This window comes from Rutidosis leptorrhynchoides, chromosome 8, assembly GCF_046630445.1.
Source record: "Rutidosis leptorrhynchoides isolate AG116_Rl617_1_P2 chromosome 8, CSIRO_AGI_Rlap_v1, whole genome shotgun sequence".
NCBI classification, from domain to species: Eukaryota; Viridiplantae; Streptophyta; class Magnoliopsida; order Asterales; family Asteraceae; genus Rutidosis; species Rutidosis leptorrhynchoides.
Window position 1 is genome coordinate 63,892,332 of NC_092340.1, and position 72,089 is coordinate 63,964,420.

At 33.1% G+C, this 72,089-nt stretch overlaps 1 protein-coding gene and 1 pseudogene across 2 annotated transcripts; one reads left to right on the forward strand and one right to left on the reverse strand.

Annotated features, from left to right (window-relative positions):
• Positions 1-25,935: 25,935 nt before the first annotated feature.
• LOC139862546 (zinc finger CCCH domain-containing protein 30-like) lies at positions 25,936-27,316 on the reverse strand (annotated as a pseudogene).
• A 3,222-nt stretch (positions 27,317-30,538) lies between these two features.
• Positions 30,539-35,003, forward strand: LOC139861756 (uncharacterized). 2 transcript variants are annotated; one of them, XM_071850260.1, is made up of 8 exons: positions 30,539-30,930; positions 31,414-32,136; positions 32,260-32,355; positions 32,434-32,517; positions 32,618-32,852; positions 32,941-33,101; positions 33,794-34,075; positions 34,596-35,003. In XM_071850260.1, exons 1-8 carry the CDS (start codon positions 30,589-30,591, stop codon positions 34,650-34,652), a joined length of 1,980 nt encoding a protein of 659 aa, XP_071706361.1. In that variant the 5' UTR covers positions 30,539-30,588; the 3' UTR covers positions 34,653-35,003. The 2 variants fall into 2 exon arrangements, with proteins under 2 accessions (XP_071706361.1, XP_071706360.1); XM_071850259.1 differs by having other exon boundaries at positions 32,260-32,517.
• Positions 35,004-72,089: the final 37,086 nt, after the last annotated feature.

Sequence of the window (72,089 nt, forward strand, 5' to 3'; positions counted from 1 at the left end):
TCCTCTCGTCTGTATAAAAATCGAAGTACTAAAGCATCCGTACCTCGGATGGGGTTTGTTAGGCCCATAGATCTATATTTAGGATTCGCGTCAATTAGGGGTACTGTTCCCTAATTCTTAGGCTACCAAGCTAAAGGGTGATATTCGATTTCGATAATCCAACCATAGAATGTAGTTTTTAGTACTTGTGTCTATTTCGTCAAACATTTATAAAAACAGCGCATTTATTCTCAGTCTCAAAAATATACATTGCAAAAGCATTTAAAAATGGAGCAAATGAAACTCACAATACTGTATTTTGTAGTAAAAATACATATGACGATATTGAACAACTGAACAATGCAGGGTTGGCCTCGGATTCACAAACCTATATCATTCATATATATATATATATTAAAACATATACTTGTATTCGAATATATATATATATATATATATATATATATATAAATTTATTAGTTATATCATTTTTATATTAATAATATATATTTTTCATATACAAATATTAATTTTGTTATGTTATATATATTAAATTTATTTGCAGCTATATATATATATATATATATATATATATATATATATATATATATATATATATATATATATATATATATATATATATATATATATATATATATATATATATATATCATTTGTTTGTTAAAACATTACTTTTAATAATACTAAGATAATATCTAAAATAATACTAATGATAATACTAATATCAATAATAATGATAATATTATTTATAATTCCATTATAAATATAAATAATAGCTTTAATAATAATTGCATAATAATGACAATATCAGTAGTTTTTAATAAAATTGATAATTTAATAATAATGATGATAAAAATAATAATTTTGATATTAATACGTAATACCTAATAATAATAGTAATTATATCGATCTTATTACTAATAGTAATCTTAATAATAATACTTTTGTTAATAAAAGTAATAAGTCTAAAATGATACTAATACTAATATTATTGATAATTGTAATGGTTTATATTATTTTCTTAATAACTATAATAATAATTCTAATCATAATAATATTTATATTGATATTAATATTACAATGATATCGCTAATAATACTTATTGATGTTACTTAATCAAAATGATAATAATATTAGTCATAGTATTTATGTTAATCATAATGATGATAATAATAATAATACATCTATTAGTAGTTAATAAATATAATAATAATAGTAGTAATAATAATATTTTATTTTTTAATATTTTTTTAAATTATAATGTAACGACCCGTCAAAATCGCTATTGACGCGGCACGTTAATCATTGATTCCACAGTGAGGTTTTGACCTCTATATGATACGTTTTGATAAAATATTGCATTCATTAAAATAAGTGATTTTCTAAACATAGAAAGTTATAAACATGTGGGCGAGTGCTTAGGTATAAGCAAAACCCCAAAATACATAAGTCTTTAATTTACAGGTTGACATCACAGTCCAATTATTTATTACACAACGCAGTTTTATTTTGAATGCAATAAACTTTGTACAAAGCATGAGAGACTCCATGCAGGCAACAAGCACATTACAGCGAAAGCAGTCTAAGTACCTGAGAATAAAACATGCTAAAAGTCAACACGAATGTTGGTGAGTTATAGGTTTAATTGCTCGAGTCATAAATATATATAAAGATAGACCACAATATTTCATCAAAAGTTTATCAATAGATTCTATGTAACAGAGCACCCTGGTAACTAAACTTTAACGTTATAATGATAATTACCCCATTCGTTTTAATACACGCAAACCAACGTGTCATAAACTAATGATGTTGCACAGAATATGTCATTGAAATCCAAAGGACAACTTGGTAAATTCAGAAAGGAAAAATGAGGGTTGTTATAGTACCTCCCCGTTAATTTAAACTTCGTCCCGAAGTTTCAGGAAGACTTCTCAAATGCATCAGCGAGTGAGAATATATGTGGGTATTTCCGTTTCATCTGGTCTTCACGTTCCCAGGTATACTCGGGACCTCTTCGTGAATTCCAACAGATCTTAACAACAGGAGTAAAGCTTTGTTTCGAACGTTTAACCTCACAATCCAGAATTTCTATAGGTTTTTCGATGAAATGCAATTAATGCGAAGATCATTCAAGGGAATAACGAGTATGTTGTCAACAAGACACTTTTTAAGATTCGAGATGGGAAATGGATGAACTTTAATTAACAGGAAGTACGGACAAAAAATTACCATTCAGTCAACGTTTTGTTAGAGCAAAGTTTACACGTAATCACAGTGGGGATCTATTTGAGTGAGAGCTGATGTTGCATGAAATTTTAGCTAAAAGAGCCTAGGTGATTAGAAATATCTAGTTCTATGGACTTTACCCATGACTAGCTCTTGGAAAATTTTCTAAATAGCGATGATTTTTATAGAATCGACATGTACTTCTTCACTATTAACTACATGTCCAAAGAATTGTACAATTCATAGCCAAAGTTCACACTTGAAAAACTTGGCATACATTTGTTCGTTCTTTAAGAGCTCTAGAATAAATCGCAGAGGTTGCTCATACTCTTTCTTGCTTTTGGAATAGATTAAGATGTCATCAATGAAGACTATCAAGAATTTATCAAGATAGGGTTTGCATGCATGGTTCATAAGATCCATGAATACAGCAGGAGTATTGGTTAAACCAAAAGGCATGACAAGAAACTCATAACGTCTATAATGAGTTAGGGAAGTAGTCTTAGAAACATCAGTTTCCCGACCTAAGATCAATCTTCAAATAGATACTTGACCCTTGCATTTGGTCAAACAGGTCATCAATAAGCGGGAATGGATAACGATTTTTGATGGTTAGCTTGTTGAGTTCTTGGTAATCAATACACATCCTCAACGTGCCATCTTCCTTTTTAACAAATAGAACGGGTGCTCCTTACGGAGGCAAGCTAAGACGAATGAAACCTTTCTCCAAAAACTCTTGGAGTTGATTGGATGATTTCTTCATTTCGAATGGAGCTAAGCGGTATGGTACCTATGTAATAGGTACAGCACCGGGGGTGGATATTTGATAAGTAAAGGATATATAATATCTAGGGTTGATATTTTTAGTTGACAATATAGTGATAAGGAGTATGTAATGGTACACAGTGGTCCTAAGGTTGATCAAATCTTATTCCCATCATGATCCATTAGGATTTCTGTATGACTTATCATAATATCACAACACAAGTATGTATAAACGAGAACGACTCTATATGAGACGTTTTATTTGATAACCAATGTATTAAAACATCGGAAAGCACTAAGTCATTACAATTGTATACTTTTATGTTCTAATGCAATAATATGAATGTATATATGCGGACTCCAAAAGCAGCAAAGTCCAAATAGCAAATAATCTTTAGCAATCTTCATCTGAGACAAAACATGCTTAAAGTGTCAACTAAAATGGTTGAGTGAACAACATATGTTTAATAATTATAACAAGTTTTTAGACCACAAGATTTAAATAAGCGGTTTAATTAGTTCGGTAGTAGTGCTGGTGTATATGATATCGATACTAACCATTAGTTACCCTAAACACATCACGTTCGTGTCGTTCATCGTTATTATGTATCCATTGACCAGCGGTCATCCGGATAGAGACGTCACCCTCAATAGCGCTATCACAATAACTAAGCTTACCAAATTCCAGTAATTAACGATATCATGGTAGGGATTAAGCATGAATCAAAGCATGTTAGCAAACAGTTTGAACTGATCAAAATAAAGTTTGAGTACTTGTGTCTAAGCGTAAAACAGTTTGAAAGCAAGCATGTGTCTCACCCCAAGGTCTAAAATAAGTAATAGAGAAAGTTAAAAAGTGGGGCTATGAAGTTCACCTTAATAGCAAGCAAGAAAATCCACGCAAGTAGTATGAATGGAGTGTGTAAGCAGAGATATCAACCTAGAGATATAATATTCGATTAGGTAATGTCTAATGGACATAAAGTTTGTTTATTAATATAGTAAACTATATTAACAGTGACCGTTTTCGAGAAAAGCTTAAAGTTATATTAATGATAATATACTTAGTGTTATTAAGTGTTACCATATAGGTATGCGTACAGGTTATACTAATAATAGTATTATTAATCTTTAATTATTCGACCTTTATATATATACCTATCATTATATGTTACATCTATAAATATACTTCTATGTGATACATACATATGCATATATTCTTTATTATTATTATTATTCATGCATGTGTTCATAACTATACAATATATTTATATATACATTAGGTGTTACATATAGATAGGTGTAAGATGATACATATATATATACTCATTACTTTTTATTATTAAGTTTACTAACTTATGTATCTTACATAATGCACATTCATACATACATTCACACGTACATATACATACTTATATACACATACATATACACGAATGCATATATTTACATATACACACACACATATACATACAGTGTATACATGCACATACGTACGTATGCATGCATGCATGCACGTACACCATGATCATAACTATGTTACAAAACCACAATCATAACCTAATTCTTTTAATCACAATCTTTATAACTTAATATAAAATCATAGGTTTTTAACTTAATAACTAGTAGTCTTTCTAGCCAATATCAATTTATAATCTCTAACTATCTTTTCTAACTAATTAACCACCTTTCACATAAAATCATCACCATTATTATTACTAATCAACTTTAATTAACCTACTTAACCTTTTACAATATCATAAATCTTTTATCTACTTTAAACATACTTATTATTCATCCCTTAACACCACATAAAATCATAATCTTTTATCTTAATACATGTAATTATTATCCAAGAGGTTTAAGTGAGATTAACTAGAGTTTAAAGGGCTACCTTATGCAAGATTAGGAGTGGGATTGGTGATGGGTCTGGTTCGTACAGAAAACTGAAAACAAGCAGCAGCAGCAACAACAGGTAAATCACGACCCAAAAAGGAAGCTGTTTGGGTGTGAAAACTCAACAGAACAGAAGACAGATGCAGCAGCAAGTTTAGCAGCAATACTCGATCAGGAAGAGGTTTTCTTGGACTGGTTTTGATCACGATTTGCAGCAACAGAAACAGAAAATAAACGCAGCAATAAGTGATCTTGGGTCTGTAAAAGAAACTCGAATAATGCAGCAGAAACAGATGCACTTACTTGATTTTCTTGGGTTGTTTTGGACTGAACAGAAACAGCAGAAACAAGCAGCAACTGGAGCAAGTTAAATGGAGAATGAGAGGCTATGATGGTGAGGTTTTAAGTCGACTGAAGAGGGCTGCAGGTGAAGGGTTTAGTCGACAGAAAAACTGGAGAGGATGCAGGTAATCAGTCGACAGAATTGCAGCAGGTTTATTGTTGATAAATCCTGGAATTTACGATGGCCTATATAGATTTGCTAGTTTCCTAATTGCACTATGATTCTTGGGGATTAAGGAATGGAAATAGAGTTATACTAGGATTTGGAAACTTAAGGATCAAGACTATTAAACCCTTGTAAATCCTACAGCCGAAATTTTGTGATCAATGTATTTGCTATATATTTTTTTTATACGGCTTATTTATTTATTTATGTATTTTATTTTTATTTTTCGACATTTATTAATTGATTTATGTATTTTTTTTATTTTTTATTATTATTTTTATTATTATTATTATTATTTACTAAAAACATTTTGTTTAATTATTAGTCCCTAACCTTACTAAATTTTTATTTGGTTCCAATTAGTTTACTAGTTTTTAATAGTTATAAGTTGTCACATTTAATATTAATACACGTAGTTTATATTATTTATTAAGTATTAGGGTTAGGGTTTATTATTTAATATTAAATGGTATTAGGGTTTTGTAGTTAATAGGTAGGGTTAGGTTTAGGGTTTTATATCATATTAGGGTTTTAATAATAATTACGATCATTTAATGAAAGTATAAATATTCGTTTGTCAAAATGGATAACAACCCTAATGATGTTGCACAGAATATGTGTAACAGACTAAAACCCGGGCTAGTTGTAAGTGGACTATTTTTGCCCTTAGGATTTGTGCTTAGTCTTAAGTGATTTTTATTTTAATTATTTTATTAGTGTTTTATTATATTTGTGTTGTGTCCAGTTTGTGACAAGGGTCCCAGAACAGGTTTGTTTATTTTATTTGGACTTCGTTTGGGTTACCTAATCTTGTGCGAAAGATATCAGATAACTGGTAAATACCCGTGTGTGGCTCAGTGTGGGAATTAAACCCAAATAAGTGACTAGTGTACTGTCTTCTTCTTTCCATTTCTAGAAAATTCACCATATACACGTTACCTTCATCCCTCCCACCTAACCAAACCCTAATTCTCCATTGTTGATCTTGAGCTCGAATTGGTCTTGAAATCACGTTCTTTACACTCTACTGATTCTTTTAAGGTATGAATCATGAGCTTTCATGATCAATTTAGTGTTAAAATGGTGTTTTTAAGTGTGTTTGTTCAAAAGCTTGATTTTGTGTCAAAATCCATGGATTTGATGTTGTTATGTTCAAAACTTTGTGGGTTTTGAGTCTATAACATGTAGTGAACAAGTTGTGGTCGATTTTGGTGTTTAAAACGAGCTCTAGATCGAGATTTGAGGATTTCATCGTGAAGTCCGTAGCCTTTGTTCAGTTTCTGAGGAAGATGAACACGGTCGGCCGACTGTCGGCCGACAGTCGACCGACTGAGGGTGAACCGACCGACTGGCGAGTGAACCGACCGACTGAGATTTACCTTCGGCCGATTGATGTATTACCCAATGAATCGACCGACTGGACAGGTCAGTCGACCGATTGTGTCGACAGTCGATCGACTGTAAGTGTCAGTCGACCGACTGTGTGTACAGGGCAAAATGTTTTACCAAAGTGCCTTTTTCTAGCCGTTATGCTGCCCGTTTATATTTTGGTGTTCAGGATGTAAATTTTGAAAGTGCGTAAGTGTTAAGCATGAAAATTTTAGCGGACGCATTTTTTTTATGAATTTGCTATAATTCACTGTCAGTGTGTCTAATCTTGATGGGAACACTATTCTAACTTGGTTTTTGCTGTTCTCAGAAGATAAGGACAAGGAAGAAGCTCAGAAATAATAACTGAGCAGTTGCTGGTAATTGGTGAGTGGGTCTATCTACGGATAGAGTTTAAGTAGCATATCATGCTACTATGGTTGACTCTTTTACCATGCATGGTGTAGGAATTACCATGATAGAATAATATCGTTTGCCTGATGTTGTATGTGAATTTTGTGTACACTGTGTGAATGGCACCAGTCGGGCCTAGGGAGACTGGGGACTCGAGACCGTGCCTAGGAGAGGTTAGAGTCCGTATGAGGTCAACCGTGCCTAGGGGAGGTTGGGTCCATAGGCTACTGATTGTGGAGTATAGTGTGAATGATGCATCCCCTGCATCTGGATAACTATACTATGAATTGAGTAGCAGGGACTATCGGTAGACTCAGGCCCGATCAGCTGGGAGTCGTGTGCTCGTACATGCCGCCGATCCTCGTATTGTCTTGTTGTATTCTAGTTGATAGTTAGCATGTGTTGTTAGTATATAGCTTGTGTGTGACTTGAGCTATATCTGTTAGATAGATTCCATTCACTTAGCGGTGCTCTAATCCCCCACATATTCTCCCCTTGCAGGTTTAGGTACTGCTAGTCGGGAAGGGTGCTATTGCAGAAGACATGTTTGACAACCCAACTCTGATGTGGACTTTTGTATAAATAATGTTTTGTGATAACGTAACACCGTTGTGTAAACTTAAACGTAATGACGTGACTTATATTGTGTTTGTTAATAAAGTCTTCCGCTGTGTATTTAAAAAAAAAAATGGCGGTGTAACAATATGTCATTGAAATCCTAAGGACAACTTGGTAAATTCAGAAAGGAAAAATGAGGGTTGTTATAGTACCTCCCCGTTAATTTAAACTTCGTCTCGAAGTTTCAGGAAGACTTCTCAAATGCATCAGCGAGTGAGAATAGATGTGGGTATTTCCGTTTCATCTGGTCTTCACGTTCCCAGGTATATTCGGGGCCTCTTCGTGAATTCCAACAGATCTTAACAACAGGAGTAAAGCTTTGTTTCGAACGTTTAACCTCACAATCCAGAATTTCTATAGGTTTTTCGATGAAATGCAATTAATGCGAAGATCATTCAAGAGAATAACGAGTATGTTGTCAACAAGACACTTTTTAATATTCGAGATGGGAAATGGATGAACTTTAATTAACAGGAAGTACGGACTAAAAATTACCATTCAGTCAACGTTTTGTTAGAGCAAAGTTTACACTTAATCACAGTGGGGATCTATTTGAGTGAGAGCTGATGTTGCATGAAATTTTAGCTAAAAGAGCCTAGGTGATTAGAAATATCTAGTTCTATGGACTTTACCCATGACTAGCTCTTGGAAAATTTTCTAAATAGCGGTGATTTTTATAGAATCGACATGTACTTCTTCACTATTAACTACATGTCCAAAGAATTGTACGATTCGTAGCCAAAGTTCACACTTGAAAAACTTGGCATATATTTGTTCGTTCTTTAAGAGCTCTAGAATAAACCGCAGAGGTTGCTCATACTCTTTCTTGCTTTTGGAATAGATTAAGATGTCATCAATGAAGACTATCACGAATTTATCAAGATAGGGTTTGCATGCATGGTTCATAAGATCCATGAATACAGCAGGAGTATTGGTTAAACCAAAAGGCATGACAAGAAACTCATAACGTCTATAACGAGTTAGGGAAGTAGTCTTAGAAACATCGGTTTCCCGACCTAAGATCAATTTTCAAATAGATACTTGACCCTTACAGTTGGTCAAACAGGTCATCAATAAGCGGGAATGGATAATTATTTTTGATGGTTAGCTTGTTGAGTTCTTGGTAATCAATACACATCCTCAACGTGCCATCTTCCTTTTTAACAAATAGAACGGGTGCTCCTTACGGAGGCAAACTAAGACGAATGAAACCTTTCTCCAAAAACTCTTGGAGTTGATTGGATGATTTCTTCATTTCGAATGGAGCTAAGCGGTATGGTACCTATGCAATAGGTACAGCACCGGGCGTGGATATTTGATAAGTAAAGGATATATAATATCTAGGGCTGATATTTTTAGTTGACAATATAGTGATAAGGAGTATGTAATGGTACACAGTGGTCCTAAGGTTGATCAAATCTTATTCCCATCATGATCCATTAGGATTTCTGTATGACTTATCACAATATCACAACACAAGTATGTATAAACGAGAACGACTCTATATGAGACGTTTTATTTGATAACCAATGTATTAAAACAGCGAAAAGCACTAAGTCATTACAATTGTATACTTTAATGTTCTAATGCAATAATATGAATGTATATATGCGGACTCCAAAAGCAGCAAAGTCCAAATAGCAAATAATCTTTAGCAATCTTCACCTGAGACAAAACATGCTTAAAGTGTCAACCAAAATGGTTGAGTGAACAACATAGGTTTAATAATTATAACAAGTTTTTAGACCACAAGATTTAAATAAGCGATTTAATTAGTTCGATAGTAGTGCTGGTGTATATGATATCGATACTAACCATTAGTTACCCTAAACACATCACGTTCGTGTCGTTCATCGTTATTATGTATCCATTGACCAGCGGTCATCCGGATAGAGACGTCACCCTCAATAGCGCTATCACAATAACTAAGCTTACCAAATTCCAGTAATTAACGATATCATGGTAGGGATTAAGCATGAATCAAAGCATGTTAGCAAACAGTTTGAACTGATCAAAATAAAGTTTGAGTACTTGTGTCTAAGCGTAAAACAGTTTGAAAGCAAGCATGTGTCTCACCCCAAGGTCTAAAATAAGTAATAGAGAAAGTTAAAAAGTGGGGCTATGAAGTTCACCTTAATAGCAAGCAAGAAAATCCACGCAAGTAGTATGAATGGAGTGTGTAAGCAGAGATCTCAACCTAGAGATATAATATTCGATTAGGTAATGTCTAATGGACATAAAGTTTGTTTATTAATATAGTAAACTATATTAACAGTGACCGTTTTCGAGAAAAGCTTAAAGTTATATTAATGATAATATACTTAGTATTATTAAGTATTATTTAATATTAAATGGTATTAGGGTTTTGTAGTTAATAGGTAGGGTTAGGTTTAGGGTTTTATATCATATTAGGGTTTTAATAATAATTACGATCATTTAATGAAAGTATAAATGTTCGTTTGTAAAAATGGATAACAACCCTAATAATGTTGCACAGAATATGTCATTGAAATCCTAAGGACAACTTGGTAAATTCAGAAAGGAAAAATGAGGGTTGTTATATCTATAAACTCACAGTTCAATATTGAGACTCAATATTGTAGGCAAATTGCGTAGACGTAATGATGGTAGATGACTGTATGGTTGACCTTGGATTCAAGAACAATACCCCGAACAATACCCAAAATTTTCTTAGCTTAAAGCGGTTTGAAACTCGAATTAAAACACCCTCGAATATACCTTATTATTATTAAACTTAAATTATAATTATAAATATAATTACTGATTACAGAGAAAATAAAGTGTATATATTTCGTCGAACAAACTGGCCTTTTATAGGCACATTTCTTGAATTTGGTCCCCATGCGATCGCATGGGTTTTCAGTGCTTTTGCCATGCGATCGCATGGCTAGGTTGGACAGCTCATTTCTGCTTTGTTTTCTAGTTCGTCGACATCAAATAGTGTACTGTAGTAAATAGTATTTACTGTAGCAAATAGTGTTTACTGTAGCAAAGTCGTTTTCAATGTAGCAATTCACTGTAGCAAGTCGTTTTCACTGTAGCTACTGTAGCAAAGTCGTTTTCACTGTAGCAAATAGTGTTTTACTGTAGCAAAGTCGTTTTTACTGTAGCAAATAGTGTTTTACTGTAGCAAAGTCGTTTTTACGGTAGCAATTAGGGTTTTACTTGTACATCTTATAATATATATATATATATATATATATATATATATATATATATATATATATATGTATATATATATATATATATATATATATATATATATATATATATATATATATATGTATATATATATACCGGTTTACATAATATTAAATCATATAGAGAATTGGTTTAAATTAGTCGAAATTTTCCGGGTCATCACACATTGGGCTGGATTTTTTTGAACTCGAAAACAGCAGCAGAAAACTGCTGTTGGGTGGTGGTTTGAACTGCCCAAAAATGCAGTAGTAGCAGAGGTGAAAGGCTAAGAAGATTGTCGACTCACAAAGTTTAAACGATTTTTTCTTTCCATCTACATACCATCTCCAGCCTGAAGTAAATTTTCCACCGTAGAATATATCGAGCAAAATATGACTGTCGTCGTCACCAATATAACAAAAATTACGTTTATATACAATACGTCTATTACAATATGTGCAAGAAAAATTTCATATATGTTACGTACCTGGTGTAATCGTTAGATGACATGTTATCAATAAGTTGTTGCAGTGCTATATTTTGTTTTTCCTAAAATCAGTGAAAGTGATGTATAAATTATATTTAGATCATAAGTATAGGTTTCTAAATATATGCTGTAAGGTTTTTGTTAGGGTTAAGTAAAAGACTTTGTATCTTCCTATGTATAATGAATATGAACTCCTTTAACAATTTTTATTAAGCATAGTGATTCAGTTAACAATTGAAGGGAAAATATATCAATTACTACATCCAACACAATGATCATATGGAAAAAAAAATTGGTGTACTCATTTCAGTTACAATTGAAGGAAAAAGCAGTTATAAATTGAAGATATCAATCAACTAATACATCGAAGGCAATGATTAATCTAATAATAAAAAAAAAACCCAACTTTTAAAGATCGATTAATTGTAAAGACTAATATATCAAAGAAAAAGACTGCATACCAAATTGTTTACCGATGGTGGAAACAGTGGGTGCTGGTTTGTTAGAGATTCCTAGAACATCGAATGAAGACTGAGTGGGATTTTAATTTTAGATGAAGATGGGGTGTGGAGTCTTCTGGAGTGCCTAGTATGTGGATGAGAGTTTTAAGGGCCTGATCTGCAATAGTCAAATAGGAACGTAAACAGTGTAACAGTGTTTTTAAACAGTGTAACAGGAACCTAAACAGTATAACAGTGTTTTTAAGAAGGATTAGCCAATAGGATTAGGAGGTGGATTACGTGAATTAGAATATAGATTAAGATGGGGTGAGGAGTCTTCTGGAGTGCCTAGTATGTGGATGAGAGTTTTAAGGGCCTGATCTGCAACAGTCAAACATGAACGTAAACAGTGTAACAGTGTTTTTAAACAGTGTAACAGGAACCTAAACAGTATAACAGTGTTTTTAAGAGGGATTAGCCAATAGGATTAGGAGGTGGATTACGTGAATTAGAATATAGATTAATATAATACAAAAACATGGACATTTGTTTGGAATGGAGAGAAGCATAATTGTAGTGACTCGTCCTAATCCACCTGGAGTCATTAACATCTGGTCCCATTGCGATGATCGACTCCAAGTAATGTCCTTAAATAGAGCAAATGCACAGCAGAAGACTTAATTTGTACCTGAGAATAAACATGCTTAAAAGTGTCAACCAAAAGGTTGGTGAGTTCATAGGTTTATAATAATAATCATTTCAATATGTTAATAGACCACAAGATTTCATAATCATAAACATAATACACTCGCAAGTGTATGTAAAGCATTCTAAGTGGTTGAGCACTTGGTAACCGTACTTAACATTTAATCTAGGTCGCATATTCCCTTTATTATGAAATCTCACTACACCGTACCAAGTGTAGTCACGAAACGAAGTACTGTGCAACCGTTGAATACTGGTCGTCCAGTCCGGTTGGGGTTGTCAGGCCCGATAGATCTATCAACAGGATTCGCGTTTACAATACCCATGTAAATAGTAGTTACCAAGCTACAGGGAATTATGCCAGTGGTACAACTCAACGTAGAATATATATTTAAGTACTTGTGTCTATCTCGTAAACATTTATAAAAGCAGCGCATGTATTCTCAGCCCAAAAATATATATTGCAAAAGCAATTAAAAAGGGAGCAAATGAAACTCACCATACTGTATTTTGTAGTAAAAATACATATGACATCATTTAACAAGTGTAGGGTTGACCTCGGATTCACGAACCTATATCATTTATTTATACATATTAACACACATAATTGTAATCGAATAAATTTATATAAATATATCTTAAATTATATATACCTTATATATTTAGTTTGTAATAATAATATTGTTAATATGAAAATAATAATAATAATGATGATAATAATAAAAATGATAATTTTATAAATAATGTAAATTTTAATAAAAATATAATTTTAGTAAAAATGATAACCTTTAACAATCATGATAAAAAGTTGTACTATTTTTATCATAAAAATTACAATTTTGATAATGACTCTTAATACTAATAATACTTATTAATTATTCTTGATAGTAATTAATGTTAATAAGAAAATAATATTAATGGTAATAATAGTTATAATTTTTATGATAATAATAATAATAATAATGATAATAATACTACCTCATAGTAACAAGGTTTAAAAAAATAAACACCACTGTCGAGGATCGAACTCGAGACCTCTCGCTCATACACCAGCACTCTACCAATACGCCATTTATGTGTTTCTGGAATAATTCACAGCTTATCTCTATTTAACCCTACTATGGTTCTCGGCCCAGTTTCATTTCAGTCCAAATAAAACACGAACCGGCCCAATCACTTAATCAAATTAAGCCCAACAAAAGCTGGGTCACAACCCATTACTCAAAATAAGCCTAATAGAAAAATTCAGTACCATAACTCTTTTTGGGACGTTTAGAATAACAATTTGGTTTAATTGTACGTGAGATTGAGGAGTCGTGTAATGAACCATCGTTTTCTATCAACAGTACACATATCATCTTCAACACTTCATCAATCGAAATTCTTTCATTATCATAATCATAACTATCATTTTTTTTTTCATCAATATCATAATCATTTAGTCATCATCACCACCATATCATCATTATCATCATCTTTATCTAACAGCGAATATCATCATCTTCATGATCATTATCTCGTCAACAGTAACCCGTTATATTCATCATCATCTTGATCGTAACATCACGATCATCATCATGCATCGTCACCATTGTCATCATCATACACCTTCACGTTAGTCATCACTTCATGTACTACCGTTACCATCACCATCATTTACATAATCGTAAACATCACGGTTTCATCTTCTTTATCAATATCACCATCATCATCGATTTCATCCTTTTCTTTTGACTGTTCATCGTCTTCAGCTTTACTCATCAAAACAGAAACAGGATTCGAGCAACAGTAGCAGCTTGGTTCGAATGAAAACGAGAAATAAAAAAATGGGTGTTGCAGGTTATGGGTTTACGGAGGTGATAAAGGTGATCGAAGGTGGTTGCTCAAAGAATGAAGTGACGGTTTATGGAAATCAAAACGGTGTCTTTCATAAGAGGTAGAGAGAGAAAGGATGAGGGAGAGAGAAAAGATGGTGTTAATTGGCTTGGGGTGGTGGGTTGTGGCGGTTTTGATGTGATGGGGTGGTGGCCAGATGGTGGCGGTAGTGGTGAAGAAGAAAGGCGGTGTTGATTGTGAATGAAGATCATGGTTCACAAATGTTTATATAAGTGTTTATATAATGTACATATATAGTTGTAAATACTTATATAATTTAATAATTAATAATAATTATAATAATAATAACCTTTATCAAATAAAAGAACGTGTCATTTATTTTGAAATGAGTTGCCGACACTTTTATCCGGATATTTTTACTTTGCGGAGTGCTATATCGTGTCCATTGCTAAACAGTTGACGTGAAATTTTATTTCAGAAAAATCCCATATTTTTAGATTAAGCATATTTTATTATTTCACTCATTACCTGTTTGAAACCTGATGAAAAAGGTTCGAAAATTATTTATTTTCTGTTCCGATTTATATGTACGGAGTACAAATATTTAAACTTAGAAAGGTAAAAATATTTTTATCAAACCTAAAATCTTCGAAATCAATTTACTGTTCAACTTTTATTTTAAATCTTCATAAACTTGAACTAGATCTATATTAAAACTAATGAAACGTCATCCGAGTGTCACTGACGTTTACTAATTAAGCTCGAAATCATTCATTTTCCATTTACTCTCCCTCTATATATAACCAGTTTTAAATAACAAGTTTTATCACATAAATATATTTTATATATTTTTAAACAAATAGATTTAATATTATTTTATATATTTCCAAGTAGTATTTATATACACATTTATACACACACATATATATGTATCCATTTACAAATAGTTGTTCGTGAATCGTCGAGAACAGTCGAAGGTCAATTGAATATATGAAGCAGTTCAAAATTTTTGAGACTCAACCTATCAGACTTTGCTTATCGTGTTGAAAATACAGTATCATATCGAGAGTTTGGTTTAAAATTAGTCAAAATTTTCAGGGTCGTGACAGTACCTACCCGTTAAAGAAATTTCGTCCCGAAATTTGAATGTGATCGTCATGGCTATAAAAATGTTTTCATTACGAATATGAGTTGATAAATAGAGTTTTATCACTATTGAGTAATATGAATAAGACAATTCGATTACTCGAAGAGTACGAATGAAGCTATCACTAAATAGTGAAACGAGAAAGACAAATTTCATCATAACTTTTGACTAGTCATAGTTGAATTTTTGGAGAATAAGGTTCGTCTTAGCTTTTGACGTTGTCTCGATTGAATTTCCGGAATTCAAGGGATTTAAAAGAAAATCTTGGAAATCTATAGGATTTGATTCTTCGGGATTTATAGAAAATTTGGATTCTCTTTAATTTAATGCGATTATCTGGCTCGATTGCTTTGTCTGGTATCTTCTCTATAAATGAACCTCTTTCGTTCCATTATTTTTCACCACTCCGATTCTTTCTTTCTCGATCCATACTTTCAAACGATCGTGAAAATGCTTAATCCAGTTCTGATCCTTGTCCTCATCCTTACTATCGCAACATTCATTCTCCTTTTCCAACTTCCACCAGAAGAATCTACTTTCTTCTACTTCGCCTTTGGGGCTATAGTGTTTTTAATTCTCACGTGTCTTTATGTTGCGATAAACATTGACATACACGGTTTGTAATTTATGTGTTGTTATCGGGCTTTATATTCTCCCTTATATTTCGAAGCTCTATGCTTTTGTTTTCTCTTCCCGACTTCAAGTCAAGCGAATAATGGTCCAGAATTAGTAGATATAGAATTTCGAATGATTATAATGTTCTAAGCAGGAAGGAACGTGATAGCACGATTTGATTTTCGAAGTTATCAAAATTACTGAAGATAGAACTATCAAGAATATATTCTTCTTGATATGTTTGGAGGTTATGTAGAATGAAAGAGTTATGTAACATGACACATGATGATGGTACTGAGAATCATCACGTTTCATTAGAAACTCAGCATGACTTACTGTAACATAATCACATTGGCCAAGCGTCATTATATTATACTAACCCATGCATCAGTTCCAACACTACTTCAAAATCATTCATAATTTATACTTAGATTTTACAGAGGTTTCCCATATAATGGGGTACAGAAAACACTAAGAGGTAGATAATTTCGGACAAGAATATTTATGAAAATATCCTCAGAAATATCGAAGATATTTATGATGATATTTTGGAATTTCTAAGTTCGAAGGTTGACGAAGAAAAATTTTCCGCAAGATTTTAACATGACTTCAGTGCAAGATATTCTCTAAAGATTTCATCGGATCCAGAATTACTTGGATTCTTTGAATGTAGGGTTTGGTCCTTGTATTTGTCCTTGGTCTCCTTCATGGTGTGCTTAATCCGATTTTCAGTACCAAATTTTCTATCGAGCGTTCCTAACACTTTCTTCTTTATCATCAACTTTTGACCATTAAGACCATTTACTACATGCTGCTTCGTCAGCATTTTCAAAGTTAACGGATCTGGATCATTGATTATCAAATCGAGGTGTTTCAGGAGAATTGTGTTTTTAGATGATTAAACGCTGATGGTAATATGGTGGAATATAAAAGGTTCCCCAGTAACAATAAAGAGTGCGCATATATATCAAGGTTATAATAAGGTTGTCTCGGATGAAAAGTCAGAGTTGACTTGCTGGAGATGTGACAAAATTGGCTAATTTGGAAAGGAATTGCAAAGTTATTTTGGGTAATAATAACGCCAAAGGAGCTAGCACAGATATGTGTTAAACGTCTACTCAGTTTTTCCGAGGGTTTTGCAGGTACGTAACTATATGCATCAATCTTTTCTTCCGTAGATGAAGTGCGGTTGGTTCATCTTCTCGATTGAGGTGTTTTCAAGAATCATGAAAGATTTGAACGCTGATTGTAATCGTCAAGATACAATTGAGGTTTAAGATGAAATCAAGTGGCAAACTTGAAGAATTGTTTAGTTTCATATGTTATAATCAATATTTTAATTCATTTTAATTGTCCAAAGTTAGCAGTCCAATAGTCCAATTGTCCAATAGTTCATATATAGTTTATAACATTCGAATTAATTTAATACGTATCGTGACCCGTGTACCGGTCTCAGTATTGATCACAACTCAAACCATATATATATTTTGGAATCAACCTCAACCCTGTATAGCCAACTCCAACATTCACATATAGAGTGTCTATGGTTGTTCCGAAATATATATATATATATATATATATATATATATATATGGGTCGATATGATAGATCGAAACCTTGTATACTTGTCCCGTTATTTAAAGTGCGTAAAATAAATAAATAACAGAAATTAAATGACGATAAATAAAATTGCGAGAATATAAATTACGATAATTAAATTACGATAAATAAAATGTAACCAGTTAGCTAGGAACAGTTAGCTAGGAACAGTTAGCGTGAATTCTTAACAAAATTCTTTATAATTAATTTGTTTGTTTCTAACAAATTTTATTTTGTCCAATGTTTACTTCATTATGCCACTTGTTGGATTCTGATAGGTCAAAATCCAAATATGAAATTTGAATAGAAATGATTGTTCTGTGGTGAACGAATACGTATATCGGTGGTTGTAAGTAGGATAGTAAATGACCGTTGAATCAGATTTGAAGAATGTACAATGTAACTTATTAATGTAAAATCTAAATATTCCTCAGGTATTACCTACCCGTTAAAATATTTTCACCATTAACAGTTTGTACGAAAGAATTTTTAATTACAATCTTTATGAAAATATACTTACATATATATTTTCTTCAGATGTAATCATAGATTCAATGAGTTAATATAATATTAATCTCATTTGATTTACCATTATAACTAGAATACATAATCTCTAAAACATTAGAGATTACATAATTGCCATGAAGAACGAAGATAATTGATGTAAAATGATACATAGAATGATGATTATGCTCGAGGTACAGAATGAGATGTTGAGGCATGTGATGTTGAAACTTGGGTTATTGGTGGTACTTGTACCATTGGTGCTGAAGCTGGTGATGTTACTGGTGTTAGTGATACTGCTGGTGCTTGCAAATTGTGTACCATGCTCTCTAAAGTTAATACTCGAGCTCGGAGTACTCTAACTTCTTCTACTAACCCTGGTTGGTTATCAGTGTGAGGTAAAGGTCGGATATCTTCTCTAGTTCCGTTAATGGTAGTCTCAAGACGAAATTTTTTTTGCAAAAAGGGTATAAACGGTGTTGCGAACGGGTTCGCCGGTTAGCGAGTCAAGTACTCCAAGGTTAGGTGGTAGATTCGGTTCATGATATGGAGTACCTTCTTCCCTTCTCCATAGGGTGAGTATGTCGCGAACCCACCCCCATTTTCACCAGTAATCACGGTAGTTGATTGGTTGGTGTGCTCCTGTCACGCTGTCTTCGGAGTCAGAGGAACTTGGTTGATTCGTAGAGGCCATCTTACGCGATCTCAGAAAAGATTTTTGGTATGAAGAGTTTAGTGACAGTAATTGATAGTTAGATGGTATTCTCAATGCATCATATGCATAGATATATATAGTACCAGATTCCCCTAAATTACGGAAAAATTTACGGAAAATATCAGGCAAAATCTATCGTAATAGATACGCTAAGATATGATTTAGTAGATACGCTAAGATATGAGTTTTGTCTATACACTAATCATGCAGACAATGCAGTAAGATGTGTCTAGACTAAGAATAATGAGCAGGTAATTTCCTAAAGATGATAACCAGATGATTTCCGACAAAAATGATAAGCAAAACTTTTGACATGCAGACACGGTCGAAGTCCTGATCCACTAATGCATCTAAACAACTATCAGTTAGACACATTAATGCAAGACCTGTTTCGCTAAGACCACCGCTCTGATACCAACTGTAGTGACGCGTCCTAATCCACCTGGACGAAGTCATTAACATCTGGTCCCATTGCGATGATCGACTCCAAGTAATGTCCTTAAATAGAGCAAATGCACAGTGGAAGACTTAATTTGCACCTGAGAATAAACATGCTTAAAAGTGTCAACTAAAAGGTTGGTGAGTTCATAGGTTTATAATAATAATCATTTCAATATGTTAATAGACTACAAGATTTCATAATCATAAACATAATACACTCGCAAGTGTATGTAAAGCATTCTAAGTGGTTGGGCACTTGGTAACCATACTTAACATTTAATCTACGTCGCATATTCCCTTTATTATGAAATCTCACTACACCGTACCAAGTGTAGTCACGAAACGAAGTACTGTGCAACCGTTGAATACTGGTCGTCCAGTCCGGTTGGGGTTGTCAGGCCCGATAGATCTATCGACAGGATTCGCGTTTACAATACCCATGTAAATAGTAGTTACCAAGCTACAGGGAAGTATGCCAGTGGTACAACTCAACGTAGAATATATATTTAAGTACTTGTGTCTATCTCGTAAACATTTATAAAAGCAGCGCATGTATTCTCAGCCCAAAAATATATATTGCAAAAGCAATTAAAAAGGGAGCAAATGAAACTCACCATACTGTATTTTGTAGTAAAAATACATATGACGTCATTTAACAAGTGTAGGGTTGACCTCGGATTCACGAACCTATATCATTTATTTATACATATTAACACACATAATTGTAATCAAATAAATTTATATAAATATATCTTAAATTATATATACCTTATATATTTAGTTTGTAATAATAATATTGTTAATATGAAAATAATAATAATAATGATGATAATAATAAAAATGATAATTTTATAAATAATGTAAATTTTAATAAAAATATAATTTTAGTAAAAATGATAACCTTTAACAATCATGATAAAAAGTTGTACTATTTTTATCATAAAAATTACAATTTTGATAATGACTCTTAATACTAATAATACTTATTAATTATTCTTGATAGTAATTAATGTTAATAAGAAAATAATATTAATGGTAATAATAGTTATAATTTTTATGATAATAATAATAATAATAATAATAATGATAACAATACTACCTCATAGTAACAAGGTTTAAAAAAATAAACACCACTGTCGAGGATCGAACTCGAGACCTCTCGCTCATACACCAGCACTCTACCAATACGCCATTTATGTGTTTCTGGAATAATTCACAGCTTATCTCTATTTAACCCTACTATGGTTCTCGGCCCAGTTTCATTTCAGTCCAAATAAAACACGAACCGGCCCAATCACTTAATCAAATTAAGCCCAACAAAAGCTGGGTCACAACCCATTACTCAAAATAAGCCTAATAGAAAAATTCAGTACCATAACTCTTTTTGGGACGTTTAGAATAACAATTTGGTTTAATTGTACGTGAGATTGAGGAGTCGTGTAATGAACCATCGTTTTCTATCAACAGTACACATATCAATTTCAACACTTCATCAATCGAAATTCTTTCATTATCATAATCATAACTATCGTTTTTTTTTTCATCAATATCATAATCATTTAGTCATCATCACCACCATATCATCATTATCATCATCTTTATCTAACAGCGAATATCATCATCTTCATGATCATTATCTCGTCAACAGTAACCCGTTATATTCATCATCATCTTGATCGTAACATCACGATCATCATCATGCATCGTCACCATTGTCATCATCATACACCTTCACGTTAGTCATCACTTCATGTACTACCGTTACCATCACCATCATTTACATAATCGTAAACATCACGGTTTCATCATCTTTATCAATATCACCATCATCATCGATTTCATCCTTTTCTTTTGACTGTTCATCGTCTTCAGCTTTAATCATCAAAACAGAAACAGGATTCGAGCAACCGTAGCAGCTTGGTTCGAATGAAAACGAGAAATAAAAAAAATGTGTGTTGCAGGTTATGGGTTTACGGAGGTGATAAAGGTGATCGAAGGTGGTTGCTCAAAGAATGAAGTGACGGTTTATGGAAATCAAAACGGTGTCTTTCATAAGAGGTAGAGAGAGAAAGGATGAGGGAGAGAGAAAAGATGGTGTTAATTAGTTTGGGGTGGTGGGTTGTGGCGGTTTTGAGGTGACGGGGTGATGGCCAGATGGTGGCGGTAGTGGTGAAGAAGAAAGGCGGTGTCGATTGTGAATGAAGATCATGGTTCACAAATGTTTATATAAGTGTTTATATAATGTACATATATAGTTGTAAATACTTATATAATTTAATAATTAATAATAATTATAATAATAATAACCTTTATCAAATAAAAGAACGTGCCATTTATTTTGAAATGAGTTGCCGACACTTTTATCCGGATATTTTTACTTCGCGGAGTGCTATATCGTGTCCATTGCTAAACAGTTGACGTGAAATTTTATTTCAGAAAAATTCCATATTTTTAGATTAAGCATATTTTATTATTTCACTCATTACCTGTTTGAAACCTGATGAAAAAGGTTCGAAAATTATTTATTTTCTGTTCCGATTTATATGTACGGAGTACAAATATTTAAACTTAGAAAGGTAAAAATATTTTTATCAAACCTAAAATCTTCGAAATCAATTTACTGTTCAACTTTTATTTTAAATCTTCATAAACTTGAACTAGATCTATATTAAAACTAATGAAACGTCATCCGAGTGTCACTGACGTTTACTAATTAAGCTCGAAATCATTCATTTTCCATTTACTCTCCCTCTATATATAACCAGTTTTAAATAACAAGTTTTATCACATAAATATATTTTATATATTTTTAAATAAATAGATTTAATATTATTTTATATATTTCCAAGTAGTATTTATATACACATTTATACACACACATATATATGTATCCATTTACAAATAGTTGTTCGTGAATCGTCGAGAACAGTCGAAGGTCAATTGAATATATGAAGCAGTTCAAAATTTTTGAGACTCAACCTATCAGACTTTGCTTATCGTGTTGAAAATACAGTATCGTATCGAGAGTTTGGTTTAAAATTAGTCGAAATTTTCCTGGTCGTGACAATAATTTATCATTTTGTTATTATGGGAATAATTGTATCGTCAACAAAAACAAATAAAACATTGATGCCTAGCCAAAATGAGTATCCAAAAATATCAACTCAACAAAACACATACACATTTAAACAAAATATACGTATAATAAGGGCAAATGGCTCAAAAATGTAACTTAAATTACCCAATTTGACAATAAAAGTAACTCCTAATTTGCTTAAGCCCGAAAAAGATTAAAAATTTTAATTTGACACATAATAGGACTACGATTTGAAAAAGTGTAAAATTGAGGTAATCGTAAATTATTAACAAACGTTAGTAAAAATACGCGGTTGGTCCCTGAAGTTTGTTAAAAAAATTGCACCAAAAAACCTCTTTATCATCTTCATTAACATCATCATTCCCATCACCACCACCACCGCCACATATCGTCGTTAAGTTCTAACATCTACAAATCAACACCATTTTCAGATATGTTGCTTGTTTTATCGACTTTTTGGTGATTGAAAGATTTAGAACGAGTTAGAGAAATCTAAGAACACGAAAATCTTCCTCATAGTTTAGTGATATTATGTGCAAAATTTCATGAATTAATTCGATTGTTTGATGTGGTTTTGAGCAATTTTTTTGTTCGAAAACTTTGAAGCAAAAATCGATTTCTTGTGCAACATTGGTGATGTTTTTGGTAAAAATGAAAATGGAGAAATGTTGTTATTGATCCAACGCAGCTTCTGCATAATTTGGTGTATTAATTTTTTAGTTTTGAGTTGTTTCTGCCAATAGCCGCCGCGAACCACCGTGGTTACATCGGATTCTGCAAAAACGAAGTTGATGACGATAATGATTCTAATTACTTGCAACTGACGTGATGATCTGACGATGGTGGTGATGAGATGATGACGATGGTGATATGATGACGATGGTGGCGATGAGATGATGACGATGGTGGTGATGAGATGACGATTGTGGTGATGAGATGACGACGATGGTGCTGATGACATGACAATGATGATGAGATGATGCTGATGATGATGAGGACTTTTGGTGCAGTTTTTTAAGAAACCTCAGGGACCAACCGTGTATTTTTTACTAACGATCGTTAATGAATTTGACGATGATTATCCCAATTTCACAATTTTTTAAATCGTTAATGAATTTGTTATGATGACCGATGGCACACCGTCAAAAGAACCAAACCACCAAATTCAATCGCTTTCTGTCACACCAATAATTAATTTTTTAGACAAACGGGACACATCATCAACTTTATCTAACATGAAAAAACGACATTACTATACATGATAATATAGGATAAGATATAATATAATACGCAGGGCCGGTCCTGAGAATTTGAATGCCCCATGCGAGATGATCGAAAATAAGCCTCTAAAAAAAATTAAATGGCACAAAAAAAAAAAATTATAGAGTTGAAACCTAGTCAATCTAGTCGACTAATCTCTACACAGATTTTTATTATATAAATAATAAACAATGAATTCAACTTACAAGTATATATAATAATCATAATCAACATTAGATAAAAAAAAAAAAACTATTTTGAATACTTACAAGTATATATTACGAGTATTAATTTTTATCATCTATCTTCTATGATGTATGTATAACAATATAAATATAATAGCATAAATAGAAGGAGATAAGGCAACTAGGCTAATACCTATATATATCTAAAAAAAAATAAAAAATGGGGCGCATGTATCTCCATAAGCTAATACTATATATATCCCACATCGATGGATTTCATAAAAAAAAGTACTCTATATATTTAAAAGGATTATCACCAAAATACCCATTTTTTTGACCTTATTTGCGTGAGAGCCCAAAAAATAAAAAAATTACCAATTTGCCCTCGCAAGGAGCAAGGTGCCTCTTGCTCCCTTGCGCCTTGAGTCCTTGCGACTTTGATTTCACCTTGGAGCAAAGAGCAAGACACCTTGCTCCTTGCTCCCAGGTGGACGCAAGGACGTAAGGTGCGTCTTGCTCCCAGGTGGAAGCAAGGACGCAAGGTGCCTTTTGCTCCCTTACTTCCACCTGGGAGCAAGGAGTAAGGTGCCTCTTGCTGGCTTGCTTCCACCTGGGAGCAAGGAGCAAGGTGCCTCTTGCTTCCTTACTCCCAGGTGGAAGCAAGGACGCAAGGTGCCTCTTGCTCCCTTGCTTCCACCTGGGAGCAAGGGAGCAAGGTGTCTTGCCCTTTGCTTTCAGGTGCAACCAAGGCACAAGGACGCAAGGCGCAAGGGAGCATGAGGCACCTTGCTCCTTGCGAGGGTAAATTGACAATTTTTTTATTTTTTGAGCTCTCACGCAAATAAGGTCAAAAAAATGGGCTTTTTGGTGATAATCCCATATTTAAAACCTCTGCATTGTAAATTAAAAAGAAGATAAGTTGGGCTTTTTCCTTTAGATTTGATTTATCTTTACACTTCTAAAAAACTTGGGCTAATTAATTTTTCTGTGTATGCAAAATTATTGGGCCCCTATAATTATTGGGCCATGTGCAAATTGTCAAGTTGCACACCCTTTGGCCGGGCCTGATAATACGCATCACTAAACAACTTACAATAAGTACCATTTTGTAAATGTGCGTCTTTCATAAATATGAGAATATGGTACATGGTATAACGCACAAAGTACAATGACTTCATGCAAAAAGTTGTTGATGGATGGTCATTGGAAATTAGTGTAGCCCATACCCCTACCCCTTGACAATAAAACAAGCACTAAAGATTATGACTAATTTTTTTAACATTAGCCATCTAAGTTACTCCGTATATAGCAACAAAATGTACAATTAGTTTATGTAAACAACTAGTACATAATTGTAGCCAGGAAATGTTGCGGCACGTACCTTTTGACAAGGAAACACGTAAATAAATAAAGACAAGAAAATCATAAATCGTGGTTAAGTTGGATGAATATGTTACAAGTCACGAGCTACAACTAACATTGCATGTGTAGGTTGTAGCACATACCTTTTGACAAGTACAGAAGTACTCCGTATTAATGTAAAAGAAATAATAAATAGAATAACTTTATACATTTGTCACCTTATATAGAAAAAAAATAGTTTATGCAGAAATTTAGAGAGCAAATAGTAATGTTTACAAAAATGTAAAAAAAAAAAAGGTAACAAACTAACAATAAAAAAGATTTTCAATGAATCAGGAGGGTCTACACCATGAGATCTTGGGTATTTGGAACTCAAATTGTATGAATCACTTATATTAAATAAATTATTACCGAGTATTACTAAATACATTTATTGAATTATCAATATTTTTTTTTTTTTTTTTGTGACTCAGGAACCCCCTACGAACGAATCGTATTAATAATAAAATAATAAATGAAATTACCTTCTGACCCTTGATAGTACTATGCAACAATTTGATCATGCTGCATGTTCTCAACCCATAAAGCTTCATGATCATATTTTTCAGTCTCTGGTGGTTCCTTTACAAGAGTCTGAACCCATGAAACATCTGGCTCAGTCGATTCAGACCTTCTGGTCCGACCCACTTCACATCCATTTGCAGACCAGCCCACATTTCCTTTAGCAAAATCCCATTGTGGGCTAAAAGGGGACAAATGATAATGTTTAATGTTTATAGATGAAAGTATAGGAGATGAAATTCCATAGAAACCTTGTGGTGAATATGGACTCATTGGAGATAAAACCACCATTCAGTGTGATGGCGAAACCATTGTTGCCAGCTGGCGACGATTCATTTCATGATCATGAAGCTGAACTTTTCTAGCATTAAACGGCAATCTCAAGTGGCTTCCTTGAAGATTATTGTTGTCGTGCAAGTGCAGCATAGGCGGCGGAGAAAACGGCGGTGGTGATGACATGGCGGTGATGTCAGCTATTGAAACATAGAGCGGGCGAAGTTCTTGTAGTTTGTGGGCGAAGAAACAGACCCTTCGAGCGCAAAAGGTTCCATCTTTACATAGCCGAGTTCTGTATTGTGCAGGGTGCAACCAGCATTCGAAAACCCCATGAGCAAATTCACAAAGATCACCAAATCGACACCGTCCTTTCTTGAAATCAGGACACGGAACACAACTATAATGGATTTTGCGTGGGTCCCGCCTTCTAGCACTTTCTCCTGGATGAATAAACGGACATACGGTCCAATCATGTGAATAAGCCCGTGAACAAGGACGAATCTTGAACTCAAACATCCTAAACTCATCACTTGCATACAAATCACTTCTTAAGTCAGGATACAACGGGTCAACCGGGTACTCTTTCTTCTCAAGAATTGACTTTAAAAAAGTCAAATCAAAGTCGTCGCCCTTTTTAAGTAAATTTTTAATTGCAGTCTTTAATTCCGGTAGATTTGGAGGCACGAAAACAACATCAACAGGGCAATGGCCATAAGCATCAACCAAATTAGGATCAGCACCAGAAATTAACAAGATTATGATAACATCAAAAGCATTATGAGAACCACTAGAAACAGCACAATGAAGGGCGGTTGTTTTATCTCGGCCGCAAAAACTATTTACATCCGTTTCTGATAAAGAAAGTATAAACTTTACAACATCAAGACTACCATAAGTTGCAGCAATCATCAAAGGAGTTATATGCTGCATTAACATACGCTTAGAGCTTCTTTGACGCCCGTACCATATTGCCACTTCATTGATATCGAAAGAACCATGTTCGATTAACAACATCATTATTGGCAGCAAGTTCAAGCAAATTGGAGAAAGATATTTCAGGTTCAACTGATTTTATCGAATCTTTCATCTCTTTTAAACAGGAAGCTGATGGAGTGACTATGCTTAAACCTTATATGATCAGAACCACTACACATGCTTCATCAACAATCTTGAAAAGAACCCGAACCCTTAAATAAAAATCACAAATTTTATATAAGGTTTTAATTTAAACAAAATATATGGCTCATCTTATTGAATAGAGTAGTTTTATCATAGCAATTTAAACAAAACTTCCAAAAGCAAATTCATTGAACTTGACAATTGACATCATCAAAAGCAATATAACAATACTTAATTAACTCAAAGAAATCAATTACAATTATTAAAACAAGAATCGGGATTTGAAGCAGTTAGTTTAGCCACTCACCAAGATATGCATATTGAGTTTGTAAGACGATGAAATGAGATGTATATAGAATCATGGTAAGTAATTATAGAGGATAAAAAAGAACAAAATATACACCAAATGGTATTAATAATCAAGCAAATATTAAACTTTAAAGGTTTTTCTATACAGTTACCCCCTGAATAAAAAATCTCCCACACTATTTCCAAATATGGTTATATTTTTTTTGAACAGCTGGTTAGCTGGTTAGACACACTCACACGTTAGGTAGAAACCCGGGATCGAACCTCACAACCATCGTCGGGAATTTCACTCGCACCCGGACTGCTTTGAACACGTGCAGCCCACCTGCATAGACAGAATGCGACTACACGTGTCCTGGATCGCCTGCTGGGAAAACTCCCCCCCCCCCCCTCCAGATTCGAACCTGCGCCACTTCAATGAGAGGTGAACACGGGCCCGCCCCCAAAGGAGCTGATACCACTCAAGCTGATGCCTCGGTGGTATTTCCAAATATGGTTATATTAATAACATTATGCCACAAAGTTATTAAATTTACAAATTTGCAATAAAAGTATCAAAATTCCTAAAAAGGTAAGACAGAAACACCTTGATTACCTTCATCGCCACATTTTTGTTCTCTCAAATTCATAGTAAAATGGCTTTTTCAACTTTAGCAAAAAAAAAAATATACTTATAATAAGAAAAATTAATCATGAAAAATAATTTAATCACTAATAACAACAATCAGAAGCAGTACATTCTGTAAGATCAAAAAGTTCAGAAATTTTACAAAAAAATAAAATTGACAACCATTGCAAATGGGTAGAATGAAAAACCAAAACTTTCGGAATGAGCAATAAACATTTAAGCATCATGTTACACCTAAAAATGCAAATGATGTTATGAACAAGAAAATAAACTAAAAATGAGATATTGATGTTACTTGAACGTAAGTTTCAAAAATTTCTAACCTTAATTAGTTACTTTTGGCAGTGAAACGGTTAAGAGTACAGCTCAAAAGATAACGGAGTGAGTAAACCGGCGTTAGCCGGTGGAGGTGGGGCGGTGAACGTAGTAGGTAAGATTATGGTGACTGGGAAAACCGGTGGACCCGCGGCAGGGAGCGTCTGGTTAGTTCGTTTGTTTGCTTTGTTTATAAACTTCTGTTTTCTTTCAAGGAAAGTGAAATCCTATCCGTCTTTAAAACTACTTATGATTTTTACAGTTGTAACCCTTGTAAAGTTTCTAAATAGACAACCTTCTTGTTAAAAGTTTATAATTAGTACCTTGGAGTGGAAATAAGTTTGCATTTTTGTTACATGTATGTATCAAACTCGTTTTTACATGTTTAATGTTTAATGCTATTTTGAATATTTATGACTTTTGAATATTTGAATATTTGAGAAAAAGTTTATGACCCGATATTGTACATGCTCTTTTTGGCATTTCTTAAAGTTGATTGTTTATGCTTAATTTCATTGATACACTTTTGTTTTGGCATTTCTTAAAGTTGATTGTTTATGCTTAATTTCATTGATACACTTTTGTTGTGTTAAAGGACCAACTTTTATTTCCAAAAAGTTACCATCTAAAACTGTCTAAACTTGTAAAGGATTGGGCTCATAAATATTAAGGATATTATTTAGGCTTAATTTTTAATTCTTGTTGGGCTACATTATAGCTAACTCTTTATGAATATTATTTAGGCTTAATTTTTAATTCTTGTTGGGCCAGAATAAAATATAAAGTAAGTCTTGCTATTAAATCTTGGTCACGTATACTTTTTGCATGAAATTTACAATTTGTGATATAGTAACATTAATTTCATATGCTAAACAAAACTACAAAACCAAAAATTAATTTCAAAGTTAGTACTTGACTTTGATCAAATATAATGCGCCATTTTCATCCGTATGCATCAGAACTGAAAATGATACCGGTATAACCTAAACTTTGCTACATATATGGCATTCGAATTGCTTTTTATTGTGTAGGCAAAGAAACTGGTGTTTTAGCACAGAAGTCTCTGTATTCGTAGAATCGAGTCTGTATCTTGTAGGATGGAACACATTTCGATTATCTCGATAGAAAAATCACAATCATTTCTGGTTCTTCACCTCTATACTATCTATTCTAGAAATCAACATAAAATACTTCAAGTGGAATCAAAAACTTAACTTTAAAGTTTAAACCATATTAAAACATTTTAACATGAGTAACGTCTAGTCACCATGGACCGAGTCTCCATTAGTTCCTAGGACTTGACCAGCTGTTACAATCTATAACTAATTATTTATTTTTTCAATTATTTTCTAAGTTAAATAATAGCGTTTTGCAATTTTATTTTATTTTATCTACAGATTTTGAATTTAATTGTCACGATGATAAACATTGACTCCTAAATGAAAAGGTGGAACTTCAACATAATGATTGGTTTGACAATACAAGATAACATTTATTAACATGCTAACACCTAACTTTTTTTATAGATGAATATGGATATGCTTGACGAAAAATAAAGGTAATAAAATACAAATTATATATAAATTTTATATGTTGTCTTGAATCATTTCTATAATTTATATACTGTCTTGAATCATTTCTATTTCTATTTCTATTTCTATTGTCCTATAAAAAGGAAAATTTTAATTCTAGCTTAAAGATAAAGACTATCCTTAAAAAAGCATGCATTTTAGGTTGTACTTTTAAGTCTTATCATAACCACTTAGGGAGTACTAAATTTAAAAAAAAAAATTTACCAAAATAAAAAAAATAAAAAAAAATTACAGTAGTAGATTAAATTTTGAGGCTGATAAAATTCTTAAGAAAAAGACAAAATACTTGATGTTTAATGTCTTTATTATGACTAATTGAACTACCATTTATCCCCAAAACATAAACCACACACGCGTTGGTGCGGCGCGTATGACATTCACCGTCGTCCAACCACCATGCCTGGCTCAGCATCCTCCACTCACCGCCCTGAGGGTTTAATTCACCGACTTCGTTCCGCCGCCGCAGACGGCGTCGAAGCAAAATTGAAAGTCCTCAGAGAACTTAAAAATCAAATTATTGGAAATCGAACGAAAAAACTTTCGTACATTAAATTAGGCGCCGTTCCTTCCGTCGTTTCAATTCTATCATCTTCTTCAATTTCATCCGATTCCGTTCTCGTGCAGTGTGCGGCGACGGTTGGTAGTTTTGCGTGCGGTCTCGATTCCGGCGTTAAGGCCGTTTTAGATGCCGGAGCTTTTCCTCACCTTATAAATCTCCTTTCACATTCAAATGATAAGGTATATATTAACATTTCTCTTTGATGCTTATATCTATATCATGTAATTTGATTGTATTTGTTGTTAATTGTGATATATAGGTATACGTTGACGATTAGTTTGACTATATGTTGATAATAAGTGTGATAGGTTGATTTAGGGCTAGTTTTGTGTAGGATAATGTGATTATGCTGTTCATGCAGTTATAGCCTTTTGTTTGTTATAGGTCAATAGCTCCGTTGAATATTAAGTTGTTATGAGTATAACATTGTAGATCCTAGGGCCAAATATTGCTATCATGATCTCATTTTATTGCTTATGTTGATAACTGTGATGTATAAGGCAAATGCTGAGATGGATTTGTTCTAGTATATTGATAATGGTGATGTATAGGTTGAATTTTTGCTAGGTTAGTGTATAAAGATGTAATTGCAATGTTTAAGCAGGCAGAGCCTTTTGTTTGGTATGAGGATAGCAATATAATGCGTCTTCTGGTACCTGCAGGTTGTAGATGCAGGTGCTCGTGCCCTTAAAATGATATATCAATCGAAAGTGGCTCCTAAGTACAACTTTTTCGAAGAGAAAAATATGGAATTTCTTATATCTTTGTTGGATAGAAATAATGAAAATGTAACAGGACTTGGTGCAAGTATCATAACACATTCTTGTGAAACAAGTGATGAGCAAAAGATATTAGGTGATGCAGCTGTAATAAAAAAGCTCGTTGACCTTCTTAGTGGCACTACAAGCCAAAGAGATGCAAGCTTAGAATCATTAGCCACTGTTATTAAAGAAAATCCACATGTCATATCAAAGTTTGTGGGACCTGAAAATGGTAGAACGTGGGGTACATTAATAGAGTTAACTAAAGATAGGTATCCAAGAACAAGATTACTTGCATGTATATGCTTGATCTCGATTAAAAGTGGTGCTCCATCGTACCTTGAATCCGTGGGTATCAGAACCAAAGTAATTTTAGTGTTACTTGAACTTATTGATGATCCTGGACAAGTTGGAGATGAAGCTTTGTTTACTTTATCTAGTTTTATTGTGGATGAGGAGGGATTACAGAAGTTGGCATTTGAAGCAAATACAATTGACAAACTTTGTGACCATATGCAACGAGAATCATTACAACCCAAACGTCTTGAGGGAATATTTATGACTTTGGCTAATCTATGCTCAAATCTGGAATGTTGCAGGTCTATTCTTTTACAATCACCAAAGGTCAGTTGTTTATTGAACCTTAATGTTCACGACATCACCTATTTGTTCTTTTGGAAGTTTGAAATATATTCTATCTAAACTTATATTCTAGTAGTTTAATTACGTCTGATTTCTCTGTTACAGGCATTAAACATTATAACTGATGCTCTGAGTCATACTCCTGTGGATGTACGTGTTGCTGCCTGCATTTGCTTGAAGAATATCTCTCGCTCGGTTAAGGTTTGTAGTTTTGTTTCTTTTAAGAAAAGATATATATTGAATATTTTGTTTGGAAACTTTGCTAAAACTATCTTGCAGCATCTGAGTGCAGGTCGTTTAATGACAGAAGCTGTAATTATGCCGCTGATTCAGCTTCTATATGATACTTCTACCTCTGTCCAGGTATGCCGTGCCAGCGGTTTGATCATTGTTTGGACAGTGAAAGGGGCTACATGTTATGCGGTTGTACGGTTGACTGAATTTAGATAGTATCGACTTGCAGGTGGCTGCACTTTGCACTGTCAGTAATTTAGTTGTTGATTTTACAAGACACAAGTCCCTTTTTGTGCACAATGGAGGAGTGAAACAGCTTGTTGAGCTATCAGAATCTATGGATTCAACTGTTAGGTTAAACGCTGTATGGGCTTTAAGAAACTTGATGTTTCTTGTCGACTCCAAGTGTAAAGAAGGGATTTTTAAGGAACTTGGAGCTTTGACATTAACAAGCCTCGTCTGCGGTACTCCAGTTTTCTGTATACTTCATGACTATATTACGAAATATGCTTAAACTATATACATTGACTGTATTTGTATTACTCTTAACAGATCCTAGTGCTTCTGTACAAGAGCAAGCTTTGGCCCTTGTCTGCAATCTCGTTAATGGACCTGTCAACTCAATTGATTATGTCTTCACGGATGATGGTATTATACTGAATGCTGTGGGCAGACAATTGTGGAGTGCTTCTAAGCCTGAAGTTTTGGTTCAGGTTAGAAGTCTTACCTTAATAATACGTGTGTAATTGATCATCTAACTATTGTATATATATTTTTAAATTTGTATATGTCATTTAAAAAATCTTCAGAATTGCATATCATTGGAGTCTAAAAATGTGTTAGAAAAGGCTCTTGTTAACCCATTTATTTATAAATGCGTTGATTTGGGCTATGTTATAGGCCAGATATGTAAATCAAAGAAAAGAAAATAGCTAAAAAGGAAAGTTGAGAGGTTTTTAGTGTTGTTGATACTTGATACGTACAACTTACTAACTGATTTTATCTGAGAAACTATTTTTTTTAGTTATAATGTATTTTCTGGAAACATCCTTATTACATGAAATATAAAATCTGTCGGGTTTGAGTGTACCAATATTTTCTTGTTTTGACCCACTACCTGATCTGCGCAATTGCCACTTGTCAATCAACTGAATGTTATGCTTAAAAGTATGTTATTTTTCATAAATGTATGCACCGGATAGAGTTGCAAAGCAGGGTACAATGCATCAGTATAACGGTGCTTGTCGTCATTGGGTAGAGGTGGCAAAAGAGGTTGATTGGGTATAGGTGGCAAAAGAGGTTGATTGGGTAATGGATCAAAATGGATAATTTATGTACTGCTTGAATCGGTTCAGTTGACTTGTTACACTATGAACATTGCTTTATAAGAATATATATTGTACAGGGAATGTATGTTCTCTGCAATATCGCATCTGGCAAAGATTTCCACAAGGAAGCAGTAATGCAACAACTGCTCCCTCAGCCAAACAACAACGAGACCCAGTCAATAATGGTCAAACTGTTGCAAAGTGATGTTGCCCAGTTGCGAACAGCTGCTGTATGGACAATAATAAATCTCACCATTGCAACCGGGGCCGGTGCATTAGCACGAGTTGTGAAACTAAGAAATGCTGGCATTGTATCTCAACTAAAGAACATGGCCAATGATCCTTGCTTGGATGTCAAGGTCCCTTTCCTCTCTCTTTTTCATTGAAATAGATAATTTAATTAGAGATATTCTAAACTCATTCATATGGAAACAAGTCAATTTAGGCTGATTACGTTTCTCATTTTTATAAATAAAAAAAAGGGAAAGTGGAGCTGGTCAAACAGGATATAAGAGGGAAGAGGACATGTGCTGTATTAAAATGTTTACACATTTCTCTATTGGTTTAATGAAATGGCGTAGTTGTTCATGACTGCATCAGAAATAAGTTTTTTTGGACCAAATAGCATTGACATGACCCATTTTGACATGTATGTATAAGTTTTTTTATTTTATTTTAACCTGAACCATGTTGACCTGTTACCTTACACCAATTTGCCTCCACTATAATTCGTTTGTAAAATTCATCTATTTAAAAACACATAATCATATCAAATACATCATTAGTATTCTATTATCTAATTAAAAACGTATAATCATATCAAATACATCATCATTATTGAAAGCCTCATGTTCTTGGATGATACTCTTTTGTCAGCAGCTTCGTGTAAGATCGGCACTTGGACAAACTATGACTTTTGGGGATTTCTCTACATGAATGTTGTAATGTTCATCTTTTGAGTTCATTCAGCTGCTGATCGATGGAATTTTTTTATAATGGCATGCCTGCATCAAGCTTGTATGGCAGTAGAAAATTGTTGTAACTTGTAATGATTACAATGTGTTGTTGTCTTAGCCTCTTTTTCTCCATTAAAGTAATTATCTAAGGTCATCAGTTTTGTTGGAATTATTTTGTTATGTATATATGGGGATTATGCAACTAGCAGCCTGTCACGATGCGTATGTATCTCTTTGTAATATGGAACTCTTCCCGAAGGAATGACAGTGGGTCTTTATTTGTTAATTTCGAACTTGCCAATAGTTATACGAGGACTATGGTTAACAACAATATATGGTTTAAGGTTACTTTTTATTGAGTAATACGTAGTAATATAATATGATATGATAATTTTAATAATTTTATTCATATATTGAAAGTTTTTATCTCAATTCTCAACAATCTTGGAGCATTTGTATGGTAATGGGGTTATGTGGAAATGTTGTTGGTGGCGTAACAGTGCAGCAATGAAGACCCCAAAGACGGCAATAAACCCCAATTTCTTTAGAGCCTTCGAAGGGAAAACAAAGAGAATATGAAATTCCATATGCTGGTTGAAAATATTGCGAGACAAATACTGAAAAATAGGACAATCGCATGGCTGAACTATGGGAGATGCCAAAAACGCCAAACCCCTAGTTCAAGGGTAAGAGTGAAAGAAAAAAGTGAATGGGTAAAGTGACGTTTACTAAGGTGATAAGGTGGATTAGGTATGAGGGTGATAAGGTGGATTAGGTATGAGGTTAAGAGTCTGTTTACTTTTTTTTTTCTTCTGAATTTGCTTCTGTTTCTATTTGCCTTTTATTCTGAAGAGGTGTCTGATTCCATATCTCCTGAAAACACACAAATTTCACATTAAGTGACAAAGAAATAACAATTTTACTTACTGAATTAATAGTTGTACAGAAACAGATCATTAAGTGGTAATTAAACATGCCCTGAGATAGTCAATTAGACAACAAAAATCCACAAGCTACTCTCATTAGTCACTTAAAAAAAAAAAATTGAAAAAGACATGCCAGGACAATCGCTGCAGTAATCTCACATGGACTAAGGACCAGAAGTAACTATGTAAATTTGATATAAAGATAATGATATCGCTCTGTTTTTATGTACTACTCCCTCCATTCCAAAATAACGTCTGGTTTGACTTTTCTTTAGATTTAAGAGATATGAGTTGATTGTCTATATTGCTCTTCATTTAATGGAATATTTTAATTTAATTAATGATTAGTAACATTGATAGTGCTCCAAATGAACATATATTTAGTCGCAATATCATCCCAATATGTAAAGCTTTTAGTTGCTATTGTTCTATTTTTATGTAATATTCGTTTAAATAAATAAGTGCGAAGACAAAAGAAGAAAATGACGATTTGAAGACGCAAATGACCAAAAAGCTCAAATGTACAAGTTACAATCCAAGTGGTTCCATTTATTGATGAGAAACGTCTAAAATTTACAAGAGTACAAGCCGCGAAATGAAAAGTACAAGATATTAAAGCATACGAAAAGACGTTCGAGAAACTGGAACTGTGATGCCCCGTACTAAATCATCATGTACGGACCATCAACAACAGGATCATTACAAGGTCAAACACTATATGCTATTTCAAAACAAGTTTGCATTCATGATAAAAGGTGACGTCATAACCAACGTCAATTGTTTTACAATCAAAACATCCCGTCCGAGCTAGAGCGCTAGCCTTTTAACGGACGTATGTTATTTGAGTTTAAGACACGTTGGTTTGCGTGTATTAAAACGAATGGGGTAATTATCACTATAGCGTTAAGTTTAGTTACCAGGGTGCTCTGTTACGTAGAATCTATTGATAAACTTTTGATGAAATCTTGTGGTCTATCTTTATATATATTTATGACTCGAGCAATTAAACCTATAACTCACCAATATTCGTGTTGACTTTTTAGCATGTTTTATTCTCAGGTCCTTAGACTGCTTCCGCTGTGATGTGCTTGTTACCTGCATGGAGTCACTCATGCTTTGTATAAAGTTTATTGCATTTGAAACAAAACTACGTTGTGTAATAAATAATTGGACTGTGATGTCATCCTGTAAAATAAAGACTTATGTATTTTGGGGATTTGCTTATACCTAAGCACTCACCCACATGTTTATAACTTTCTATGTTTAGAAAGTCACTTATTTTAATGAATGCAATATTTTATCAAAACGTATCATATAGAGGTCAAAACCTCACTGTGGAATCAATGATTAACGTGCCGCGTCAATAGCGATTTTGACGGGTCGTTACATAAATGCTAGCGCTACTAGCCCGAGTGGGGATGTCAAACCCTATGGATCCATATCTAAGATTCGCGTTCACCGGTTCAAAGACCAATGACTAAACGTTACCGAGCTAAGGGGAAAGTTTATGCCGTTGTATAACCCACACATATATAAAGTTTAAGTACTCGTGCCTAGTATGTAAATCGTAAAATGCCCATGTATTCTCAGTTCCCAAAATAGTTAAAGTAAAAAGGGATGCTATAACTCACAGTGGTAAAGTAGTAGTAAAGTTGACTCGGGAAAAGTAAGCAAGTATGTAGGTCCGAAAAGTCCTCAACCTAAGTCAAAAGTTACTAAGTCAGTAAATCGTTCCCGATAGGTTTAAAAGTATGTAAATTAGGTATTAAGGGTCATCATCATTCATCATCAAACAAAAGTATAAAGTAGGTTTCATTCTAGAAAAGAGTTTAAAACAAAAGCTGACTTCGATCAGTCACCATGGCCTCTATACCTACTGAATTAAGGTGAGACCAGTGGCCATGGCTCCGTATATAAGTCCTTTAGTTGCTGTAAAAATTCCAGAACCAAACTCGTCTTCGTTTGACCGTGGCGACGGTTTAAGTGCGAGTAGGTCAGAATTTTCAGCACAACGTTAAAAGGACATAGTGACGTTCGGAGGGCCATAGATCCTAAACCGTAACTCGGATTAAGACAAGTATTGAATGAAAAATTATCTACTCGAACAGAGATAACTGAAAATAAACTTTACAGTAGCCCAGGTATTCTGATCAGTTACCGAAAACAGAAGATAAAGTGCTCCGGTGGGTTCTTGGTGCTTGATGCTCATCACGGTTCTCATCCTTGATGCTTGTAGCTTCAAGTGTACAACTCGTTGATGTGTTTGCATTATCATTACCAAGTTTTGACCATAATAACACTAATGCAAGTCTAATATATGTAGCACAACTCAATTAAGTGTTGCAAGTAGTTTGATGAACCAAAGTTACATCAAGATCTTAGATCCGACACATACATGAACTCTAAAAGTAATATTTGAACTACAAACTTGAAAGTAAACTAACTAATCGAGATCTTAAGTTGTAGAACATAGTTCTTAGTTAGATCTTGAAGATCCAAGACCCAAAAGTCTAGATCTAAAGTTATTAAGTTAAATCCTAAGTAATAACACTTGAATCTTTACTTTAATGAAACCATAAGCTATAAAACTTAGATTTTCATCTTGTAAAGTATATGTAAGCTTTCAAGATTTAGTTTATGACAAAATAAGTAGACCATAAGCTATAGAAACTTAGATCTTTCATAAGTATGTGAAGTTGTAACTAGAAAGTTAAACTTCCATGTTCTTGAACTTATAAAGTTAGCTTTTAGTTTCAAGAAGTATGAGATCAAGATTAACTTGTAATACTTGACCATTATACCAAAATCACGAATTTAAATGTGCATAATATGAAGAAATAAACTAAATAAACAAGTAACAAGTTCATGGTTGTTCATACTTTTAAAGATTCAAGCCAAGGCTTTGATCTTTAAGAAAGTAAACTTTAAGTTTACAACATGAACTTCAAGTATGATTTTACAACATGAACTTTCTTTCTTTAAAAACCTTAAGTGTTGAACCATGAACTAGTAAGTTTAGGTTCTTGTGTGTTCTTGTAAATACAAGATAATATGAAGAATTAAACTAGAAAGTTTGATTCTTGTACTAGTAAGTAAACAACAATAAGAACAAATAACAAACAAGCAAAAGAATGATGATGAGTGCTTTAGGTGGCGGTTTTAGATGAAGAAAAAGGAGAAGAAAAGTCTCTTGTTACTTAAAATATTTGAGAGCAAATGAGAGAAAAGAAGAAGTATGTTTGTGTGTGTGAAAAGTGAAATGAGAACAAATGAAGAATACAAGTGATAAGTAATAAAAAAAAATTGAACACTCCCTTTGCTATGTGGTGGCCGACGGTTTCATCAAGAAAGGGGGGAAGGGAAATGTCCACAAGTCTCTTGCATGTAATTGGCTCAAAGTAGTAATAAAGTGAGTTGTTATGGGAAAGTGTTGTAATGGAACAAGTAACTAGTCTTCACATGACACTAACTAACTAGTTAAGTCTTAATGGACTACTTACAACAAAAGGGCTCCTAAATTAATCCATTAAGATAAGTAGGGTGGGCTTCTAAGTCCATATCAAATAATAAAAGCCCAAGTTCAAGTAATTAACAAATAAATCCAACAAAGCCCAAGTAATTAACTAGTAACCTTAGTTAATTAAAAATGATTAATAAAACTTAATCATGAATGTAAATAATATCCGGAATATTATTTGTGAAAAGTTCGTGTGTCACCAAGACAATTCGAGGCAGATCACCGTATTTAATTATAGAGATCTTAATTTACTTATTCGCAGAAGAATCAAATCATTTAGATTTCGAAGATTTTCTCTAAATTCCTTGAATTCCGGAATTCAACCCAGACTACGTCAAAAGTTAAGACAAATCTTTAGTTTCTTTATTTCACTATTTTGTGATAGATTCATTCGTACTCTTTGAATAGTCAAATTATCTTATCCATATTACTCAATGATGATAAAACTCCAATTATCAGCTTGTATGTGTCATGAAAACATTTTTATTGTTAGCCATGACCACCTCACTCAAATTTCGAGATGAAATTTCTTTAACGGGTAGGTACTGTGACGACCCGGAAATTTCCGACTAAATTTAAACTTAATGTTTATATGATTTCGAAACGATAAGCAAAGTATGTAATGTTGAGTCTAGAAAATTTTTAAACGATGTTCATATATTCATTGGACTATTGACTATTCACGACGATTCACGAACATTGTTTGTAAATAAATATAGATATACAAATAAATGTAAGTACATATATAATAATAATTAAAATAATAAAATGTAATTTAAACATTAAAAATGAAATTTGTGAATTAAGATATAAAATAATTAAAATGAAATAAAAATATATGATTTCTATACATAATTGTTATTATATGTTAAAAATTCAATATTCAATATTAGTTATATAATATACATTATATAGTATTATTACATAATCAACAACATGTAACATTATGCATTAAATTAGTTATTAATATAATTGTTAATAAATTAGTAATTTCTTTCAATATTAATATTAATACAATTATCATTAGTATTATTATTTGTAGATAAGAAATTTGATATGTATAAGTGTTATATTATTGTTATTGTTATTCTCACCCTTAACAATATTATGTAGTGTTATTAATAATATCATTAATAATATTATTAATATCCTTACTTTTATTATAACTAGCATGAATTTTGATAAAATTATTATAATACAATTTATGTGATTATTTGTAGTAATATGAATATTAGTATTATTAATAGTGGTAAGTTAATTACAATTGTTAATTATCAAAAATTTATGAAATTTTATATAAACTGATATATAAATAACTGATTAAATAAATACATATAATTATATATTTGGAAACACAGTGATTTACACATAATATACGGTTATTACCTCTACATATACAGTCTTATACGTATTCCTGTTTCCAATTCCTATCGTTCTATTAAAGTTGTTGAATTAATTTATGTATCTGTCAATTTCATGACTCAAGCAATTCCAAAATCTGTTGAATGTAAACATCACCTTTATTTTTATTTTTTGTTTATCTAATACATGAGCTTGTACTCCTTGTCTGCTTGATTGAAAGATTCGACCTCAAATGTCAATATGAAACAAAAATCGATTAAATCATGTGTACTATCTACAATTATTCGATTCTCATCTCTTATACAGCTAATTCACAACTACAACTTATAACCTCCTATTTCTCTTGCGATCACAACCACGACCGAGATCTACACCACTCCTACCTCCACCTAAGAGCTACTGCTTTGGTTAGAAACCACAACCATGCCATCTCTCTTCTCTCTCTGTTGAACTTCAACATAAACCGCCTCCCTCCTCGAACCATATCACCACCACTGTAATCCTTGATCACGCATCTGCAACACCAAGATTTGATTTCAAAATTTGAACCACAACACATCTAACTAATTATTTTAGGTTATTTATATATACATACGCAGTTCATACATTGGAAGATTAAAACACGATACCATTGTAATCACCTTCAGAAATCATCAGGTTAGATCATACATAATCACCACTTGTCTTTCCTCTTCTCTTTGATTGTGTAGTGAACAACCAAAGCACCACAAAGCCAACAACATCTTTATCACGTCAACTATTAAAGACCTGTTACTGCTACTGCTCGTTTTCTATGTTTTCAGCATAACCCATCTCACCATGTTCATCATAGCCATCACAAACTATCAACCCTCAATCGTATGATTTATAGTAAACCAAACACAACCTATTTATTTTTGCTGCTTACGATTTATTTTAAAACAAAGTAGAGAAAGATATCGAGCTGTTAATAACCACTTGAGTGAGTTTTGTCGATTATATAAGTGAGCAATGAAAGAAACCTTTAGTTAACAAATTGTAGGTTCTTGTGATTTCTTTATGTCCTTGGTGGAAACCGAACCCCACTTTAATCATTCATTTTTCCAAACTGCTAATCATGCTATCGCTATATTTGCTATTCGAAACAGTTAGATTGATGATTATGCGAATAGAAAATGATAAGGGGTATACATAAAATAATGAGATGTGAACAAGACTAGTGGATAAATGATAAAGATGTCGTGATCTTTTAATTCTTGGCCGACACTTATAAAAAAACGTATAACCCCACCGAAAATTTACTTTAGTTGTTGCATATCCTATTTGCTACTTTTGACTTCAAAAAGCTAATGGTGATAAAAAAAAAAGGGGGGGATAAAGTTATATGATAAAGGAGATGATGATTGATTGTGACAAATTCTATTGATGATGGTATTCGAGTAGGTAAATTGATGATGATGTTAAATTGGACGATGTTGGGTTAGTGATGATGCGAGTAAGAATATGATGAGTGCCTGCGTAAATTTTTTTTTTGTTTCTGCATCTACAGCTTTCGAAGCTCCCTAGTACCAAACCTAAACCCTTTTAATTCTTGTTTAAGTCCAGCGATTTCATAAAGTGTAAATGGATCATTAAACCTATTTTTGAATTGGGCCGAGTTGTTATTCTTTGTTGGGTCGAATCCTTTAATTTCGTTGGGCTTGATAATGAACTGGAAATTTTCTTGAGTGTTAGGCTTATACAAGTTGGGCCGTACATAGATTAAGAGATGGGAATTTCTGTTGGGCCCGAAAACAAAATACGGGTATAGAAATTTAAGTTAGGATATAAAACTGAAAGATGGCTGTGGAGCAGCTGGTTTGATTTTTTGTGGGAAAGGAGAGGTCGCGGGTTCGAGCCCGGGCATAGGCGGATTTCTATTTCTTTTTAGGAAGCTCATTCTAAGGTAGTATCTTATTATTATTATTATTATTATTATTATTATTATTATTATTATTATTATTATTATTATTATTATTATTATTATTATTATTATTATTATTATTATTATTATTTGTATTATTACTATTATTGTTATTACTAGTATTAAGTATTCTTAGTATCATTTTTATTAGTAATATTATCATTATTATTACTGGTATCATACTATTAGCATTATTAATATGATCATTAATATATCTATTAAAACTATAATTATTATTAAACTTACCATTATTACTAAAAATATTATTTTTGCTAAAACTATCATTTTTACTTTATAATTATTAAAACTATCAGTTTTTATTAAAGTTACTATTATTACTACCATTATTATTATCCTTAATCTAGAAATACTACAATTATTAATTTTACAAAACCAAAGATATATATAAATATATATAAATATATTTATTACATAAATATACTAATATTACATAAAATTACGTTTTAACTAATATTATTGATATAACATTAATTAAATAAATATCATAAGGTATTATAAATATTAATAAAATTATATATAAGAATATTAATTTTAATATATAACAAAATATACAAACTTAATTGATTTATATTATAATGTGTTAATATATATATACTTGATATAGGTTCGTGAATTCGAGGCCAACCCTGCATTGTTCCGTATTGTCGTATGAATATTTTTACTACAAAATATTGTAGAATGAGTTTCATTTGCCTTTTTACCCCTTTATATTTTTGGGCTGAGAATACATGCGCAATTTTTATAAATGTTTTACGAAATAGACACAAGTAATTGAAACTACATTATATGGGTGAATGATCGAAGCCGAATATGCCCCTTTTGCTTGGTAACCTAAGAATTAGTAAACCGATCTACTAATTGACGCGAATCCTAAAGATAGATCTATTAGGCCTAACGAACCCCATCCATGGTTGCGGATGCTTTAGTACTTCGATGTTGTTTTATCATGTCCGAAGAATTTCTCGGAATGATAGGGGATATTCTTATATGCATCTTGTTAATGTCGGTTACCAGGTGTTCACCATATGAATGATTTTTGTCTCTATGCATGGGACGTATATTTATGAGAACTGGATATGAAATTCTTGTGGTCTATTAAATTGATGAAAATGAATGATTATGATAAACCAATGAACTCACCAACCTTTTGGTTGACACTTTAAAGCATGTTTATTTTCAGGATTGAAAGAAATCTTCCGCTGTGCATTTGTTCATTTTAAGGATATTACTTGAAGTCATTCTTGGCATATTTCAAAAGACGTTGCATTCAAGTTGTTGAGTTCAGTAAAGATTATGATTAAGTAAATGACAGATTAGATCATTTATAAATGGATATTATTAAATGGTATGCATGCCTGTCAATTTTCGATGTAATTAAAGTTTGTCTTTTAAAACGAATGCAATGTTTGTAATATATATATATATATATATATATATATATATATATATATATATATATATATATATATATATATATATATATATATATATATATATATATATATATATATATATATATATATATGTATGTATCATATAGAGGTCAAATACCTCACGATGTAATCATATGTTATTGTATTCGTTCTTATGGATTAGGACGTGTCTTTACATCTCATATCATTGATGTTTTAGCAGAGTAGTATATAAAATAGCTTATATTTTTACAGAAAATACTATTAAATACGATACAATTTTACACAAGATATTTATTTATTTATAGAATGGATATACTTAAACCTTACTACAACACTTATAGGCAGTGTACCTAATCGTAGAGTAGTGTAGTTTTTAGTAAGTCCGGTTCGTTCCACAGGGAATCTTTTTAAACAAAGCTTAACGCTATATTAGTTTACTTTTATAAAAATATAAATATATATATATAAGTAATATTATTATTATAAATGGGGGTTTTTACCGTTTAATGACCGGTTTGTCGATTTTAAAACTTTAGTCGCAGTTAAAACCAAATGTAAAATATTAAAAATAAATACAAGACTTAAATTAAAGCATAAAGTAAATAACGATAATGAAATTGCGAATAATAAAAGTGCGATAAAATAAACTTGCGATAATTAAAAAGTACGATAATTAAAAGTGCAATTAAATACAATAACAATAAAAATGCGATAATTAGAAGTGCAATTAAATATAAAATAAAGGAAATTAAATATGAAATAAAAGAATTATGCTTATTTAAACTTCCGTAATCATGATGTTTGACGTGTTGATTTTAGTTTTATGCCCATGGGTTAATTGTCCTTTGTCCTGGATTATTTAATATGTCCGTCTGGTTTTTGTCCATAACAGTCCATCAGTCATAAATATAAAGTGCGAGTGTCCTCGTCAAATTATCCTTATACCCGAAGTTAAATATTCCAACTAATTGGGGACTTAAACTGTAACAAGATTTTAATACTTTGTTTAATAATTACACCAGGATGTCGACTGAGTGTAACCCAAGATTTTAATATTTTGTTATCAATTATACCAAGTGTCCTTGTACATAATTTCACCCCTGTTTTAATTATTCTAGTGGCTATTAATCCATTCCCGTGTCCGGTTAAATGAATGATTATTCGTACATATAAATACCCCGCCCATCGTGTCTGATTGAGTGTATATGGTAATTTATAGGGACGCCCAATTGTAAATCTTTATATTAACATTAACAAACTATCATTTAGTTAAACAAATATAAAGCCCATTAATAACCCATAGTCTAATTTCCACAAGTGTCGTTCTTTTGTCCAAACCCCAATTATGGTACAAAGTCCAATTACCCAATTTTAGTAATTAACCCAACATCATGATTACTTCGGATTAAATAAGCATAATAATAACTTAGCTACGAGACATTAATGTAAAAAGGTTGAACATAACTTACAATGATTAAAAATAGCGTAGCGTTACACGGACAGAATTTCGACTTACACCCTTACAATATTCGCTAACATACCCTTATTATTAGAATTATAATTAAAATTAAAATTAAAATATAAATTATAAATATAAATATATCGTATGAATGGAGAAAAGAGAAAGATAGATGGATTTGTGGTGCACCAAAGCTCGATTTTTATAGGCATGTGGGCTGGAACTGGGGCTCATGCGATCGCATGGATTTATGCCTTCCAGGCCATGCGATCGCATGGCCAGCTGGGGAGGCTCATATTTGGTTGTTTTCTTCTGCCGACGGTTTTATAAATAATATAATATATTAAATAATTATAAGAATTATTTAAATATTATATTATATTTATGTGCATAGTTGACTTGTAATTTTTAGTCCGTTGCGTCCAGCGTTGAGAGTTGACTCATGTCCCGGTTCCGGATTTTCGAACGTCCTTGCGTATAATTTAATATCTTGTACTTTGCGTTTTGAATCTTGTACTCTTGTAATTTCGAGACGTTTCTTATCAATAATTGGAACCTCTTTGATTGTATTTTGTACTTTTGAGCTTTTTGGTCGTTTGCGTCTTCAATTCGTCGAATCTGTCTTTTGTCTTCACCTTTTATTATTTAAACGAATATCACTTGTAAATAGAACAATTGCAACTAAAAGCTTGTCTTTCTTGAGGAATAATGCTATGAAATATATGTTTATTTTTAGCATTATCAAATATTCCCACACTTGAGCGTTGCTTGTCCTCAAGCAATATCGTCTTGAAATACAAGAATCACTTCTTTATTCTTCACACTTTGTACATCAGTGATTTCTATACGGCGGTATAAACAATGATAGTAACGATAGAACCATGGTTAAAGGTGGGTGTGTCATCCACAGTTGCCTCGGGTTTAGGTCAACGACACTTGCAATCAAATAGCCGATTTACTTTCGGTTTCCAAAGCAAAGTGCACATTTGAAAGGCGGTTTACAGTCCCACATGACTATGAAAATTTAGATCCTTAAGAAAATTGGATCTTTATGAAAATATTTGATCTTTTGAAAATTCAATCTAGCTTTTACCCTAGATAAGTTTTCCGGAATAACCCTTCACCGGTGTTTGCAAAATATTTTTGTGGGTTTGGTGGGTTTCAGATTTGAAAATTTTAGCTCAAAACTTGCGGTTTTGTGTCACCCACTTGCTAACCTTGTATTTGGAAAGCAACACGTCCAGTTTACTTGTCCCGTATATTACCTTTTGATAAACTACCTTCCGGTTGTAAAGGAAAGCGTTGAACAAGCAACTGTTAAGGCAATGTCCCCTGACATGCTTTTAATTATGGTCTATAACGTGTCGGATGCAATTACTATCCTTGGTAGGAGCAATAGTAAAGCTCACCCTTATGATTTTTCGGTCTGGCACAAGGTCATGTCTTTGACCACTATGCAACCACCGTTCTTACGGTTGACACCCGATTTGGTTCAGGTGACCTAATGAATTCTAGGTGAATTCCTAGGATTTTACGTTCAATGGTAATGAACGCATTGAAAATGGGTTTTCAGAAAATAAATCGGTTTTAATTTGATCAAAATATTTTCTCGTTCAAGCTCGAGTTTAGATATCATCGAATTCCATGAGTTTGTAATTCTCAATCTTTAAAGTCAATCTCAAGGATTGAGTAATATCAGTCTTAAATGCTGATTTTTGATCTTTTAAGGAGATTATCCTTTCTGGAGATCTGATTCATTAGTCTTATCAAGCTAATTTGCACGGTGCCCCCCCATTGTACGAGATAAATCCTTCTCATGGTTAGGATAAATCTGACCACTTGGCGACCCTGTTTTATGCTGAGGTCCGTGGATTTCCTGCTGATTTTAGAGATGACTTTTCTAGATTTTTCGTCAACCTACAGCTGGTCTAGACGACAACTTCTTGACCTAAATCAAGAAGCGCGCGTATTTTTCGGAAGACTTTACTTCCTTTTAATGATGGAATTGATTCATCGTGTAGATCCATCTCTTCTTTTCTTTCATCGGGTAAAATGGTTTAGTTTAGTCCAAAGCAAAAGTATTTTCAGTTATTTGTTACAGATATATGTGACATATGTTTAAGATAACTTGGTAAATTTTCCCACACTTGGCTTTTATTTTCCTTTTTATCGTCCTCTATTCCATTTTAAATGAATTTCAACATTTTGGTTTGTTTCTCAATTTATGTCCTTTCCGAGGTTACAATAATTTCGGTGTTAACACCTAGTTTTATCGTTCATAAATATGTATAAACATGATTTTGAGATCATTTAATTGAAAATTTTGAAAAATTTTACTAGAATTGGGTAGTCAGTATATAAGACTAGGGCTGTTCTTTATTATCAGAGAGCACTAGATTCTAATACAACTACTACGTTACTAGTATTTTTAATGGTAACCAAGTGTATAAAGATAAAAATTTTAAAAATCCGAAAGAATTTAACCCCTTCCCACACTTAAGATCTTGCAATGCCCTCATTTGCAAGAAATCAGTACAATTTAAATTATTGAGGGTGATTAGCGTAGAAATGATTAAATTTTACCAAAGTTTCCAAATATATTGGCGTTTGTTTGCTGAATGATAAATGGTGCATATCATTTGTTCATTTTGTCTGTTGTTACATCACATTTATTTGTCATCTTGTCGTCAAAATTAGTAGCTTTTGCTGAACTTAATGCCAGTATTTAAAAATGCGCTGTTTTACCCTGTTTTGAACAATCGACAATATACATACATACAAGTATAATCATGCATGGCAATTTGAAATGGGACTTAATATCCCACTTTCAAATTCTAAATATGAAATATTAGTACACAATAATAATAAAATAATAAAAATTACACAAATTTATCCAATAACATAAGTTTAAACATGAAAAAGTCAAAAGATAAAAACATAATAATCATAAAAATAACCAAATGGAACTAAATCAGTCTGGATAGGGGTTCCAGTTCATCTCATCGGGTGGGTTCCATTGTTGGTTATAGGTGTTCTGATAGGCTTGGTTATAGTCATACCGGTTAAAGGGTGGTCGGATATCGGGGCTATGTGGCGGAAAATGAGCAGGTCGAGTAGGTACATAGTTATTTGGTACCTGATATGATAGCTGGCTCATGATTTGGTGCTGATGAACTAACCAGCTATCGTGTTGGCATCGCCTATAATCCTCGTATACTCGCTCGGAGTTCCACTGCTCATACATACTATGTCTTGCCGCGTTCGTCATTGCTTCCTCATCTATACGAACGTGGACGTCAAGAATAGCATCTCGAAAGACATCCCTAATGTCTTCCGCCTCCTCCATTTCCTCGTCTGAGCCTCTCTCTACCTGAGGATGAGATCCCTCATAGGGTACTACCTGGTTACGTCTACTTTTCAATACCTTAGCACCCACATAAACTTTCAATCCTAAGGGCTCAACCTGTTCTCTACAAATCTGTAATGGACCCCCTTGGTTCCTATCAACACCTAAATACTCTCCAATGAGAGTAACAAAAATACCTCCTCCTATTATACTCCCGTCCTGCATTCCCTCTACCATTTTAGATAAATAAAAAGCAACACAGTAAGGGATATTGACAAAGCTTCTAGGATCCCGAATACACTTTAGGTAGAATAAATCATATAAGGTAATTTTTTCTTTATTATGACCTCTTTGTGTAATCGAGTTAGCCAAAAATCTATGAATAATACGAAGCTCGGCTCTGTCAATATGTGTATAGGAGTGTCCTCCTGCTCGTGTAAAAACATCAAAATGTGACATACGCCTCCAAATGGCGTCAGCGTCAAAGTTACTATCTACCCGTTCACCATAATGAATCAAGTTTGTACAATCGGGTAATAGCAACTCACCAGGAGTATATATCTGTAAGGCCCTGGCCATGTCCAGCATGGACAGTCTGTACATCCTACCGCCAAGGATAAACCTAAGAAATCTTCTATCATCTATCCTAACTATATTTGTATCAAGTGATACAGTACTCATCAACTCAACACACCATTCCTTATATACAGGTCTACGAATGGTGAAAAGACGTTCCCAATCTGTAAAAGAAGAACTGCCATACCTTTGAACTAAAAGCTGTCTAACACTGTCAGCTAGATGGACTGTTTCCAAAGGGGCCCAATCAATTACCCTTGGCACCTCTTCATTTTTTGTTACCAATTTGAATTTGTTCCTTTGATATGTCTCGTAATCTCTCCATCTTCTATCAAATCTCAGATTAGGATGTAGAGTGTGCTCAGGAATCGTTGGGAATTCTACTGGCGGCCTCATTGGGAATACTATGAATTCATCAACAAACTGTACTGGATCATAATAAGGTATGTGCTGATCAGGCTGTTGTTGTTCCTGTTGTGGTTCTTGTTCGTGTTGCATTTCTGGTTCTGGTTCTGGTGCTGGTGCTGGTCGTCTAGATGATGATGCTCCTGAACCTCCAGTATCGGCTCTCTGTAAAACACATTAAACACAAAAATTGTGCATCCAAATATGCATTAGTGTTAGCAAAATAACAACTTAAAACAATCACTATAACATGTTAAATCAAAATTAAACTTATACAATTTTTCACAATTTTTCACAATTCTACACTTTTCAAATAAGCACATATGAAAATGTATACAAAATTCATAAGCATTTAACTCAAATAACATGTCAAAATATTCATTATTAATAATTAAACAAGTCTCAAATGGCAAATATATTAAATTAATCAAGTTCATGAATTTTGGACTTAAAAAGTCCACTTTAATCTCTAAAAATCATGTTTAGGATCATTGTTTGGATCATTTAACTATCTAAACATGTTACACTACTCAATTTAGCAATAATTCATGACAAAAATCGGCCATAACCTGTTTATATCAAAAAGCCCCAAATTGCTCAAGAACACAAACCCTAGATTTCTAAAAATTTTGAAGTTTTTGGCTTCAAATTATGTTAAATAGCATCAATCTAGGTTATACATGCATAAAATACTAACAATTTAACACTAATTACACTAGAAATTAACAAAATTGCATTAGGTAAAAAAAATTGGTAATTATCACAAAAACTAGGAATTTATAGAGTTTAGGGGTGTAATTTTTACCAATTTGCTGAAGAATGAGAATCTAGGCATGATTAGAGCAAGAAAAATGACGAATTACGGTGAATTTTGGCGAAATTTGGTGAAGATTTGAGAGTTTTTTCGGGTGTATGTGTGTGTTTTGTGTGAAGAACAGACCCGCTGCTGTATTTGTTTCTGACCTGCATTTGGTCCCCATGCGATCGCATGGGTTCCAAGTGCAAACCCCATGCGATCGCATGGGGTACCGGTTACAGTGTTTTCAGCTTTTTTTTTTTTTTTTTTTTTTTTTTTTATAAAACCTTATGCTTTATAAAACTTATAATTAATTAAATTTTAAAAATTTTATTTTCCTTTAGGAGCGAGGGCGTTTCGGATCGTTGTCCTAGTCTGTCCCTCGACAAAATTTTAAAATTTGTCAAATCAAAGCGCGGTTTTTTTTAAAAGTAAAGATTTTTGGGTTTTTTTAATGTTTTTGGCATACTTTAATTCAATAAGATTAAAAATAATGATAATAAAAGTTCTCGTCCCTTCCTCGGGTAAAGCAATTTCGGTTCAAAGACCTAGTCTTCAACTTACGAAGAATTTTAAAAATCCTATTTTTAACTTAATGAGATAAAGTAAATTTTTGTTTTTAAATTCACACAACTTAAATATAAAATTCAAAATTAATATTAAAAATTCACACCAAACTTAAAATTTGAAATGCATAAAATTAAAAATTCATATTTTAAAAATTAAAAATTCACACCAAACTTAATTTAAAAATTCAAATATTTACAATTTTAAAAATATTGTTTTTACAAAGTTTACAATATTAATTTAAGATTTAAATATTATTTTTAAAAACATGGTAAAAATAAAATTAAAAATCTTTTTGGCTTTTTATCCCACTTTAATCAATCAAATATTATCAAAAATATGCGCCCCTCTTTTCGGTAAAGTAATTTCGGTTCCAAGACATAATTTAACTCATGACGAATTTTTGAAATATTTTGGGTTGATTGATTAAAGATATTTATACCTTAAGAATAAACGTTAAATTTCGCAGTGATGTAATAAATTTTTGAATGATATCAATAATTTCGGTCGCCAAACCTAATTTTATTCAATACCAATTTAATACTTTATAGCGAACAAATTAGCGTTTATTATCAAAAGGTTAAAAATAAAAAAAAATAAAATAAAAACTGTACAGACTTACCTGTGAGATAGATTTCTTAGTTATATGATCTATCCCATTCATAAGATAGTCGGTTTAATTGGTTTTCCATAGCTACATAGGCGTAACCTCGAGCATTCAGTGTCTTTTCTTCTAAACATATGAACGGTCCGTCTCTGCATAAAGTAACAAATTCGGTATTTGAATAGGTTTGATTATTTGAACATTTACCTCCATGTGACCATTTTCCGCATTTGTGACATCTTTCTAGGTGTCGTGCTCTTCTTTTCGCTGCGGATTTTGATTTTCCTTTACCAAATTGTAACTTATTATCTTCGCATCTAGATTCTTTTCTAACTCCGTCCATTCTTTCTCTGATTACTGATACTAATTCACTCGGTAGTATGTCATTATTACGTTTAGTGATCAAAACGTGTAGCATTAGACCATGGTTTAGTTCACAGGCAGTCTTCATTTCGTAAAAACCTAAAAAAAATAAAAAATTCAGAATGGGGGAAGAAGACTAGTTCTTTAGGGTCTGCTAGGGAAAGACCATTCGGGTTCCATTTTCGAGAACTACACGAAAACAGACAATCTAACTCTAACAGAAATACATATTATCCTTTAAAGACTTGATTCTCCCCACACTTAGTTAGCTGTGGTGTCAAAATTGTGATTAACTTCGTTGTCGACTTCCATCGGACCATGTATGTAATGTTTAACTCTGTGACCATTAACTTTAAATTCAATCCCATTTGAATTTATTAATTCTATCGTTCCGTATGGGAAAACTCTTTTGACTATGAATGGTCCAGACCATCTTGATTTCAATTTTCCAGGAAATAGCTTGAATCGTGAATTGAAAAGAAGAACTCTGTCTCCTTCTTTAAATTCTTTTGAACTTCTGATTCTTTTATCATGCCATTTCTTCATTCTTTCTTTATAGATTAACGAATTTTCGTATGCTTCATGTCTTAATTCTTCTAATTCGTTTAGTTGACTTAATCGTAGACGTCCAGCTTCATGTAAATCAAGATTACATGTTTTCAAAGCCCAAAATGCTTTGTGTTCAATTTCTACTGGAAGATGACATGCTTTTCCATAAACAAGTCTAAAAGGTGTGGTTCCAATTGGAGTTTTATAGGCTGTTCTAAAAGCCCAGAGTGCATCCTCCAATTTAATGGACCATTCCTTTGGATTTGATCCTACGGTTTTCTCTAGAATACGTTTTAAAGCTCGGTTGGTATTTTCAACTTGTCCACTTGTTTGTGGATGATATGCGGTGGAGATTTTATGAGTTACTCCATATCTTTTAAGAACTTTCTCAAGTTGCTTATTACAGAAATGAGTACCCCGATCACTTATTAAAGCTTTCGGTGTTCCAAACCTTGCAAAAAGACGTTTTAAAAAGTTGACTACAACTCGTGCATCGTTAGTTGGGAGAGCTTGTGCTTCCGCCCATTTAGATACATAATCAATGGCTACGAGTATATATAGATTATTATGAGATTTTGGAAATGGACCCATAAAGTCAATACCCCAAATGTCAAATACTTCACATACTTGGATGACATTTTGTGGCATTTCATCACGTTGACTTATTTTTCCGGCTCTTTGACAAGCATCACAGGATTTGCAAAGAAGGTGTGCGTCTTTGTAAATTGTAGGCCAATAGAATCCAGCATCATAAACTTTTCTTGCTGTTAGTTGAGGCCCATAATGCCCTCCTGTTGGTCCTGTGTGACAATGGTTTAAAATTTTACTAGCTTCATCTCCAAATACACATCGGCGTATTATTCCATCGGGACAACTTTTAAACAAATGTGGATCTTCCCAGAAATAGTGTTTTATATCACTGAAGAATTTCTTTCGTTTTTGGTACGATAATCCTTTTTCAAGAAATCCACAAACTAAGTAGTTTGCATAGTCTGCAAACCATGGGATTTCTTTATAATCTATCTTCAATAGATATTCATCAGGAAAGTTGTCTTGTATGGCCGATTCATTTAGAACTTCTAATTCGGGATTTTCAAGACGAGAAAGATGATCAGCGGCGAAATTTTCTGCTCCTCTTTTATCTCGGATTTCAATATCAAACTCTTGTAAGAGTAAGATCCAACGGATTAATCTTGGTTTAGCATCTTGTTTTGAAAATAGGTATCTAAGAGCAGAATGGTCGGTATAGACCACCGTTTTTGCTAGAACGAGATATGATCGAAATTTGTCAAAAGCAAAGACAATAGCAAGGAGTTCTTTTTCATTAGTTGTATAGTTTGTTTGTGCTCCTCGTAACGTCTTACTAGCATAATATATAGGTTGAAATCGTTTTTCAATCCTTTGTCCTAAAACGGCTCCCATTGCAAAATCACTTGCATCGCACATTAGTTCAAATGGTAGATTCCAATTTGGTGTTATCATGATCGGCGCATTAGTGAGTTTCTCTTTAAGAATATTAAAAGATTTGATACACTCATCTGAAAAGATGAATGGCGCATCCTTTTCTAGGAGTTTATTCATAGGAGTGGCAATTTTAGAAAAATCTTTTATGAAACGTCGGTAAAAACCGGCATGCCCTAGAAAACTCCTAATTCCTCTAACATTGGTGGGATGTGGAAGTTTAGCAATTACATCTACTTTAGCTCTATCCACTTCAATTCCTTCTTTTGAAATTTTATGACCAAGAACGATGCCTTCTTTAACCATGAAATGGCATTTCTCCCAATTAAGAACTAGGTTTGATTGTTCGCATCTAAGAAGCATTCGTTCCAGATTAACTAGACATGATTCAAATGTATCACCGAAGACTGAAAAGTCATCCATGAATACTTCCATGCATTCTTCTATCATGTCGTGAAAAATCGCCATCATACACCTTTGAAAGGTTGCAGGGGCGTTGCAAAGTCCAAATGGCATGCGTTTGTAAGCAAAAGTACCATAAGGGCACGTGAATGTGGTTTTCTCTTGATCTTCGGGTGCTATTGGAATTTGAAAATATCCGGAAAATCCATTTAGAAAACAATAGTAACTATTTCCGGCTAATCTTTCCAACATTTGATCTATGAAAGGTAAGGGAAAGTGATCTTTTCTGGTGGCGTCATTTAATTTTCTATAATCAATACATACACGCCATCCTTTTACAGTCCTAGTAGGAATAAGCTCATTTTTCTCATTTGTAATGACAGTCATGCCACCCTTCTTAGGTACGCATTGAACTGGGCTTACCCATGGACTATCAGAAATTGGATAAATTAAACCTGCATCTAGTAGTTTAATAATCTCTTTCTTAACTACATCTTGCATATTAGGATTTAGTCTTCGTTGGCGTTGCACATACGTTTTATGACCTTCTTCCATAAGGATTTTATGTGTGCAATACGAAGGACTTATTCCTTTAATATCATGAATCTTCCATGCAATGGCTGGTTTATGAGCTTTCAACACAGAAATGAGTTGTGATTTCTCATTTTCAGTAAGAGAAGACGATATTATTACAGGTAATTCAGATTCACCATGTAAATAAGCGTATTCCAAATGGTTTGGAAGTGGCTTTAACTCTAATTTCGGAGGTTCTTCTATCGATGATTTGTATCGATATCTGTCTTCTTCTTTTAGCATTTGAATTTCTTCTGTTGTTGGTTCATATCCATTAGCTATAAGTGTAGCTAACATTTCAGCTTCATCAATTGGTTCATTACCTTCTCCTAAAGAACATTCTCCTGTTCCTTGTAATTCTGGAAATTCTTCTAATAATTCTGCATGTGCATCTATAGTTTGAATATAATAACATGTATCATCTGCAGATTGTGATTGTTGCATTGCTCTATCAACTGAAAAGGTAACACTCTCATCCTCTATACTTAGGGTCAATTTCTTACCGAACACGTCTATCATTGCTTTAGCCGTGTTTAAGAATGGTCTTCCTAATATGAGAGGAACTTGAGAATCTTCTTCCATGTCCAAAACAACAAAATCTACTGGAAATACTAAAGTACCAACTTTAACTAGCATGTTCTCCATTATCCCTCTAGGATATTTTATTGATCTATCGGCTAGTTGTATGCTTATTCTGGTTGGTTTCAATTCTCCAAGGTCTAGTTTAGTGTATAGTGAATACGGCATTAAATTTATACTAGCACCTAAGTCTGCCAATGCTTCTATTGAACTAAGACTACCCAGAAAACATGGAATTGTGAAACTTCCTGGATCAGATAATTTTTCTGGTATCTTATTCAACAGCACTGCTGAACAATTAGCATTCATAGTAACAGCCGAGAGCTCTTCCATTTTCTTTCTATTTGAGATTAGATCTTTCAAGAATTTAGCATATCTAGGCATTCCTGAAATCACACCAATGAAAGGAAGATTTACATTTATCTGTTTAAACATATCCAAGAATTTGGATTGCTCGGCTTCAAGTTTCTCTTTCTTCATTTTACTCGGGTAAGGAAGTGGTGGTTGGTATGGTTTAACATAAGGTTTATCCTTAACTGTGTTATCTTCATTAACCTTTTCAACTACCGGTTCTTTTTCCTTATCTTGATCAGGTTGTGGTTCTTGTGGAGTAGGAATAGTTTCATCAGAAGTTACAGGTATTTCCGGTGGTTTAAGTGTTGTACCACTTCTTGTGGTAATAGCTTTAGCTGTTTCATTCCGGGGGTTAGCATTTGTATCACTAGGTAGACTTCCCGGTTTTCTTTCACCTATTAACCTTGCTAGGTTACTTACTTCTTGTTCCAGATTTTGAATAGAAGCTTGTTGATTTCTAAATGCTTGAGCATTTTGTTCATTGGTTTGTTTTTGAGATGTGAAAAACTGTGTTTGAGTTTCAACTAGCTTCGTCATCATATCTTCTAAATTCGGCTTTTTATCATCGGTTTGTTGTGGTGGTTTGTTTTGAAAATTCGGTCTTTACTGATTGTAATTATTATTGGATACTTGTTGATTGCTAGGACCTTGTTGGTTGTTGTATGGAATATTTCGGTTATAATTCTGGTTTTGATTGTAAATCGGTCTTGGCGGTTGATAATTATTCTGATAATTATTTCCAGGCCTTTGGTTTATGTATGAAATATTCTCTCTTTGTTCCATTGTTAATTCAATACTGAGACAATCTTTTGTCAAATGTGGTCCTCCACACTGCTCACAACTAATTCGTATTGAGTGAATATCTTTAGTCATCTTTTCCATTCGTCTCTCCACAGCATCTATCTTTGCGGAAATGGAATCTAAGTCATGGCTAGAATCGGCTCTAGCTGCTTTAGATGATCTAACGATATCTTTTTCTTGGTGCCACTCATGTGAGTGGGAAGCAGTGTTATCAATAATTTTGTAAGCATCAGTTTCGGTTTTCTTCATAATAGAACCACCAGCTGCTATATCTATGTCTTTCCTTGTAGTGATGTCGCATCCTTGGTAGAATATTTGTACTATTTGACAGGTGTCTAAACCATGTTGCGGACATCCTCTTAACAACTTTCCATATCTTGTCCATGCCTCATATAGAGTTTCATTTGGCTTCTGTGTAAACGTAACAATTTCTGCTTGAAGTCTTACGGCTTTAGATGCAGGAAAGAATTGTTTAAGAAATTTGTCAACTAAAACATCCCATGTATCAATCGCCCCTTCAGGTAACGATTCCAACCAATCTTTGGCTTCTCCCTTTAAAGTCCAGGGAAATAACATGAGATATATCTGTTCATCCTCCACTTCTCGGATTTTAAATAGTGTGCAGATCCTATTAAAGGTACGTAGATGTTCATTTGGATCTTCCTTCGGCGCACCACTAAATTGGCATTGATTAGTCACCATGTGTAGAATTTGTCCTTTGATTTCATAATCTGGCGCATTAATGTCTGGATGAGTAATTGCGTGACCTTGGCCAGTGCGTTTAGCTCTCATTCGGTCTTCCATACTTAAAGGTTCCAGATTATCCATAATTGAATTTGTTGAATCGGAATCACTAGAGGATTCTGATTTAATGGTTCGTTCCTCAACAATCTCTGTTTGAATGATTGGTGGTTCCGGGGGAAAGTTTAGTGGTTCAGGATCTACGAACCGTTCCTGAATATTCTTCGGATTCTCAATTGTGAGGTCGGGTTCAAAAAATAGATTATCGGAAATTTGAACTGAAGTACTTGGTCGACTGGATGACGATTCTAAAGAGAAATCAACGGCGGTTATATTTGCTAAATGTCTTGATCTAGTTACAGGTGGTGAACATACAAAAGGTGGTGAACGTCTTGCTCGGTGCATTCACTGAATATCCTATTAGTTTTAAAAAGGAAAGAAAAATTATAATAAGTTATCCAATCAATAGACTTTTCTGATTTTGCCCACGTTTCGAATAGCCAAAAGATGCAGCAGAGGGGCAGGATTAGTTTGGTCTCAATATAATTGAGGACTGTTTGGCTCCAATAACCCGGTCCACATACAAATCCAACTATTACTACGAACCAGAAAATTTTGATGTCTATCAATTTAACCACTTAAAGTAAATTTTCGTAATTTTAAGAAATTTAGATAAGGAGTAGAACAAAAATCTATGTCCTAAAACTAGAATAACGAGAAATAAGAAAGAAAAAGAGTTCGTCGGAAAAATGTCGAAAAAGAAAAATGGTTGAAAAATAAAAGGTGACGGAAAAATTAAAGAAACTTATAAAACTTAAAAGTACTTGACTAACCTAACCTTATTACTACAACTAACTTAAAATTATAATCGCAAATTGAGTTACTAATTGGAATGATAATTGATACATAGTAAAAGGTGTCTAAAAATATTAAAGCTTACAGGAAAAAAAACTAAATCCCAAATGGAATTAACTTAAAAAGAAACTAAAACTTAAAAAGGCGTCGCAAAATTCTAAAGCACTTAAATCTTAGTCTAAAAAAAAAACTTAAGGAATTCTACGGCAAAGCCTAAAAATCTAGAAGTAAAAATAATTATGGCAAAAACTTATGAATTAAAACTAAATATGAGCTAAAAATACAAATATTACGCTAAAACGATTAAAAAGAAAAAAATATAAAAATATATAAAAAGTTGTAAAAAGTACAATTTTTATAAAAATATTATTTTTATATTATTTATTTTATAAAACTATTAATTTTACAATTTAAATAAACTAATTAAACTAAAAATACAAATTAATTAATATCTAAAATTAATTAATATAATAACTAAACCTAATTAGGGTTTAATATTAATAATAATTAATAATATTCCGTAATTAATGCTGTCGGCAGGTTCAGTAGGGCGTGTCAGATGGGCTCATGCGATCGCATGAGTCCTCAGTTGCCCAGCCATGCGATCGCATGGGCTAGGGTTTCGGGCCACAGAGTGGGCTGCTACAGTACAGGCCGAATTAATAATTTATTTTTTTTTTCTGTTTTTGCTGTAAAATATAAAATATATTTATAAATTAAATAAAACTTAAATTTTTACAAACTAAAAAAAATAGAAATAAAGAAACTTTATAAAACTTAAATATTTACCAAACTCTTAAAAAAATATATTTATATTTTTGTTTTTCTTTTAATATTTTTGAATATTTAAAACGTATTTTTACAAAAGCGTACTAAAAATAAAAATCTTTTTTTTTATATTAGCGTTGCGCTTCCGGCTTTTAAGCTAGAATGATGTTCCCCTGCAGCGGCGCCAAAAATACTTGATGTTTTAGCAGAGTAGTATATAAAATAGCTTATATTTTTACAGAAAATACTATTAAATACGATACAATTTTACACAAGATATTTATTTATTTATAGAATAGATATACTTAAACCTTGCTACAACACTTATAGGCAGTGTACCTAATCGTACAGTAGTGTAGTTTTTAGTAAGTCCGGTTCGTTCCACAGGGAATCTTTTTAAACAAAGCTTAACGCTATATTAGTTTACTTTTATAAAAATACAAATATATATATATATAAGTAATATTATTATTATAAATGGGGGTTTTTACCGTTTAATGACCGGTTTGTCGATTTTAAAACTTTAGTCGCAGTTAAAACCAAATGTAAAATATTAAAAATAAATACAAGACTTAAATTAAAGCATAAAGTAAATAACGATAATGAAATTGCGAATAATAAAAGTGCGATAAAATAAACTTGCGATAATTAAAAAGTACGATAATTAAAAGTGCAATTAAATACAATAACAATAAAAATGCGATAATTAGAAGTGCAATTAAATATAAAATAAAGGAAATTAAATATGAAATAAAAGAATTATGCTTATTTAAACTTCCGTAATCATGATGTTTGACGTGTTGATTTTAGTTTTATGCCCATGGGTTAATTGTCCTTTGTCCTGGATTATTTAATATGTCCGTCTAGTTTTTGTCCATAACAGTCCATCAGTCATAAATATAAAGTGCGAGTGTCCTCGTCAAATTATCCTTATACCCGAAGTTAAATATTCCAACTAATTGGGGACTTAAACTGTAACAAGATTTTAATACTTTGTTTAATAATTACACCAGGATGTCGACTGAGTGTAACCCAAGATTTTAATATTTTGTTATCAATTATACCAAGTGTCCTTGTACATAATTTCACCCCTGTTTTAATTATTCTAGTGGCTATTAATCCATTCCCGTGTCCGGTTAAATGAACGATTATTCGTACATATAAATACCTCGCCCATCGTGTCCGATTGAGTGTATATGGTAATTTATAGGGACGCCCAATTGTAAATCTTTATATTAACATTAACAAACTATCATTTAGTTAAACAAATATAAAGCCCATTAATAACCCATAGTCTAATTTCCACAAGTGTCGTTCTTTTGTCCAAACCCCAATTATGGTACAAAGTCCAATTACCCAATTTTAGTAATTAGCCCAACATCATGATTACTTCGGATTAAATAAGCATAATAATAACTTAGCTTCGAGACATTAATGTAAAAAGGTTGAACATAACTTACAATGATTAAAAATAGCGTAGCGTTACACGGACAGAATTTCGACTTACACCCTTACAATATTCGCTAACATACCCTTATTATTAGAATTATAATTAAAATTAAAATTAAAATATAAAATATAAATATAAATATATCGTATGAATGGAGAAAAGAGAAAGATAGATGGATTTGTGGTGCACCAAAGCTCGATTTTTATAGGCATGTGGGCTGGAACTGGGGCTCATGCGATCGCATGGATTTATGCCTTCCAGGCCATGCGATCGCATGGCCAGCTGGGGAGGCTCATATTTGGTTGTTTTCTTCTGCCGACGATTTTATAAATAATATAATATATTAAATAATTATAAGAATTATTTAAATATTATATTATATTTATGTGCATAGTTGACTTGTAATTTTTAGTCCGTTGCGTCGAGCGTTGAGAGTTGACTCATGTCCCGGTTCTGGATTTTCGAACGTCCTTGCGTATAATTTAATATCTTGTACTTTGCGTTTTGAATCTTGTACTCTTGTAATTTCGAGACGTTTCTTATCAATAATTGGAACCTCTTTGATTGTATTTTGTACTTTTGAGCTTTTTGGTCGTTTGCGTCTTCAATTCGTCGAATCTGTCTTTTGTCTTCACCTTTTATTATTTAAACGAATATCACTTGTAAATAGAACAATTGCAACTAAAAGCTTGTCTTTCTTGAGGAATAATGCTATGAAATATATGTTCATTTTTAGCATTATCAAATATTCCCACACTTGAGCGTTGCTTATCCTCAAGCAATATCGTCTTGAAATACAAGAATCACTTCTTTATTCTTCACACTTTGTACATCAGTGATTTCTATACGGCGGTATAAACAATGATAGTAATGATAGAACCATGGTTAAAGGTGGGTGTGTCATTCACAGTTACCTCGGGTTTAGGTCAACGACACTTGCAATCAAATAGCCGATTTACTTTCGGTTTCCAAAGCAAAGTGCACATTTGAATGGCGGTTTACAGTCCCACATGACTATGAAAATTTAGATCCTTAAGAAAATTGGATCTTTATGAAAATATTTGATCTTTTGAAAATTCAATCTAGCTTTTACCCTAGATAAGTTTTCCGGAATAACCCTTCACCGGTGTTTGCAAAATATTTTTGTGGGTTTGGTGGGTTTCAGATTTGAAAATTTTAGCTCAAAACTTGCGGTTTTGTGTCACCCACTTGCTAACCTTGTATTTGGAAAGCAACACGTCCAGTTTACTTGTCCCGTATATTACCTTTCGATAAACTACCATCCGGTTGTAAAGGAAAGCGTTGAACAAGCAACTGTTAAGGCAATGTCCCCTGACATGCTTTTAATTATGGTCTATAACGTGTCGGATGCAATTACTATCCTTGGTAGGAGCAATAGTAAAGCTCACCCTTATGATTTTTCGGTCTGGCACAAGGTCATGTCTTTGACCACTATGCAACCACCGTTCTTACGGTTGACACCCGATTTGGTTCAGGTGACCTAATGAATTCCAGGTGAATTCCTAGGATTTTACGTTCAATGGTAATGAACGCATTGAAAATGGGTTTTCAGAAAACAAATCGGTTTTAATTTGATCAAAATATTTTCTCGTTCAAGCTCGAGTTTAGATATCATCGAATTCCATGAGTTTGTAATTCTCAATCTTTAAAGTCAATCTCAAGGATTGAGTAATATCAGTCTTAAAAGCTGATTTTTGATCTTTTAAGGAGATTATCCTTTCTGGAGATCTGATTCATTAGTCTTATCAAGCTAATTTGCACGGTGCCCCCCCATTGTACGAGATAAATCCTTCTCATGGTTAGGATAAATCTGACCACTTGGCGACCCTGTTTTATGCTGAGGTCCGTGGATTTCCTGCTGATTTTAGAGATGACTTTTCTAGATTTTTCGTCAACCTACAGCTGGTCTAGACGACAACTTCTTGACCTAAATCAAGAAGCGCGTGTCTTTTTCGGAAGACTTTACTTCCTTTTAATGATGGAATTGATTCATCGTGTAGATCCATCTCTTCTTTTCTTTCATCGGGTAAAATGGTTTAGTTTAGTCCAAAGCAAAAGTATTTTCAGTTATTTGTTACAGATATATGTGACATATGTTTAAGATAACTTGGTAAATTTTCCCACACTTGGCTTTTATTTTCCTTTTTATCGTCCTCTATTCCATTTTAAATGAATTTCAACATTTTGGTTTGTTTCTCAATTTATGTCCTTTCCGAGGTTACAATAATTTCGGTGTTAACACCTAGTTTTATCGTTCATAAATATGTATAAACATGATTTTGAGTTCATTTAATTGAAAATTTTGAAAAATTTTACTAGAATTGGGTAGTCAGTATATAAGACTAGGGCTGTTCTTTATTATCAGAGAGCACTAGATTCTAATACAACTACTACGTTACTAGTATTTTTAATGGTAACCAAGTGTATAAAGATAAAAATTTTAAAAATCCGAAAGAATTTAACCCCTTCCCACACTTAAGATCTTGCAATGCCCTCATTTGCAAGAAATCAGTACAATTTAAATTATTGAGGGTGATTAGCGTAGAAATGATTAAATTTTACCAAAGTTTCCAAATATATTGGCGTTTGTTTGCTGAATGATAAATGGTGCATAGCATTTGTTCATTTCGTCTGTTGTTACATCACATTTATTTGTCATCTTGTCGTCAAAATTAGTAGCTTTTGCTGAACTTAATGCCAGTCTTTGAAAATGCGCTGTTTTACCCTGTTTTGAACAATCGACAATATACATACATACAAGTATAATCATGCATGGCAATTTGAAATGGGACTTAATATCCCACTTTCAAATTCTAAATATGAAATATTAGTACACAATAATAATAAAATAATAAAAATTACACAAATTTATCCAATAACATAAGTTTAAACATGAAAAAGTCAAAAGATAAAAACATAATAATCATAAAAATAACCAAATGGAACTAAATCAGTCTGGATAGGGGTTCCAGTTCATCTCATCGGGTGGGTTCCATTGTTGGTTATAGGTGTTCTGATAGGCTTGGTTATAGTCATACCGGTTAAAGGGTGGTCGGATATCGGGGCTATGTGGCGGAAAATGAGCAGGTCGAGTAGGTACATAGTTATTTGGTACCTGATATGATAGCTGGCTCATGATTTGGTGCTGATGAACTAACCAGCTATCGTGTTGGCGTCGCCTATAATCCTCGTATACTCGCTCGGAGTTCCACTGCTCATACATACTATGTCTTGCCGCGTTCGTCATTGCTTCCTCATCTATACGAACGTGGATGTCAAGAATAGCATCTCGAAAGACATCCCTAATGTCTTCCGCCTCCTCCATTTCCTCGTCTGAGCCTCTCTCTACCTGAGGATGAGATCCCTCATAGGGTACTGCCTGGTTACGTCTACTTTTCAATACCTTAGCACCCACATAAACTTTCAATCCTAAGGGCTCAACCTGTTCTCTACAAATCTGTAATGGACCCCCTTGGTTCCTATCAACACCTAAATACTCTCCAATGAGAGTAACAAAAATACCTCCTCCTATTATACTCCCGTCCTGCATTCCCTCTACCATTTTAGATAAATAAAAAGCAACACAGTAAGGGATATTGACAAAGCTTCTAGGATCCCGAATACACTTTAGGTAGAATAAATCATATAAGGTAATTTTTTCTTTATTATGACCTCTTTGTGTAATCGAGTTAGCCAAAAATCTATGAATAATACGAAGCTCGGCTCTGTCAATATGTGTATAGGAGTGTCCTCCTGCTCGTGTAAAAACATCAAAATGTGATATACGCCTCCAAATGGCGTCAGCGTCAAAGTTACTATCTACCCGTTCACCATAATGAATCAAGTTTGTACAATCGGGTAATAGCAACTCACCAGGAGTATATATCTGTAAGGCCCTGGCCATGTCCAGCATGGACATTCTGTACATCCTACCGCCAAGGATAAACCTAAGAAATCTTCTATCATCTATCCTAACTATATTTGTATCAAGTGATACAGTACTCATCAACTCAACACACCATTCCTTATATACAGGTCTACGAATGGTGAAAAGACGTTCCCAATTTGTAAAAGAAGAACTGCCATACCTTTGAACTAAAAGCTGTCTAACACTGTCAGCTAGATGGACTGTTTCCAAAGGGGCCCAATCAATTACCCTTGGCACCTCTACATTTTTTGTTACCAATTTGAATTTGTTCCTTTGATATGTCTCGTAATCTCTCCATCTTCTATCAAATCTCAGATTAGGATGTAGAGTGTGCTCAGGAATCGTTGGGAATTCTACTGGCGGCCTCATTGGGAATACTATGAATTCATCAACAAACTGTACTGGATCATAATAAGGTATGTGCTGATCAGGCTGTTGTTGTTCCTGTTGTGGTTCTTGTTCGTGTTGCATTTCTGGTTCTGGTTCTGGTGCTGGTGCTGGTCGTCTAGATGATGATGCTCCTGAACCTCCAGTATCGGCTCTCTGTAAAACACATTAAACACAAAAATTGTGCATCCAAATATGCATGAGTGTTAGCAAAATAACAACTTAAAATAATCACTATAACATGTTAAATCAAAATTAAACTTATACACATTTTCACAATTTTTCACAATTCTACACTTTTCAAATAAGCACATATGAAAATGTATACAAAATTCATAAGCATTTAACTCAAATAACATGTCAAAATATTCATTATTAATAATTAAACAAGTCTCAAATGGCAAATATATCAAATTAATCAAGTTCATGAATTTTGGACTTAAAAAGTCCACTTTAATCTCCAAAAATCATGTTTAGGATCATTGTTTGGATCATTTAACTATCTAAACATGTTACACTACTCAATTTAGCAATAATTCATGACAAAAATCGGCCATAACCTGTTTATATCAAAAAGCCCCAAATTGCTCAAGAACACAAACCCTAGATTTCTAAAAATTTTAAAGTTTTTGGCTTCAAATTATGTTAAATAGCATCAATCTAGGTTATACATGCATAAAATACTAACAATTTAACACTAATTACACTAGAAATTAACAAAATTGCATTAGGTAAAAAAAATTGGTAATTATCACAAAAACTAGGAATTTATAGAGTTTAGGGGTGTAATTTTTACCAATTTGCTGAAGAATGAGAATCTAGGCATGATTAGAGCAAGAAAAATGACGAATTACGGTGAATTTTGGCGAAATTTGGTGAAGATTTGAGAGTTTTTTCGGGTGTATGTGTGTGTTTTGTGTGAAGAACAGACCCGCTGCTGTATTTGTTTCTGACCTGCATTTGGTCCCCATGCGATCGCATGGGTTCCAAGTGCAAACCCCATGCGATCGCATGGGGTACCGGCTACAGTGTTTTCAGCTTTTTTTTTTTTTTTTTTTTTTTTTATAAAACCTTATGCTTTATAAAACTTATAATTAATTAAATTTTAAAAATTTTGTTTTCCTTTAGGAGCGAGGGCGTTTCGGATCGTTGTCCTAGTCTGTCCCTCGACAAAATTTTAAAATTTGTCAAATCAAAGCGCGGTTTTTTTAAAAGTAAAGATTTTTGGGTTTTTTAATGTTTTTGGCATACTTTAATTCAATAAGATTAAAAATAATGATAATAAAAGTTCTCGTCCCTTCCTCGGGTAAAGCAATTTCGGTTCAAAGACCTAGTCTTCAACTTACGAAGAATTTTAAAAATCCTATTTTTAACTTAATGAGATAAAGTAAATTTTTGTTTTTAAATTCACACAACTTAAATATAAAATTTAAAATTAATATTAAAAATTCACACCAAACTTAAAATTTGAAATGCATAAAATTAAAAATTCATATTTTAAAAATTAAAAATTCACATCAAACTTATCTTAAAAATTCAAATATTTACAATTTTAAAAATATTGTTTTTACAAAGTTTACAATATTAATTTAAGATTTAAATATTAATTTTAAAAACATGGTAAAAATAAAATTAAAAATCTTTTTGGCTTTTTATCCCACTTTAATCAATCAAATATTATCAAAAATATGCGCCCCTCTTTTCGGTAAAGTAATTTCGGTTCCAAGACCTAATTTAACTCATGACGAATTTTTGAAATATTTTGGGTTGATTGATTAAAGATATTTATACCTTAAGAATAAACGTTAAATTTCGCAGTGATGTAATAAATTTTTGAATGATATCAATAATTTCGGTCGCCAAACCTAATTTTATTCAATACCAATTTAATACTTTATAGCGAACAAATTAGCGTTTATTATCAAAAGGTTAAAAATAAAAAAAAATAAAATAAAAACTGTACAGACTTACCTGTGAGATAGATTTCTTAGTTATATGATCTATCCCATTCATAAGATAGTCGGTTTAATTGGTTTTCCATAGCTACATAGGCGTAACCTCGAGCATTCAGTGTCTTTTCTTCTAAACATATGAACGGTCCGTCTCTGCATAAAGTAACAAATTCGGTATTTGAATAGGTTTGATTATTTGAACATTTACCTCCATGTGACCATTTTCCGCATTTGTGACATCTTTCTAGGTGTCGTGCTCTTCTTTTCGCTGCGGATTTTGATTTTCCTTTACCAAATTGTAACTTATTATCTTCGCATCTAGATTCTTTTCTAACTCCGTCCATTCTTTCTCTGATTACTGATACTAATTCACTCGGTAGTATGTCATTATTACGTTTAGTGATCAAAGCGTGTAGCATTAGACCATGGTTTAGTTCACAGGCAGTCTTCATTTCGTAAAAACCTAAAAAAAAATAAAAAATTCAGAATGGGGGAAGAAGACTAGTTCTTTAGGGTCTGCTAGGGAAAGACCATTCGGGTTCCATTTTCGAGAACTACACGAAAACAGACAATCTAACTCTAACAGAAATACATATTATCCTTTAAAGACTTGATTCTCCCCACACTTAGTTAGCTGTGGTGTCGAAATTGTGATTAACTTCGTTGTCGACTTCCATCGGACCATGTATGTAATGTTTAACTCTGTGACCATTAACTTTAAATTCAATCCCATTTGAATTTATTAATTCTATCGTTCCGTATGGGAAAACTCTTTTGACTATGAATGGTCCAGACCATCTTGATTTCAATTTTCCAGGAAATAGCTTGAATCGTGAATTGAAAAGAAGAACTCTGTCTCCTTCTTTAAATTCTTTTGAACTTCTGATTCTTTTATCATGCCATTTCTTCGTTCTTTCTTTATAGATTAATGAATTTTCGTATGCTTCATGTCTTAATTCTTCTAATTCGTTTAGTTGACTTAATCGTAGACGTCCAGCTTCATGTAAATCAAGGTTACATGTTTTCAAAGCCCAAAATGCTTTGTGTTCAATTTCTACTGGAAGATGACATGCTTTTCCATAAACAAGTCTAAAAGGTGTGGTTCCAATTGGAGTTTTGTAGGCTATTCTAAAAGCCCAGAGTGCATCCTCCAATTTAATGGACCATTCCTTTGGATTTGATCCTACGGTTTTCTCTAGAATACGTTTTAAAGCTCGGTTGGTATTTTCAACTTGTCCACTTGTTTGTGGATGATATGCGGTGGAGATTTTATGAGTTACTCCATATCTTTTAAGAACTTTCTCAAGTTGATTATTACAGAAATGAGTACCCCGATCACTTATTAAAGCTTTCGGTGTTCCAAACCTTGCAAAAAGACGTTTTAAAAAGTTGACTACAACTCGTGCATCGTTAGTTGGGAGAGCTTGTGCTTCCGCCCATTTAGATACATAATCAATGGCTACGAGTATATATAGATTATTATGAGATTTTGGAAATGGACCCATAAAGTCAATACCCCAAATGTCAAATACTTCACATACTTGGATGACATTTTGTGGCATTTCATCACGTTGACTTATTTTTCCGGCTCTTTGACAAGCATCACAGGATTTGCAAAGAAGGTGTGCGTCTTTGTAAATTGTAGGCCAATAGAATCCAGCATCATAAACTTTTCTTGCTGTTAGTTGAGGCCCATAATGCCCTCCTGTTGGTCCTGTGTGACAATGGTTTAAAATTTTACTAGCTTCATCTCCAAATACACATCGGCGTATTATTCCATCGGGACAACTTTTAAACAAATGTGGATCTTCCCAGAAATAGTGTTTTATATCACTGAAGAATTTCTTTCGTTTTTGGTACGATAATCCTTTTTCAAGAAATCCACAAACTAAGTAGTTTGCATAGTCTGCAAACCATGGGATTTCTTTATAATCTATCTTCAATAGATATTCAACAGGAAAGTTGTCTTGTATGGCCGATTCATTTAGAACTTCTAATTCGGGATTTTCAAGACGAGAAAGATGATCAGCGGCGAGATTTTCTGCTCCTCTTTTATCTCGGATTTCAATATCAAACTCTTGTAAGAGTAAGATCCAACGGATTAATCTTGGTTTAGCATCTTGTTTTGAAAATAGGTATCTAAGAGCAGAATGGTCGGTATAGACCACCGTTTTTGCTAGAACGAGATATGATCGAAATTTGTCAAAAGCAAAGACAATAGCAAGGAGTTCTTTTTCAGTAGTTGTATAGTTTGTTTGTGCTCCTTGTAACGTCTTACTAGCATAATATATAGGTTGAAATCGTTTTTCAATCCTTTGTCCTAAAACGGCTCCCATTGCAAAATCACTTGCATCGCACATTAGTTCAAATGGTAGATTCCAATTTGGTGTTATCATGATCGGCGCATTAGTGAGTTTCTCTTTAAGAATATTAAAAGATTTGATACACTCATCTGAAAAGATGAATGGCGCATCCTTTTCTAGGAGTTTATTCATAGGAGTGGCTATTTTAGAAAAATCTTTTATGAAACGTCGGTAAAAACCGGCATGCCCTAGAAAACTCCTAATTCCTCTAACATTGGTGGGATGTGGAAGTTTCGCAATTACATCTACTTTAGCTCTATCCACTTCAATTCCTTCTTTTGAAATTTTATGACCAAGAACGATGCCTTCTTTAACCATGAAATGGCATTTCTCCCAATTAAGAACTAGGTTTGATTGTTCGCATCTAAGAAGCATTCGTTCCAGATTAACTAGACATGATTCAAATGTATCACCGAAGACTGAAAAGTCATCCATGAATACTTCCATGCATTCTTCTATCATGTCGTGAAAAATCGCCATCATACACCTTTGAAAGGTTGCAGGGGCGTTGCAAAGTCCAAATGGCATGCGTTTGTAAGCAAAAGTACCATAAGGGCACGTGAATGTGGTTTTCTCTTGATCTTCGGGTGCTATTGGAATTTGAAAATATCCGGAAAATCCATTTAGAAAACAATAGTAACTATTTCCGGCTAATCTTTCCAACATTTGATCTATGAAAGGTAAGGGAAAGTGATCTTTTCTGGTGACGTCATTTAATTTTCTATAATCAATACATACACGCCATCCTGTTACAGTCCTAGTAGGAATAAGCTCATTTTTCTCATTTGTAATGACAGTCATGCCACCCTTTGTAACGACCCGACCAAAACCGTTATTGACGGCGCCGTTAACTTAGGTCCCGTTGTGTGGTCGTAGTCCCTATATGAGACTCGTTTGACCAAAATTATGTCGCATTCATTTGAAAGGTACAAGACTTGCAAGTTTAGTTTACAAAACCGTTCGACAACAAGTCTAAGTTTACAAAAGTCATAAAGTATAAATGAAATAACTTGCGACATAATTAGTTTAAAAACACAGTTGCTATAAATAGCGTAAGTATGTAAACAAAAGTTTGAATCCAAAAGTGCTATCCCTAGCGTATGCATGCATGGTTGACTCCAATCAAGTAATCAAAGAGTGCGGAAGCATGTATCAAGTAGCCAAGTATGAACCTGAGAAAACATGTAGAAAACTGTCAACGAAAAACGTTGGTGAGATCATAAATGTATTTGTAAAAGTATGTTTTTAAATCACAAGGTTTAGTATCAAAGCGTATACATCTACAAAGATGTGTTTGTATCAAAGCGTATACATCTCGAAAGATGTTGTTTGTAAACCATAAGATTTAGTATAAAGTGAATATCAAGCGTATACATCCCAAAAGATGTTGTCTGTATCACGAGCACCCAATTACCAAAACTTAACTGAATCTTACCTCTGCATAATAGTGTTAGAACCTACACTATATACCGAAAATACGTTTCATCCGTCAGATGAGGGTTCGTCAAACCCGCATGGCCACACAACATAATTTCTCGCTCACACCCTACAAGTGTAACTAATGGTAATTGAACTTGAGGATTTTCGTTCTAACTCGTATGTATCTTTGCTCTTGTATTCGTATTTGTGTTCAAAGTATGAAAGTATAAACCGTATAAAATGTATATAAAGTATATGTTTCTCAGCCCACGATTTAAAAGTATAAAAGTATTTGAAAGGGTGGGACTATGATCTCACCTCGAGTGCACGAGTATAAAAGTACTTCACAAAGTAAACGTGTGCATGAAAGTTGCTTAGCCTTGACCTAAACAAGTAAGTTGTATCAATTAACCGGTTACGACACAAGGTCGGGTGAAATGTGTTCAATTAGTCCTATGGCTCGTTACGACTCGAATAAATATAGCATGTGAATCAATTTGTCAAGTTTCATACAAGAATCACGTATAAAAGCATGTTAGAACGATTGCATAAAAGTTTGGTTAAGTTTGACTAAAAGTCAAACTTGGTCAAAGTCAACGACAAAGTCAACACGTTCGGGTCGGGTCCCGGACTATTTTTCTATGCTAGTTATTCATATACAAGTATATTAGAACAAGTTTCATGTGAATCGGAGGTCGATAGCTAGTCAAACATTTCACGTGAAAAGGGACATAATGAGCAGAATCTGGCCAGGCCAGTTCGCGCGCCGCGCGGGGATGGGGCGCGCCGCGCCACCATCTGGGCAGACCCTTTTCTGTTTTTCAAAGTATGCGCGAACCAAAACTCTTTTCAACCCAATTCTTGACCCGCAAACACCCAAAACATGTGTCTTATATCATCGGAAAGGTATTTTTACAAGGAATACAACTAAACACAATTCATCAATCACAAACATCATTTACAATAGCCGAAATCTCATTAAGTGATCAATAAAAGTCCATTTTCAAAGTTTCAAGTTCATCAATTGCATTTTAAGTTTCGGGAATCCAATTCACACATATGATATGCCGTTTTGAAGGTAATGAAGCATACATTACTACTAAACACTAACAATTAACATTTCATGGCATTCAAGCATCAAAAGTTCATGTCAAGAACTATCAAACCCTAGTCAAACATCAAAAAATCCTTAATCGGGTTTTTGAAGTTTTCTTAATCAACCTACACATCAAAATGTAGCTAATGATACTAGTAACACAATTAAAACATGAACTTTAACAATTAAACAACTTTTAATCATCCAAAATCAAAGATTAAGCTAACCCACTTCAAAAGTTCAAACTAGTTACTCAAATCAACAAATCGAGCAAACAAAACATATATTCATGCTAGACACGAGCCATAGACACTAACTAACAACATTTCAAATCAAAAACACGAATTTGAGAAATCTAGAGTTTTAGAAATGTTACCCAAAATCGGTGTAGTTAGTATCAAATCGTAGAGAATGATGAG

Bases quoted from the DNA above. Each gene is read 5' to 3' on its own strand.
- LOC139861756 (XM_071850259.1), top strand. From the start codon at position 30,589: ATGCCTGGCTCAGCATCCTCCACTCACCGCCCTGAGGGTTTAATTCAC. The intron at 32,518-32,617 runs GTATGCCGTGCC...ATCGACTTGCAG, and splicing joins ATACTTCTACCTCTGTCCAG to GTGGCTGCACTTTGCACTGT. The intron at 32,853-32,940 runs GTACTCCAGTTT...TACTCTTAACAG, and splicing joins ATTAACAAGCCTCGTCTGCG to ATCCTAGTGCTTCTGTACAA.